Below are 72,089 nucleotides of genomic sequence, written 5' to 3' on the forward strand. Positions count from 1 at the left end.
TAGATACCATTTTTGTTAGAATCATAAGGTTGCTTTCTTGTTTATCAAGAGGGAAATGTAAAGCAAGGATTTTAAAATCTAACCAGAAGCATGCAGGGTTAGGACAGGCTGTGGAGAAAGACTGAAGGCGGCCACCATTTTTTCTCTGATGCCCACCCGAAGCTCAGTAAACACACATACCCACACCCAGAAACAACTTATATTATCACATAAGGGGACAACTATGACAACAACAAACCACATCACTCAATATCTAGGTCAATGTTCTTTTCTTGGAGTTTCTTGCTGTGACCTGCACCTATCAACAAGTTGATCCCCATGGTTGGCAGGATCGTGAATTTCCACCTATGCACTCACATGTATTACACTTTTTAGAAAGCTGGACTGCTGGCATTCATGCTAAGCACTGGGGAAGCACACGGACGCATAATACAGACCTGGCTTGCTTGAGTTGATCAAAAGGGACTGACACCTGTGACTATCAGGAAACTTACCAGCAAGTGGGTAGGCACATCATTATACCACACGTCACAGTAAAGAGGAACTAGAGATGGCACACAGTTACTAGGGTTTTGCTGATGTATAAGCACATTGATATATGCTGACCCGCACAATCTAGCTGTCCTTGATGTTTTCCCAGTGGCCCAGAAACCTCTGGAGAGTCCAGCTTAACAGGATGTACTCAGAAGAAAAAGAAAATTAGGTGAACCTTCAGAGGAGACCAGAGACCATGAGAGTGTCAGAATTAGTCATTTGTGGAGAACACTCTGAAGCCTCTGCTACTTCTGGTACAATTATGGTCACCCCACCCGTGATCCCAGAGTGCCATGTGAATATTAGAGCAGTTTCAGATTATGTACTTAAAACTTTCTGTGTGTGCCTCCTCCTCTAGATTTACTTCCTGAAAGTTACAGGGTTTTTCTTGTACAAGTTGAGAGGTTTTGAAATTTTAATTGTCATTGAGCATCTTCAAGATCAAAGGGTTTTAAATGGAGATACAGATAGAGTTCACTATGGGGTTTTATAAAAATGCAGATGTCTAGGTCCTATTCTAGACTCACTGGATCTCTTTCCTTGATGTTTTTGGTGTAGTTTTGATACTTGCTTGTTACATTATATATATTGTTTCTTGTGACTAATGTGAGTCAAGTTACTTTCCTCAGAAAAATTTCTATTTATCAATTTTTATACAAAAATGCAACATCTATTGTCCTTGAAAATCTTCTTTATCATTATTCTTAGAGATGATTATCAGGAACTTTGTTTCTTGTAATGACTTAATTATCCTGTTTTGCCTATCAGAGAATCCAACAAAATTTTCTTGTCAGTTGTATTATTCTTTTACCAACTCTCCTTGGAACTTTGCCATGTGAAAATCATCAGAAAAATATTAATTATAATCATTTTAAGTAATATCAGCTATCTTAACTATCTTAAAACTGTAGATAGTATTTTTTTGTTGTTCTGATGCTTATCTGACAGTTCTGCAATCTTCAATAGGCCAGAGTTTTGGGTCTTCAACACGGAAGGCTGGGCCCACTGCCCAGGGAAAAGGACTGTAGTAGTACTCCACATTTCAAAACCAGATTCTTAGGTAACTATCAGTCCGTTCCAGCGGAATGAGTCATGTTAGCCAGGACTGTTCATAGTTGAGAGAGAGACCCTTCTGGGGGACTACTAATCCTGGATCTAGCAAAGGAATTAAACAACTCTGATTGCACTGATGAGGTACATATTATTGTGTTTGTTTTGAATATTGTTTTATTTTATTTTATTATTTAAAAAAAATTTTTTAAAGATTTTTATTTTTTTGTCAGAGAGAGTGAGCACAGTCAGAGGCAGAGGGAGAAGTAGGCTCCCCACTGAGCAAGGAGCCCAATGTGGGACTCCATCCCAGGATGCTGGGATCACGACCCAAGCCAAAGGCAGCTGCTTAACCAACTGAGCCACCCAGGCGTCCCTTGTTTAATTTTTTTAATGTTTTATTTCTGGATATATAAAAGTCTTCTTAAGCTATCTGCAATTATAATAATCTATGAGACACTGCTTTTATAAACTGAAATGAAACATTTAAAAATGTTACATGCTTTTTAAAAAAGATTTTATTTGTTTATATGAGAGAGAGAGTGCATGTCCAAGCAGGCAGAGGGGCAGAGGGAGAGGGAGACACAGACTCACTGCTGAGCAGGGAGCTCAACTTGGGGCCAGATCCCAGGACCTTGAGATCATGACCAGACCTGAAGGCACATGCTTAACAGACTGAGATACCTAGGAGCTCCAAAATGTTACCTATTTCTAACTGCATTCTTCAAGTTCGAAAATTCTTACTGAGTATCCTTACTTTTCATGCAATGCAGTTATTTCTATAGGTTCAATAAAAGCTGGTTCACATTTTTAGCAAGAAGTGATTGGAAAAATTGGTTATACAACCAGAGCATGGCTGGGGATGGCATACTTGAAAACATTGTTCATGTAATCAGGTATTATCAACAACTGTAAAGGATCTAAAGTTGACCAGTGCTGACAAAGTCCTCTCAGAAAAACAGACCTGGCAATTGGTTATACAGTTCAGCCTTCAAACGGTTCGGAGAGGTCACTTCTGTGGAAAGCAAGGAGCCTAGAGATGTTTTGATGACTTCAAGAAGAGAAGAATTTGTTTGAAATATACAGGGACTATAGGGGAAATCTGATGGAGAAAATTTCTTGGACTGGTTTCCTAGTCTCAATACAGCAAATACTAGCAGCTTTTTATTCTGAGATTTCTTTTTTTTAATTTAATTAATTAATTTATTTATTTTAAGAAAGAGAGAGAGAGAGAGAGTGAGCACAACAAGGCAGAGGGGCAGAGGGAGAGGAAGAAACGGACTCCTTGCTGAGTAGTGAGATAGCCCCTGAGTTGGATCCCTTGTCCTGGGATCATGACCAGAGCAGAAGAACGATGCTTAATTGACTGAGCCACCCAGGCACCCCTCAATTGAAATTTCTTATGAAAATCTCTAGCACTGCAAATTTAGCAAGACCTTTATGGCAATTTAACATCCTTCCTGCCTTTATATATAAATAAGCCCCCAAATCTAATGAGTTAGCATCCTTTTGCAATTAAGAGTAATTATTTGGGGTGCCTGGGTGGCTCAGTGGGTTAAAGCCTCTACCTTCAGCTCAGGTCATGATCCCAGGGTCCTGGGATCAAGTCCTGTATCTGGGGGACGGGGGGGTTTCTGCTCAGCAGGGAGCCTATTTCCCCCTCTCTCTCTGCCTGCCTCTCTGCTTACTTGTGATCTCTGTCAAATAAATAAATAAAATCTTTAAAAAAGAGTAATTATTCTTTGGGATTATATTTTACTTAAATGGGGGATACTAAAGGGAAAAATTGTGCTTCAGTGGAAAACTATGCATTGTTTAGAGCATAGCCTTCTGAGTTATCTGATCCTGGTTATTGGTGGCTTTGTGCCTTATTGTGTCTTTGTGCTACGTTACAATTTTGTAAATGATAGATACTAATTACTAAAAACAATCCATGTTTATAGACATCCAAATATACGTTAAATATTTTAAAGATTTTATTTATTTATATGAGAGAGAGCACAAGCAGGGGAAGGGCAGAGGGAGAAAACAGACTCTCTGCTGAGCACAGAGTCCCACTCAAGGCTCAATCCCAGGACCCTGAGCTGAAGGGAGATGGCTAAACCGGCTGGGTCACCCAGGTGTCCACGACCTCTCCTGAGGTCATGAGCCCTGCCAAAAGAATTTACTAGTTGTTTCAACTAAAACCTGAGATAAACCCCTGATCTGCCTTTCTTATAACATTTACTTTAGAAAATTTACAATAGTAAATCCTTTCTCTGTCTCTTTGAGCAGTATCTTCTATAATCAGGAATGTCTTTTTTCTCAAGGACATGAGAACCATCCCTTTGAAATTAAATCATCAAGAAAGATAGGACCCCTGCCATCTAGTCTCTGTGAGAATTTAGAAGCCTAATTTGAACAAACTCCATTAATCAAATACAATTGCCTAATCACAGTGGCCACACTCTCCCTCCCCACATCCTTAGATACTTTCCTTTAGCACACTTCAACATTTCAAAAGCCTTTTGTTTCAGAGGAGATGAACTCAGCTGTATACTGAGGTATCTTTCCTCTATGGTAGCTTCTGAAAAAAATCTGTGATGACCTTGCTAATTGTATGGGAAGCCAAAAGGGTTTTAGAGCATTATACACAAACAGAAATGTTGGCAGTTTTTACTGATGGGGACATAAATGAGATGAAATGAAGGAAATGTGTCAGACTTTTGAGAGACTATGGGACTGGCCAATAGTCCCATTTTAAGCTACAAAAATGCATTAGCCTTCAAGAAAAAGGAGGAATGACCCCAGTGGTGGTTCAGAATTCAGCAGGGCTGCCAAGACTAGAGAGAGAGCCAAAGGTTTGGGAGACAAGGCTGTTTCCTCTTTGGGTTCAAAGGATGGAGCCACAGCTTTGATTCCAATGGAACAGACTGCCAATACCCAGGTGGAAGGGACAAGGCCAAAACTCAGAGTCTAAAAATGCAAGGATGCTACCCTGGAAGACCTAGAGGACAGAACATAAAGCAAAAGGGAATTATTCTCAGAACTTTAAGTGTAATGGGATTTGCCCTGCTAAGTTCTCAATTTACTTGGTACCTGTGATCCTTTACTTCTCTCTCTTAAAAAAAAAAAAAAAATTATTATTATTATTTAAATTCAGTTAGTCAACATATAGTACATCATTAGTTTCAGATGTAATGTTCAATAATTTATCAGTTCTGTATAATATCCAGGGCTTATCACATGACATGCCTTCCTTAATGCCCATTACCCAACTACTTTTCAGTTTATCTTACTTGGAATGGAGCTCTCTATCCTATAGCTGCCCCACTACTGTATTTTTGAAGCTGATAACATATTGGCTGCTTTCACAGGTGCACTGTGAAACTTTGGGGTGGATTCAGACACCCAAGAAACAGAAAAATTTCTTCCTCTGATCCGATCATGGGATTTCCTATTCTGGGACACATTGTGCAAACAGGTGCAATCCTGGATGTATGTGAAAGCTAATATGTAGCCAAGATAGTACTATCCTGGAGTATAAATAATAAAGTTTGAATTAAAGCTTTTAATTTCCTGTCCACATGAATTTCATGAAATCAGTTTCTCAGAGCCTCACTATCTTCAACTGAAAAAATAGGCAGGAATGTTTTATATAAAGTCAGGGTATTATGAAAATCAAATAAAATATATGCCTGAAAATGCCTGGAAGCACATGTTGCATATATAAGAGGTTCAAAAACAATGTTTATGGCTGTAAAAACTTTTCATTAATTCTGAGGTACCTTCCAAGTATTAGCTCATTATTATTCATTAAACATTTGACATTTATGGACTTTGTTTCTTGATTCACCTGAGGATACAAATGTAGGAGACAAGAATTGTGATTTGTGGATAAGACTTGAGTTAATGAGTGGGCATGAGAAAGGATGAAAACTCTATTCTATGATCTGAGTTTTGAGGTCATGTTAAGAAAGTAAGTTGGACTGTTTGTCACTTAGCACAACCAAAACAATAAATTCCTCCTTAATCCTATATTATTTTTTCTTTAGCATTTTTGAGCATCTGTGATATGTCTGCCTTTGTAGTATACAATTGAAGACAATTATATCACATCTGGGTGGAGTGTTACTGAGCTCTTCCAAAGTAATTCCCCCTTCTCCAAATGTGGCCTCAGTTGCATATTCATTCAGTAATTATTTATTGCAGATTTACTCACCATCAGAAAATATGCTACACATTAGGGACACAGAAACAAAATGAATGTGATTTGCCTTTCTTTGAAAGCATCCTTTATTCAGAAAGTAAAAAGAAAAGAACAAAATTATATCTGTGATTGCAAATAATAATAAACAAAGGATAAACTAGTTATAAAAGAAAATTCAAAAAGAAGGTCCTGTTTTCGACTGAGGGCTTAGGGAAGTATTTTAGAGTGAAATTAAGTGAGAACATAACTGAAAATTGAATAGAAATAAATATATGAAATTGGGATCAAGAATATTCTAAAATTGAGGGTCAGATGTGATAACTTATAAAAAGCAGAGTGCTCTGTAAATTCTACAAATCTGCAGAAGTCCAAAATGGTTGGAGTTTAATGACTGTCTGATGACGTTGGAGAAGTAGAGAAGACCCAGCCAATGTATGGTCTTATAGTATACTTCATTGCTTTAATTCTATTCTCAAAGAAAAAGAAACCATATTTAAAAGAGTCATCATCACATTATCCAATTTTCATTTTAAAGACATAACTCTTGCCTTGCATAAAGAATCAATTAGAAATTAGCAAAAGTAGATGTTTAGGAACTTGTGAGGTTATTGCAGTATTTCATTAAAGTGATATCAATGACATACTGAGATGACTAAAATAAAAATAGTGGGAGGAAGAGATAACTAGGTTGTAATTTGAGTTTAGACCTGAAAGAAATTAATACAGATGGATTTCATTTGAGGGATGAGGAATCCACTTCTATATATCCTTTGGAAGGATATACATGATCATTTTTCTGTATTAGCATTTTTTTTTTGTTTTTATCATAGATCACATTATAAGACATCAATTTTCATCCTGGTCATAGATTTTCCTAGATGCCTTAAGGGGGAGACCTCAAGATATGCACTTTCTGCTATTTATATCCATGACCAGTATTACTTGTGAATGAAATAAATCTTACATAATAACAGAAAGTGATACTGATTCTCTGCACGTCAAATATTAGGTTCTCTGCAACTTATCTTAGAAATCTTTCCTCAAACAACTGGCCAGTATGTTTCCTATTACACATCACTGTTGTATCTGCTTCTGACACAATTTTGCTAGAACTCTCACTCTAATTTACCTGGTTTTTACGCAGTACACAATGGGATTCATCATTGGAGGCACAAGTAAAAGAATATTTGCCATGAGAACATTGAAGAGAGGTGAGACATGTCTGACAAAGCGATGGACAATGGCCAGGTTGATGATGGGAAGATAGAAGATGATCACTGCACAGATGTGTGAAACACAAGTATTGAGGGCCTTGAGTTGCTCCTTTCAGGATGCAATTCCCAGCACAGTCTTGAGGATCAGGATATAAGACACAGCAATGAGCATAAAGTCTACCATAAGGCAGAGTGCTCCAAAAAAGCCATAGATGACATCAATTTGGTTGTCAGAGCAGGCTAACTTCATGACATCCTGGTGGAGACAGTAGGAATGGGATAATTGGCTTTTACTACAATATTTCAAACTCCTGAGAGTGAAGAGGAAGGACAGCACTAGAAGGACATTCTTAAGGAATAATACTATTCCTATTTTTGCAACTCTGACAGGAGTCAGAATGGAACTGTATCTGAGAGGGCTGTGGATGGCTAGGAAGTGGTCAAATGACATGATCAGGAGCACTGAAGATTCCACTGCTGTGAATCCATGGATGAAGAATTCCTGGGCAAAACAGGCATTAGCATAAATTTCAGGGACATTGAATAAGAAGATCCTCCCTATGGTGGGTAGAGAAGAGAAGGACAAGCCCATGTCAGACATGGCCAGCATGGAAAGGAAGTAGTACATGGGCTCATGCAAGGAGGGCTCTGTCTTGATGACAAAAAGGATGGTGCAGTTTCCCAGAATAGCAAAAAGACACATGCTGCAAATAGGGATAGAGATCCAGATGTGTGCATATTCCAGCCCTGGCATCCCAACCAAGAAGAAGGTGGTGATTTCAACATTCAATTTGTTAATAGACATGGTGCATTTAGAGGGCTCTACACAATGAAATAGAGATTCTTGAGTTAGTAAATATGGATGTCTGGAAATTTGGTAGAAAAATGCAGTTGTTGAAATTTTGGCTCTTTTTAGCTCTTTTTCAGCAGAATAAAATATTTATGAAACTATCATACAGTGAGAAGTGGATGTCAATTTAGACTGATATCTACCTATATAATAGACGAAGAAAACTCCTTTTGACCATGCTTTTCTTATTGAGAAACTGGAAATATATTTTTCATTCAGATATTAATCTAATTTCATTTTCCCTGTGAAATACTAGTAAACTGTCATCAATTAATGTGGAATTTTCTACTATTCCTTGCTTTTACATCCTAGATAAGATGTTGGGTAGAATATATGATTTCTAGAATGACACTGTGAAGACAAAGGAATCTCACAACTTTAATTTCTTCCTAGATCCTGGAACTCCCACAAAAGTATGATTTCACAAACTATCCTGGGTTCTATCCCCTGCTAACTCAAATTTATTGTTATTGAAATATCCTTTTAAAAAATTCCCACTATTTTCAGATCATGTATATATTTGTAAGGGCAGTCACTGCAGAGATTACTGACATGTAATGTCTCCTGTTCTCCTGGCCTGGAATTTGTGACCACATGTGTCGTGTTGACAAAAGATTAATAATAATGAAGTAGTCAGTATCACAATTTAAGAGAATCTGAATTCTGTTGAAGATTGATTCCCTAAAAGATAAATAGCCCATGTGTAAGTCTCTGAAAGGAAAAATTTTCCTAGAGGCCTGTGGAAGCCTCTTCTTGGTCTATATGAAGTTGTATGCAGTTGATTGCCAAAAAAGAGAATGAAAGCAAAATAGATGAGGATATCTGAGCACTCACCAGAAATTGGACATTTTGGAGAATACTTCTGAGTGTAGCCGAAGAATCCTAGAAGTCAATGCCTAGTCTGTCACCAAAGGTGCCTCCTTATATACAAAGGCTTGTCTCAATATCCCAAGGGACATTGAATCCTGGGGGGATTGCAGCCAGGATGAATCTGTTGAGAATAAGAATAAATGTGCAGATGCAGTAAATCCACAAAAATGGTTAATACCAAAGAAATGAAAGAAGTATCTAGACTTTAAATTAGGGACCATTTTGGTTAGAGAGAGTTTCTTAATAACGAGGGGTGGTAAAGACATGGTAAATCCCATGCAAAGTCTCTGACACTTCCGTTGGGTATTTATTTGGCTCAGATACTACTCTGCTCTGAACAGAGTGAAAACAGAAATGCTGTGAGTTGAATCTGTGCATTCAAGGAAATGGTGTAAGACAAACACCTTGTGATATACATTTTTAGCCTAGGCTTAAATCCTGAAGCCTGGATCCACCCTTCTACATATTTATTCCCAGACATCACTAGCTAAATATCCCTTAAAATCAACTTCACTTAATAAAATGAATATAAATATCCATTAAAATCAACTTCCAATAGACTTCAATTTCTCTTTTTCCGATTCTGACCTCTTCTTAGGGACCCATCTCCATAATAAGCCTTTATGCTTAATATTATATGAACTTCAAATTTGATCCCTTTAATTTCTTCACGCTCACCACTTATTCATAGTAATAGCCAACATTTATTGAGAATTTAATTTCTTCCACTTAATTGACTTTCATTCATTACTAGATGGTGATTTTGAGTCCATGAATCTTTGGATAATGACAATACAGTTATTATCTTCATTTTATTGATGAAGAAAATATTTCTCAAGGAGGTCAGCTTGTCTCTCCTAGATCATATAAAGGTTGTATGGTAGAGGTAAGGTAGGAACTCAGGTCCGTTGGATGCCTGATAACTGAACACATTTCATTCAATGAGGATGGTCAATCAATATTTGTGGAGGTATGGATTGAATGGATGATAGAATCTTACAGTTTTTTTATTTATTCTAAACTATTAGTCAATTCTGGGGAATTATATGGAACATGTAACCTCACATTTATTGACCTTTATAACAAAGAAAAGGAAAAATATTTAAGGATTCCAGAGAAAATGTTCTTGAAGCAATACACACACACACACACACATATGTATATATTTATTTACCTCCATTATAAATATATATAATGTATACATTAATATATAGTCTTGGATAGGAGCTAATACTGAGTTGATCAAAGAGAGAAAGTATAACAGAATATTACCATAATCTACTATAATAATCTCTCTTGAACTTTATGAGTTTTTTATTTTACCCATGTCCTATTGTTTTCATCCTCCTTGGAAATAAGTTCTCTTGGCTATGTTGTCAGAATCTCTACCTTTAACTCTTGGTTTTTCTCTACACTTTCTGATTCCTTCTCATAAAGGAAATGGTAGAATGTATCTGGGTTTTTATTATCATTGTATGTATATGTGTGTGTGTCACAATTGCAGTGCTGGTGTTCTCTGTTTTTGGATTATTGCCCAACTTTGGAGACAGAGTCCATTTGTCCTATGACAATATTAACAAGCTACAACAGGGCAGTTGTCATATCTATAATGGCTATTTTTGTATGAGCAGTCTCTAACACATTGAATGGTATGTGATAGGTTAGTAAATGTGGAATAAATGAATGAATGAATTGAAATGTAAAAAAAAAATGGCATCTTAAATCATATACTATTTTTAACTTTAGTATTTTTAGTATCTTTCCCATTTGGCTATGCTTGCTGAGTAAAAGGATAGTGCTTTGGTAAATGTAACATCTATTCATATGAATTTTTACTGTGTAAGTTGGCATTATTTATATTTTTACATGTGTCATTTATATATTATTTTGAAAGTTTTATTTGCATATAAAAATATTTCAAATATGGAATATTATGACACAATAGGGTGAATTATGTGTATATATAATAATTATTAATATTTGATAATACAGATTTGAAGCTTTTTTTAAAGATTTCATTTTATTTATTTGAGAGAGAGAGAGCATAAACAGAGGGAGCTGCAACCAGAGGGAGAAGCAGTCTCCCTGCTGAGCAAGGAGCCTAATGCAGGACTTGATCCCAGGATCCTAGGATCATGACCTGAGTTAAAGGCAGAGGATTAACTGACTGAACCTTCCAGATGTCCCTGAAGCATTTTTTTCTTATATATATATAAAAAAAGGCATTACAGATTAGTTGAAGTTCCTCTTGGTCCTATGTATCAAATGTGAATAAAAATATGCACATCAAACAGATGGACTGCAGGTTAAGCAATTGCTCAATGGAAACATACAAGTAAAGTTCATTTATTAGGAAAGAATATTTGAAAACAAAGATATAACTTCAGTTATATTCAGGAAGTGTTCTTTCATGGGTCTTGTGTAGGTGCTATCAGTTAAGACAGCACACACCTGGCTGACTGTCTCTATTCTTAAGCATAACTTTCCAAAGATGACTTTATTTTTCCATAATGATTCACAATTATTATTAAGTACATTTGCCATGGTTAATTTTGCCATTGGCATTAAACTCATCTCCTTGGATATAGTGTCCATTCTCTTAAGGAGAATAAGAAAGCTATATTCAATCCTCTCCCTGGATCTTTAAAAGGAGCTGATAGTAAAAGCTCTCTCTCCTCTGTTAGATGAGATGTAAGAAGTGTCCTCACTGCCTGTTCATTCAGCTCGTGATCACTTACCATAGCATATGGGTTAGCTCCATTGAGAGCACTGACAAAGTAGAAAAAAAAAGTGAAGACAGTGAGAGTTGGTGGTGCTAACAACCTCTTTCCTGCACTGAAATTTGCTCTAGCTCCCTAGAGTCCTACAGGTTTCTCTCTGTATCTGCAGGATGTTATAATATCTTATCTAATAATGTTTTAATAATATTATTTGGTTTGTTGTCACTTGTAATGGAGTGTGTATCTCATCAAAGCAAGCTTTTTGATTTTCAAGGTTGAGTGTGGAGTAATGGTATTAGTATTAGAATTAGGTTTAAATTCAGTAGGGAACTTTCACTGAGATCCCATAGATCTGATAGATCCCATAGATCTATATACACATGAGATTACTCTCCTTTTTACAACTAAATTCTAAAAAAACATGCTTATCAAGATAAGTGTACTCTTTTTTTTTTTTTAAGATTTTATTTATTTATTTGACAGACAGATCACAAGTAGGCAGAGAAGCAGGCAGAGAGAGAGAGATTGGAGGAAGCAGACTCCCCGTGGAGCTGGGAGCCTGATGCGGTGCTCGATGTGGTGCTCGATCCCAGGACCCTGAGATCATGACCTGAGTGGAAGGCAGAGGCTTTAACCCACTGAGCCACCCAGGTGCCCCAAGATAAGTGTACTCTTAATGCCCTTTATCTATTTTAGTCATCCCCCTATCTACTTCCCCTCTGGTAATGACTAGTTTGTTCTGTGTATTTAAGAATCTGGGGGTTTTGTTGTTGCGTTGTTTTGGTTTTATCTCTTTAAAAAATATTTATTCATTTGTTTTGTTTCCTAAATTCCACTTATGAGTGGAATCATATGGTATTTGTCTTTCTCTGATTTATTTCGCTTAGCATTGTATTTGTTGCAAATATATATACACACTATTTCTTGCTTATCATACTGTAAATGATGCTGCAATAAACATAGGGTTACATATATCTTTTCACACTGGTATTTTTGTTTACTTTGGATAAATATTCAGCAGCAGAATTACTGGGTTATATGGTAATTGTACTTTTAATTTCTTGAAGAACCTTTGTACTGTTTCCACAGTGGCTGCATCAGTTTGCATTCCCACTAATAGTGCCTGAGGGTTCCTTTTTCTCCACATCCTCATAACACTTGTCATTTCTTGTCTTTTTTATTTTAATTATTTTGGTGGATGTAAGGTGATGCCTGATGGTGGTTTTGATTTGCATTTCCCTGATGATTAGTAATGCTGCACTTCTGACATGTCTCTTGACCATTTGTATGTCTTCTTTAGAAAAATGTCTCTTCAGGTTTTCCAGCCATTTTTAATTAGGTTATTTGTCTTTTAGGAGTTGCGTTGTATGAGTTCTTTACAGATTTTATCTATTAAGCCCTTATAATATATGTAATTTACAAATATCTTCTCCTATTTCCTTTTTATTTTATTGATATTTTCTTTCACTGTACAAGCTCTTCTTATTTTGGAGTAGGATCTACTAGTTTAATTTTGCTTTTATTTCCCTTGCTAGAAGACAGATCTAGAAAAATGTTTCTACAGCTGATATAAAAGAAGTTACAGCCTATGTTTTCTTCTAGGAATTTTTTGGTTTCACATCTGACATTTAGGTCTTTAACACATTTTGGGTTTATTTTTTGTGTCTGGTGTAAGAAAATGGCCCAATTTCATTCTTTTGCATGTCACTTTTTGGTTTTCCCAGCATCCACTTGTTGAAGAGACTATCTTTTTCTCATTGCATATTCTTGCCTCTGTTATTGTATTAACTGACTATAGAAACATGGATTTATTTCTGGGCTCTTTATTCCATTCCATTAACTTAAGTGTATGTTTTTGTGTGCCAGTACCATACTGTTTTGATTACTACAGCTTTGTAGTATATCTTGGAATCTAGGATTATGATACCTAGATTACTTCTTCTTTTTTTTTTTTTTAAGATTACTTCATTTTTTAAATGATTCCCAAGAGCTATTTACTTTGCTTTTATTTTCTTTTCTAGCTCTACATTAGTAGGGTTTCCCAGACATTGATTAATTCTTTGGATTTACTATCATACATTTTATTCATATCTTCCAAGGCTGATCAAAATCATGGAATATTTTTATATACTTACAAAGTTTATTAAAAATAGATTGCATATAGGGGCGCCTGGGTGGTTCATTTGGTTAAGCAACTGCCTTCAGCTCAGGTCATGATCCTGGAGTCCCAGAATCGAGTCCCACATCAGGCTCCCAGCTCCACGGGGAGTCTGCTTCTCCCTCTGACCTTCTCCTTGTTCATGCTCTCACTGTCTCTCTCTCAATAAATAAAATGTTTAAAAAAATAGATTGCATATATATATACCACATCTTTTTCCACTCATCTGTCTATGGTCATCTAGCTGTTTCCATGGTATGGCTATTGTGGACATTGCTTCTATAAACATGGGGTGCATATGCCCCTTCGAATCACTATATTTGTATCCTTGGGATAAATAACTAGTCATGTAATTGCTGGGTTGTAGATTAGCTCTGTTTTCAACATTTTGAGGAACCTCCATAGTGTTTTCCAGAATGGCTGCACCAGTTTTCATTCCCACCAACAATGTAAGAGGATTCCCCTTTCTCTACATCCTCGCCAACATCTGTCATTTACTGAGTTGTTAATTTTAGCCACTGTGACTGGTGTGAGGTATCTCACTGTGGTTTTGGATTTTTATTTTCCTCATCCTGAATGATATTGAGCATTTTTTCATGTGTCTGTTAGAGGATGTGGTATATATGTGTATATATATAATGGAATATTACTCAGCCATCAAAAAAAATGGAATCTTGCCATTTGCAATGACATGGATGGAACTAGAACCTCTAGAGCAAGCATGCATATCCTACATAAATGCCTAGAAATGGTGAAAACACACTTCCAAATAAGAACCCTGATAGACATAAAAAAAATCTACATTTGCTTTTTAATGATTTATCATACATCTCTTATTAAAGTGATTTCTAAGGCTAAAAAATACTGCCTCTTCTACTTGAAAATGTGTGCATATTTTTCTAACATATGTATTTGTATGAAAACAATCTAGAACAGATAAATCATCTAGATCCCACAGCAGGGCCTTGTCAAATAGAAAACTTGTTCATAATTATGAAATATTTACATAAACATGAATAGGACATTCCAGGTACTTTGCTCAGTACTGACAAAGACAAAAGTTAAATTGCTTCTTAAATCACTTGCACATTGATTAAGGAAATAGACAAAAAAATACTGTTGCTTAACATCATAGCAGTAGTAAATAATGTTATACAGATTTGGATGAAGAATAGCTAACCCAATATACATTCAAAGGAAGTAATTTGTGCAAAGCATTTAAAATATAAATGAGTAGGGGCACCTGGGTGGCTCAGTGGGTTAAAGCCTCTGCCTTCGGTTCAGGTCGTGATCCCATCTGGGATAGAGACTGGCATCAGGCTCTCTGCTCCGTGGGGAGCCTGCTTCCTCCTCTCTCTCTGTCCGCCTCTCTGCCTACTTGTGATCTGTCTGTCAAATAAATAAGTAAAATCTTTAAAAAAAATATAATTAGTGAAATATTAAATATTTACATATCTATTTTTACATTTAATTTAAATCATTTTATGTGTGTGAACCTTGTATCTCCAAACATATCTCACACTACTATAGAACAGAGGAATTTTTAATAGTTTACATAAATTACTGGTGACAGGAACACACACATATACACACTAGATGTTCAGGAGATGCTGAGTCTGTGTATGGGTGAGTATGTGTGCTTGGCACATTTTAGTCATAATCATGCCTAAGATAATGAAAGCCATGAATATGTTATTTTACCTTTTTCTATTTTTGTTTAGAACGATATTTTAAAAATCTTTTAAATCTAATTAGGACTGCTCCTGTATGGCTAAGATTGATAGTCAGCTGGTTGTACAGAGAGATAAAAATCAGAAAGGAGATGGGACACTTAGCTACAGGAAGATAAGAACCCCAATCCTGACACCTAAAACATCTACTCTAGATTGTGTTGCTGTTTAATTAAATCAATAGCTAGATATTTGCTGGGTCCACTGAGTACAAGCAGTGTGTCTCTTTGTGTTCAGTCTCTTTCCTGTCATTACCATCTTCAGGTTTCTATAGCTGTTCCAAAACTGCTGAGTTGAGCTTTCATTGTGACAGAAATTGCTCGTCAACATTGTTTCTCACATAGTTTTGCCTGGATCAGATTTCTAATCTGCTGACTCTTCAGAGAGTACACAATGGGATTCATTAGAGGGGGAACAAGAAGGAAGATATCAGCTATGACAACTCTAACAACTGAGGAAACATTTTTGGCAAAGCGGTGAAGGGTGGCCAAGGTGACAATAGGCACATAGAAGATGAACACAGCACAGATATGGGAGATGCAAGTGTTGAGGACCTTGAGGCGGCCTTTATGTGAGGCAATGCCCAGAACAATTTTTAAGATCAACATGTAAGATACAGAAATGCATACGAAGTACAATAAAGATGTAAGAGCTACAAACAGTCCATAGATGACATTGACCTTGTTGTCAGAACAGGCCAGCTTCACGACATCCTGGTGGAGGCAATAGGAGTGGGATAGAAGGATTTTCCTACAGAATTTCAGTCTCTTTAGAAGAAAGGGGAAAGGGAGAACAAACATAATACATAATGCAGCAAATAAGAGGCCAATTTTAGTGACTCTGGCACTGGTCAGGATGGAGATGTATCTGAGAGGACTGTAGATGGCTATCAAGCGATCGGTGGACATGACGAAAAGTACTGATGACTCCATAGCTGAGAATCCATGAATGAAGAACTCTTGGGCAAAGCAGGCATCAGGAGAAATTCCAGTGGCATTGAATAAGAAGATTCTCAGCATGGTTGGAAGGGAGGAGATAGACAGCTCTAGGTCAGAAAATGCTAGCATGGAGAGAAAATAATACATAGGCTCATGCAGAGAGGTCTCTGTTTTTATGAAAAAGAGGATGGTGCAGTTCCCCAAGATAGCAAGGAGGTACATGAAGCAAATGGGGATGGAGACCCAAATGTGAGCATGCTCCATCCCTGGAATCCCAATGAGAAAGAAGGTAGAGATTCCCACTTCCGAGGTATTAAGGAATGAATATGAGGAGATCATTTAATTTGTGTATAGGAATGTGAGGGCATCAGGATATGGCATGAATAGATTAGTTCAGTGTATGCTTTAAACACTGGTATAAATCTTGGGATTGCAGCTTTTTTGTATAAGAATTCTCAGACTAGGGGCGCCTGGGTGGCTCAGTGGGTTAAGCCTCTGCCTTCGGCTCAGGTCATAATCCCAGGGTCCTGGGATTGAGCCCCACATCGGGCTCTCTGCTCAGCAGCGAGCCTGCTTCCCCCTTTCTCTCTGCCTGCCTCTCTGCCTATTTGTGATCTCACTCTCTCTGTCAAATAAGAAAATAATAATAATAATAAAAGAATTCTTAGATTAAAACAATATATTTTAAACTATATCATTAGGAGTAATAGCATGACCCATATAGATAGGATATCAAGAGAAACAGGAATGCATGTTAATCTACACAATTAATTGCCAGCAGATAGATATTTTAAATGATTTTTCTGAGCTCATCATGCACGAAGGAAGCAGTAAATTTCACAACCTCTGTTTCTTATAGCAACTTTTTAAAAGATAGTCCAGCTTTTTAGTTTGAAGACTGTTTGGAAGAATACAGGCTCAAAGAAGGACATCACTTAATACAATTGCATTTGTAGTTATTTAATAGTATTAATTTTTAAAAACAACATTCTTTCAAAAAATGGGGCTAGCAAGGCTTAATAGCCACATCCTGAAAGAATGAAGGTAGACTCGTATCTTATATGTTGCATAAAAATTATCTAAAAATATATTATGGAGCTGAAAGAAAAAATAGTTAAAACAATGAAAGTCTTAGAAGAAAACTTAGGTACTAAGTTTTTGTCAATTGAGGTTGTATGCTCTGTGATATCATTGATGTTCTTTGTCCTCTTTTCTGGCTTCATAGGATTGTATATAAGAAGATATAATTTGATGCACACTGACACAACTAAATGAATGAAAAGTTATACCCTCAATATGGAGGCCACTATTTACAAATTAAATGATTAAATGAGATTTATACAAAAACTCATCTTCACACCATTACTTAAAATCCATGGACTCATAGTTTTTTGTTAGAATCATAAGACTGCTTTCTATTCATCATGAGAATGAAAATGTAAAGCAGATATTTAAAACTATGAAGAAGGATGCAGAGTTAGGACAGACTATGGAGAAAGTAACTCCCTGTGATCCTTCTTGCCTCCTTACTAATGCCCTCTGCAAACTCAGAGGTCTCTCATGTCTGCACACCAATAACTCAACCATTCAGCAAACATACCACCCCAGGCCCAGCCAGGTTCAAACACCTGGCTTTGAATTTCTCTGTGCTTGGTCCGTGATTCTGGCCTAGCACTTGACTGACTGTTATCATTTAGCAGGACTCTGGACTAATCCCATGCATTTACGGAATTGCTGGGCTTTTTAGAGGGCTAGAGTAATGGCATCCATCCTAACCACTCAGCAACCACAACCAGGCCGATACTGTGTGAATTTTTTTGCTTGAGCTGGTGCAAAGGCAACTGGTAGCTATGAACATCTGGAAGCTTACCAGTAAGTTGATAAGTTGTTGGAGCCACATGTCAGGGTAAGGAGGAAATGGAGATGGCATGTAGTCCCCAGAATTTCACCCCTAGGTAGGCACAACAGTCTATCTTGACCTGCAGAGTCTAGTCCTGCCTCCCTGTTTCTTTCCTGTTGGCCCAGAGAACATTGAGGGTTTTAGCTCACCAGGCTATACCCAGAGAAAAAGAAAACTCCCTGTAGGTGAAACCTCAAAGAGGACTGTAGCCCAGGAGAGTCATTCAACCCCTTGTAAATGAGAAGAACCAATCCTCTGAGCAAAACACCCCTTAAGCCTTCTTTGCTTCCTCTGGCAGAATACGCTCTTGTCTTCAAAGATCAAGAGCTTTATGGGAATAATCTCACAGTGTGTGACAACCACTGTCTCTTCCAGTGAACTTTACTCTCTTAAGCTTACACTTGTTTCCTTCTACAAATTGACAAATGTCTGAAAATTTAATTTTCATCTAGCATTTACAAAGATGGTAGATTTTCTTTAAGAAAGTGGATATGCATTTTATTTATTTATTTATTTAAATTCAATTAGTGTATCAGTTTTTTATATTATCATATAAATCATCAGTTTTTATGCTCAATGATTCTTTGGTTACCCAGTGCTTATCAATTCCCTTGCCCTCCTCAATGCCTATTGCCAAGTTATCCCATCCCCCCACCTATCTCTTTTGCTGCAACAAACTGAGGGTTGCAGAAATATGGTAGGTTTCAACTGCACTCAGGCTTCACTTTGGAATTTTATAAGCATAGAGATTTCTAGGCCTACTCCAGATTCACTGAATCTCTTTCCTTGATATCCATGGTATAAGGATAAGTTATTTCCCATGATTACTATGCTATATGTCAGTATTGTTTTCACTATAAAAATTATAGTTATTGATTTGTATACAATAGATAGAACATTCACTTTCCTTATGTATAGGATATATCACCATCCTTAAAGATTTTTTTTAAACTTTTTTTGGTAATTGTTTTATTATCTTGTTTTACATGTTATGGAAAACAACCAAATTTACTTGTCAGTTGCATTATATGTGTTATGAACTTTCATTAGAATTTTATATTTGAATAGTGTAAGTAAAATTAACAATGGCCATTTCAAGATTAATGTAACACTTTTACTTTAGCTTCAAGATCTTAAAACGATAGATGCTTTGTTAAGTCCCCCCCAAAATGGGTCTGTGATTAAAGGAGCAAGACTGATGTAAAGCGAAGGTTAAACAAAGCTTTATTCCATGCCAAGCATCAAGAATCAGACAGAACATTCGAGGACGCACCTCTTATAAGAGAGGGTGACCTTTCTTTGTTTCACAGACTAGCTTTTAAGGGCAAAGGCCATGCGGTTGGGCCTGGCCATGCACAGATGGCCAATGAAACTGTAATACATAAAGAAAGCTGCACAGTCATGCTAGGTGACCAATTGAATTACAATTTACCCTAGTAGACATTTGAACCAGCCTATCACCTTGGTCAGAATTGGTGCCCAAAAGGTGCCCCAAGGGGTGGGGCCCATACTCCTTGGTAACTAGGGAGACAGTACGCATCCCCCCACTGATCTGATGTCTCCACTTGGCCTGACCCACCCTTGTATTTGAGCTTTGTTACCTGGGGCTGGTTTCCGGGACTTGTTTGTTAGTAAGTCCCCTGGGGGAAGGGGAGCAGGGACAGTTTAAGGGTTAAACAATAAGGTTGTTGTTTAGCCTTAATGGAAGTCTCTTGTTAAATATGTCCTTACAGTTTTTTGTTTGATGCATTCATGAAAGCTGTGCAATTAGCAACAGGCCAGAATTTTGTCTTTAGTAGAAAAGGACCCAGCCAGAGCTTGTGCTTGTGGAAAAGGCCGGCACCAAGTACTTCAAACTTCAAAGAATAGACGATTAGGTAACTTCCAGATGATTCCAGTGGGTTGAGTGGTGATTTCCAGGACTGTTTTCAGTCAATAGATGATATCTTCATGAGACAGTTAGCCCAAGATCCAAAGAAACAAAAATTAAATGCATATGACTGAATGAACTAATGGTTAACATCCTAGTATGTTTGTTTGGAATATTGTTGATGTTATCTTATGTTCTATTTTCTGAATAAAGAGGATTTTTCTTTAAGATATTTCCAATCAATCTAATCCAGTAGATTCTGCTTTTGTAAAATGAAACATTTTGATGTTGTAGCTGATTGTCATTGAATACTCAGAGTTCAGCAATTCCCATTTAGTGTGTTTCTTTTTTTTTTAAAATATTTTATTTATTCATTTCACAGAGAGAGAGAGAGAGAGAGAGAGAAAGAGCACTAGCAAGGGGAATGACAGGCAGAGGAAAAGGGAGAAGCAGGCTGCCTGCCGAGCAGGGAGCTGGATGTGGGGCTGGGTCCCAGGATCCTGAGATCATGACCTGAGCCAAAGGCAGACACTCAATAGACTGAGCCACCCAGGCACCCTAAATGTGTTTTTTTTCATGACAATTTGTACTTGCTTAGGTCCGAAAGAACCTGTCTTCTCTTTACCTAGGATATACTTTGAAGAATTGGTTGCAACCAAGGCCTTTCCTAGAATGTCAAACTTGAAAATGTTGCTCATTTAATCAGGTATGACTAGTGACTTTTAGGGAACTATAATTGAATGTATAAAATACGTGCTGACAATTTACCTGTGAGGTAAATTAGCCTGTTTCTTAACATATAGGCATAGCTCTTAAAGCTGGCAAGGGAGGTCACATCCATGGCAGACCAGGATCCTGGCATGTTTTGGGGAGTCTGAGAAAAGAATATATTGCCCAAATGTATATATACCTGATGCAATAATTTGATGAAGACGATTTCTTAGTTGTAACTCCCTATCCTGGATATAGCATGTGGTAGCAGCTTTTGAATATCCAATCTGATTCTGTATAGAAATCTCCAGCACTGAAAACTTCAGAAGGCTCATTTGGTATATTACCATTCTTTTTGCATCTGTGTAAATAATGAGGTAAAATTGAGTGAAAACCTTATTTTGTGATCAAGAATAATCTTTCTTTGAAATTGTACTTTATTTAAAATGGGGGAGACTGTAGGGGAAAATCTGTGTTTCAGTGGAAAACTACATTGTTTAGAACACATTCTTATGGGTTATTTGATTCTGAGTATTGGGACTTGGAGTTTTCAATCCCTTTGAGCTATTTTCCAACTCTGAAAGTTTTAGATACTAATAGCAACCCAAGTATTTCATGTAAGTAGACCTGTAAATAAATTCTATCTGATAGATGGTCAATAGGCATGTGTCCCACGAAGTAGAAGAGACTGCACTCATTTGCAAATTAATGTCAATATTCCTGTCTATAAAGGTATCTTTTATACGGGGTCTCCTTTGAACTGGCTGTATCATTTGCCTGGTTCTTTCATTAAAAGTGAGTTTAATTTGGGGCCCCTGGATGGCTCAGTTGGTTAAGTATCCAACTCTTGATCTCAGTTCAGGTAATGACCTCAGGGTTATGAGTTCAAGCCCCACTCTGAGCTCCATGCTGGGCGTCGAGACTACAAAAAATGATGAATTAAATAGATCTCTAATGGCTGTTCATTTTATGTCTTTGAGAGAGCTGTAATTTTACCTTTTTTGAAAATTAGTCTTAATCAGGGTTTACATTCTTGCATGGGAGAAAGACAAATCATATACAGTATAATGAGTTAATGGCATTAGGTAGAACTCCCATAGAAACCTGGAAGACAGGAAACTTTCTATCCTGCATAACATAGACAGTGATATTTTAATGCTCAAGAAGGAAATATTGAAATAAATGAAATGGGCAAATGACTTAAATTCTCTTATGTTTTTGTAAACTCTGCATAGGTGTATATTTGTTTGTTTTATTGGTCTCATACATGTACATATTCCTGCCCATTTCAATTTTCATTCCTGAGAGCATAAGCATATTTCATAAAAGTGAAAACTATGAGTTAAAGAGGGCTACTTTAAATGAAGAGGAAATCCTCTATCATTTCTGATCAATATCCATGTAAATGTACACTGTTAATTCTCAAGTAAATGTATAGAATAACTTTAAGTACGATAATGGTAAGCATATATTATGCTCATAAGGCTGGTTAAAGCAAGCTGGGTGAAAATGGAACATTAGAATACATTTTATGTTTATTTATGAGCCCTAATCCGAAATCCTAAACCAATATATTTGTAAGACTGATTCTTCAATCTTAGTAAGCGTGTTGAAAGATGATATTGTAAAGCAATTAATATATGGTGTGATTCCTTACTGATTTGTTCTGCTTATTCTGTGTCATGTACTTATTGAGTTTTCAATGTGGTCTAGAATCCCTGTCAGCTATGTTTCTGACACAGCTTCCCTAAAACTGTATTTCTTATCTGCTGGCTTTTCACACCATATACAATGGGGTTCATCAATGGTGGTACCAATAGGAAAACAACAGCCATGAGGATCTTAATGATTGGGGGCCTATGTTTGGCAAAGCGGTAGATAACAGCTAGGGAGATAATGGGAACATAGAAAATTAGCACAGCACAGATGGGGGAAACACAGATATAGAGGACCTTGAGCCTTTGCTTCTGTAATGCTATGCTCAATACAGCTTTCAGTATCATCATGTAGGATATGAAAATAAATGTTAAGTCTAGGATGCCTGTGACAGCCACAAATAAGCCATAGATGACATAGATCTTGTTGTCAGAGCAGGCCAGCTTCATGACATCCTGATGGAGGCAGTAGGAATGGGAAAGGAAGTTCTTACAGTATCTTAGATGTTTTAGAGTGAAAGGGTAAGGGAGGATCAACAAAACATTTTTCAAAGAAAAAGCAAGTCCAATTTTGGTGACTCTGGCACTGGTCAGGATTGAGGTGTATCTCTGAGGGGGGCGATGGCAATAAAGCGATCAAGGGACATGATGAGAAGAATTGCTGACTCCATAGCTGAGAATTTATGAACGAAAACCTCCTGGGCAAAGCAGGCATCGGGGGAAATTCCTGGAGCATTGAACAAGAATATCCTTATCATGGTAGGGAGAGTAGAGAGGGACAGTCCTAGGTCAGAGAGAGCCAATATGGAAAGAAAGTAGTACATGGGTTCATGCAAAGATGGCTCTGATTTTATGAAAATCAGAATGGTACAGTTCCCCAGGATGGCAATGAGGTACATGAAGCAAATAGGGATGGAGACCCAAATGTTGGCACGTGCCATCCCTGGGATCCCAATCAAGTAGAAGGTAGAGATTTCAATTTCAGAGGTGTTGAAGGTGGACATGCCTGGTAGATGAGGGAATCAAGATGAAAGGCTTGGGAGAGGCTCAGACGCCTGACTCTATCCAGTTGCAGTCATAGAGATCTTTATGAATCCAAGTGATATGCACATAATTCTTAATTATAAGCCTAAATGGAGAAAGATAGGGAAAGAAGTCATCAATATCCAACTGAAAACAAAAACTGAGAGAAAAGGAAAACAAATTCATATCAAAATGGAATCTTATAACAGATACAAGTTATAATAGGTATAAGTTCTATAAAAGGGCTGATTTGTCAATTAAGATAATTATACATGTGAGAACTTTTCCAATTTGAGAACTTGATACTTTCACTTTTTAATGTAAATATTTTAATGTAAATATTATAACTTACATACTGTTAAAATTTCAATTAATTTACATAAAATTCAGAGACAATAGAGGAATACTGCAGATTTTTGTTATAGAAGCCCATACGATCCTGTCTGTGCCGGCCATTCTCTTTTTGTATCCTCCTTTCCTACCATGATCCCTGAGTGCCTCATCATCTTCTTTTGCCCCCTTAACCATGTATGCACTTCTGTAAAGAAATCCTTCAGTAGACACTCCTCAACTGACTTCCTCGTGTGCATCTATATCTTGCTGGCACATGTTCTCTCATTCCCTTTTCTTAGGATCTTCTTCTCTTGTCTTTAGGCTCTTCTTATTATCACTGATGTTCTGCAGTGCCGCATGCAATACACAGGTGGAGATCATAATGAACTTACTCTGCTTGTAACATTTTAAATCTGAAAAGTTATGTATTTTTTTAAAATTTTGAATATCTTCTGCCATTATAATTTTCGACATTGCCTATTAACCAATTTATCTAGCTAGAACATGTTGAACCTTCTCAATTTAACTTCCTAGTTAGATTACTTCATAACTTCAAACTCTTCATTTATTTTTGTTGCTTTTTTGTTGTTGTTGTTGTTGAATTTTGATGCATTCTTCAGTAGTACTCTTATTTACTAATTCTGTTTTCATTTGTGGCTGGTCTGAAATGTATTCTACTACTGAGTTTTATTTCATTACTCTATTTTTCCTTTCCAATTTATATTTTTATTTTCAATTTATATCTACCTATGCCCTCATAATTTTTCATTAATTTTATTGTTATTATGCTGCCTTCAAGTTTTGAGGATCTTAAGCATGCTTGCTTCAAAACTCCTTTTAAATTGTTTTAATTTTTCTTTTTTCATCAGTGAGTATTGAAATTGTAGTTTCTTTATCAGTGTTAGTCTTCATATATGTTTTAGAATTTTACTTGTAATCTCAACTTGAGTGAAAATTTCCTTGTTCATTTGATGATTTATTTTGTTTATGCCCCATGATTAGATGTAGTGGTTGACCCTTCCTTCCTTGTTTGTCAAATGTTCTTTTTATAATGGTAAAAGGATATTGCTCCAAATGAGAGCTGAGTACAGTTTTGCCCTTCCCATTCCCACCCACCAACACTCACCAACTATCTCAAGACTTGGCTTGTTATGGGGAGTAGACTTGGGTTGTGACAACACCTATTTCCACTCCCCATATGGATTAACAGCTTCATGTACCAAGCAGGGTAACTTATATTGGTCCCTTGTCAAATACAGAGCGCTATCATGCTGAGTCCCATGCAGGTGCTGAGCTGCCAATCACCCATATGCTTCTAGACCAGCAGCCACATAGGTCTGTGGATTCAACTTCAACACAATTATATGTTTTTACAGGGCATCTCATTATCTATCTATCCTCATCATCTAAGTATCTGTTATCTATCTATCATGTATTTTCTATCTATTTGTCTATCTAAGGAGCATGACAACCATCTTTTTATTATATTTATATTTTATTTATTATTACTGCATGTTTGGCATAAAGTACAAATTGACATACCTGATACAGCTTACCACATGTTGAAAAAAATTCTCCATCAAAACTTCAATACAGCTTAAAAAATATAACCTATTAGATCTTATGTTCAGGAAAAGTTGATTTTTTTTTAGAATAGTTTGATCATGTGCTTTTTGGAAATAATGAGCTAATCTAATTTATTTAATAACACACTAGAGCTAATTGCAGGCTTCTTCATCAATCTTTGTCCTGAGGAATTTCAAAATGTCTCTCAGATCTGAACTATTTAGGCCATTTCTTAGTACTTACATTCTTTGTTTTTTTTTTTTTTTTTTTAAGATTTTATTTATTTATTTGACAGAGGGAGATCACAAATAAGCAGAGAGGCAGGCAGAGAGAGAGAGAAGAGGAAGCAGGCTCCTCACTGAGCAGAGAGCCCGATGTGGGGCTCGATCCCGGGACCCTGAGATCATGACCTGAGCCGAAGGCAGAGGCTTTAACCCACTGAGCCACCCAGGCACCCCAGTACTTCCATTCTTATCTTTATGTACATCTTCAACCATTTTGTCATTATTGTGTCATGATGTAAAACTCAAAAACTCATGTTTTCTTTTTTTTTTCTTAACTATTTCTTTTCTGCAATTTGTCTATTCTACGATCTCAAACATCAATCACTGTAATCCACCCTCAGTTCTTTCTGGGTTGTTTTGCTTCTTAAACTTTCATTGCCTTCTGGATGGATTTTCTGGACTGAACCCCACCTCCAATTTCTTATATGTACTTTCCTCTGCCCAAACTACTTCCATCTTTGGGTTGACTGTAAACATTTTAGTGACATTTATTCCCCTCAAAAATGAGATGTTTAGAAGATAGACAATTAGAGAAATGCATACGAAGTTTTGGATTATATAATAAATGATATTATATTTCTCCCAAATTTCGTAGGTTGTTGAAAACTTGGAATTGTTTTTTGACATATAGTTCTCTTAATGTAATAAAAAATTATTTATTGATAAATTAAGAAAAAGGAAGTAATAACTTTTTCAATGAGCACATTATTTATTCTTCACTATCAACCTCTACTTCTCCAAAACTTATATATATGTGTGTGTGTGTGTGTGTATATCTATATCTATATAGATACATATATCTATATAGATATATCTTTAGAAAATGCTATACTGGGGCTCTTGGGTGTTTCAGTGGGTTAAGCATCTGCCTTCAGCTCAGGTCATGATCCCAGGGGTCCTGGGACCCAGCTGTACACTGGGCTCCCTGCTTAGTGGGGAGCTTGCTTCTCCCTCTTCCACTGCCCTGCTTGTGTGCGTGCTCTCTCCTTCTGTCAAATAAATAAATAAAATCTTAAAAAAAAATTCAATGAGATGATATATTTAAAAACAATACATACCTCTCTGGAAGGGCCATTTTATTTGCCTTAAAGTGTAGCATTTTTAGAGAGTCTGCAGGAAAATAAAACACTGTGCAGGAACATTTCCAGTATGTTATTTCCATCTCAGAAGGGCCTACCCAACCCAATTCTGTGCTTTGCAAAAATGTAAAAAATACAGTTTAAGGAACAGACACAGATGTCCTTAAAGGATGAAGTTTAAATAAAGTTTACTATTTGTATGGAAGTTGTTAAATAAGGTTGTTTGTCATGTTATTTAAGTTAAAGGTAGAGCGATGTTTAATGTAGTCAGGATGGTGTCCTTGGAACAGCTTCAGATGCTAAGCATATTCTAAAACTGAAGCAGGCATTAAACAGAAAAATCATGATAGCTTGCCAGGGGAAAATGGTACGTATCTTAATGTTATTGATTGATAAGATCATGAGGGTTTTTAGGTACTTACCAAGGTGTTGGCCACTGCATTTATACTTCAAGGTTAAAAAGGAAATGAATGCAGGATGAAGCCACCCCAATCCTGGTTGTTAGGCACAAGGTTATTCAGGACAGTCTGATTCCAGTCCTTCTACCAGGCTTCTCTTTTAGCATAACAAAGGCCTCTGGGGATGAGAACTCAGGAAACTATCCAGAAGGAATAAGTCCTTAAATGAATTAATTCAAGCAGTGTTCAGCTGAATTCCCATTATGCATATGAATTAGCCATTTATGTTTAATGCCCTAGGAGACTTGCCCTAGGAGACCTCTCTCATTGCATCAAGCAAAATTGATTCTTCTGTCACCTGCAATTACAGAGTCTATGTGGAAGACATACAGACCCCTCTTTGGGAGGAGTGTCACATTTTGTTTTTCAATGTCCTTATATTCGTGTCTATAATTAGGTTTTCATATTCAGTTTTGCTACTGCTGATAAATGCAATTTGTACCTTGTAAAAGAAATGATATTGGTGTTCTTATTTGTTTTTAGAAGCCAGCCAAGTATGCTCTTTAAAAAAAATTCTATTAGTTTGTGGGAGTGCCTTTTATATTAAAGAATATAGTCATCTATTGTGATGTGTATGCAAATAGTTTTTCCCCTTAGGTCACAGGTACTTGTCTTTGTTAGTGACAGTGTCTAGGCTGGGTTCTCTTTGAATCAAACACTGAGGTAAATATTTGGATGCAGAGTTTATTTGGAGAGTGCTAGGAGGTTAAAAGCCTGTGGGGAAAGAATGAAATAGAACCAATGTGGAATTAGTTATTCTTACTATTTTTGTCCTTAAATTTGTATTCTGGTGTTAAAAGTGATTTATACACTACCATTACCGTATTCTGTTTCTCTTTATATTTATCTTCAGCAGTGAGTTTTTTTATATGTAAGATTAGTGAAGTATTTTACTTAACTTTTTTACTTGTTTAATGTCCTCTTTTTCAAATTGAAGAACTCTTTGAAGTTCTTCTGATGGAGCAGAAGGCTGGCTGAGGACAAAGCAAAAGACTGACACCTAGCAATCTCCCCCTTACCCCCACCACTCCTGGGTGGGACAAATGTGACATTCTTTAAGAATGTCCCAACTATCTTAATGTTAATGGCTTGCTAAAAGGGAAAAACCACCTTTACCCCAGCAAGGCCTCTGGTAGCAGGGTCTCTGGTATCCAGTATCTTTGGAGGTCCTCTTTTAGCATATGAAAGTTTTATTGAAACCTCCCTTTTCCTTACTTCCCCTACCCCCATGGTACATAACCTGTCATCCCTCACAACCAGGGACAGCAGCTCTTCCTGCCCAGGGGTCCTGTCCCTGTGCTTTAATAAACAACCATTTTGCACCAAAGATGTCACAAGAATTCTTTCTTGGTCATCGGCTCCGGACCTCACCTCACAGAACCTCACGTATATTCTAGAACTTCATCACTTCTACTTAAACTTCAACTTGGAAAACTTGTACTTCAACTTGAAGTTTTTCAACTTGAACAACTTGAAACAATTCTTAGAAGGCAGATTTAGTGGTGACAAACTCTTAGTTCTTGTTTGGGAAAGTCTTTACCTCTCTTTCATTCTTAAAGGACAGATTTTCTGGACAAAGCATTCTAGCTTGAAGTTTTGTCTTGTCTCTCTCTCTCAGTACTTAGAATATAAGCTCCTACTCTCTCCTAGCCTGTATGGTGAGAAATCTGATAATCTTATAGCGGCTGTCTTGTATAATAATAATTCAAAAAAAATAATAATAATAATTCATTTTTTCTTGCTGTTTTAAAATTTTCTCTTTGTGTTTGACTTTTGATAATTTAATTATAATGTATCTCAATGTAAACTTCTTTGGGTTTAATGTACTTATGGTTCTTTGGGATTCATGAATCTGAATGTCAGTAACTTTTTTAGATTTGAGAAGTTCAGCCATTATATCTAAAAAAGCTTTCTGCCCCTTTCATCCTAGGACTTTTATAGTATCTATATTGCTTCTTTGTAGTGTTGTATAACTCTTTCAGGACTTTTCCACTATTTTCACACTTTTCTTTTTCTTTTTGTTCCTCTAATTGCATAATTTCAAATAACTTCTCTTTGAATTCCCTCACAGAGTCAGAAACAGTCTGCTGTTGAAGCTCTTTATTGAATTTTCAGCTCAGTAATTGTATTCTTCAGCCACAGGATTTCTCTTTGATTCTTTTCTTATGGTGTCTATTTCTTTAGTGAATTTCTTTTTGTTCTTGTATTATTTTACTGCTTTTGTTTAATTGTCTGTGTTCTTTTATAGCTAACTGAGTTTCTTTAAGATGATTATTTTTAATTCTCTTTCAAGCAGTTCATGGATCTTCATTTCTTTATGGTTAGCTACTGGTGCTTTACTGGTTTCCTATGCTGGTATCATGTTTGCTTGATTTTTCATGATTCATGTAGCCTTACATTGGTGTCTGTGTATTTTAAGAAGCTGTCACCTCCTCTGGTCTTTATAGACTAGTTTTGGTAGGTAAAGGTTTTCTGCCAGGTCCCTGGACAGTTAGGACCGCCTCTGGGATTTTGGTTGAGTGGGGCTAGAGCCAGGTTATAAGACTGCTTCTGAGTCCAGTCATGTTTATGGTTCATGGCCCTTTTACTAGGGTTGTGGACAGGCATAATTCCTTCTAGATCCTTAGCCAGCCAGGAGTGCCTGAGACCATGCATGAACAGGGTTGGAGCCACATCACTGAGCTTTCTCAGAGTCTGTGGTCAGTCTGTTTGGTGAAGCATGTGCAATTTTTATAACACAAAGATGTGTGTGTTTGTGTATATGGATGTATATGTGCACGCACGGACGTATGTGTGTATATATTTGTAGGTAAAAATTGCAGGTTTTGGCAGTTAAAGCTCTCCAAATCTGGGAAAATTGTTTAACTCTCTGAGTTTTAATTCCCTAATCCATAAAATAGGGTTAAATGATCTAATTGATATAAATAGCTTGTGACATTTAACAATTAGTAGAAGTTGGCTGCTCTTATTATTGTGGTTATTTTTTGATAATTATACTGTAAGGGCCTATTCAGCCAGAGCGGCCCCACCCCAGTTGAACTGCCATTTTGTTGTTTAACCCTTAAACTGTCCCTGCCCCCCTTCCCCAGGGGACTTACTTAAAAACAAGTCCCGGAAACCAGTCCCAGGTAACAAAGCCCAAATACAAGGGGGGGTCAGGCCAGGTGGAGACATCCAATCAGTAGGGGGGTGCATACCTTACCACCTTTTAGGCGCCAATTCTGACCAAGGTGATAGGCTGGTTCAAATATCTACTAGGGTAAATTGTAATTCAATTGGTCACTTATGTGTGACCTAATATGACTGTGCAGCTTTCTCTGTGTGTTACAATTTCATTGGCCACCTGTGTGTGGCTAGGCCCAACCACATGGCCTTTGCCCTTAAAAGCTAGTCTGTGAAGCAGAGAGAGGTTGCCCTCTCTGTAAGAGGCGCGGCCCAGAATGGTCGGTTTGATTCTTGATGCTTGGCGCGAAATAAAGCTTTGCTTGACTTTCGCTTTGTATCAGTCTCACTCCTTTAATCACGGACCCATTATTGGGCGACCCAACAATACTTATTTGAATAAACACATAATATAAATGTACATTTATAAAATGTAAATAATATAAATTATTTTATATCATTTTTAAAGCCCTGAATAATCTGTTTCCCATTTGCTCTACATATTTATATCCATGAAGATATTTGCTCAGTATAAACCTATACTCCAACCAAAAGGACTGACATAAAGTTCCAGGATTTTCCCCCTGAGTTCCTATAATACTTTTTATATTTTATTTTATTCATTTTATTTTATTTTATTCATTTTATTTTATTATTTTAATGTAATTTAATTATTTTATCTTGTTTATTTTATTTTATTCTATTTTATATTTTATTTTATTTTATTCCTACAATACTTTTTAAAATACAACAGCTAGGTTATACCTCTGTTTATTTCCTCTGGCCAAACCAGGTTATAACCCAGGTCAACATCTCATTCCAGTTAGTCCTTAGTTTAACTTGTGTATATTTATTACAAGGTTGAGCACTGCTTCACAATTATATTTTTAATTAACAAAACATTCTATGAGATGGGAAACTAATTTAAGGAAGCCTCTGTATCTTAATAACATTTGCATCACAACTGACATGGTATTCTCTGGACAGAAATGATAAATAGTGATGAAGAATAGTTTTGGGAGAGAAAATATACAGTGATAATAATTACATAATTAAACATGATGATAAACATTTTTGTTGCTCTGTACTGCCATAGGGATACTGATGACTCTTCACAGCCTGTACAATTCCCTTGTTCCCACCTCTGATTGTCCCCTATGTTCTCTACCAGTAATTCTTTTCTCAGTCTAAGCCCAAAGTCTAGTTTTGTTCTGAAAACATTTCTTCTACCTCCAGATGAATAAGATACTGAGTCATTCTTTCCCAGGAGAGTTGCCAGTGTCATAACAAAGGCAACAATTTTCCAGCTCTGGAAAATGCTCTCCCCCCACCATCTCATTACCTTAATCACAGAAATGGAGGTCATGCATTCCTCTACCTTGAAAATGGTTTTTCTCTTGCCACACAGATAGTTTACCCAGAAGCAGTTGGGAAACAATCCATACTCTGCTAAAGGTTTTGGAAATAAGCCAGATTATTTAGCCCCAGGCTAAAAAATTGTAATGAAGAGGGCGAAAATATGGGTAGGGAGGGGAAGAGAAATGGGTTCCTGTTTCTCTAAGCTTCTAATTTTTAAAATAAAATGTAAAATCTAATATTCATTCTCAAAGATTTCTGATTGAATTCACAGCCTCTATACTCCCTATATTTTCAAAACCTCTTGCCTTCTAACTGCTCAGAAAGTATGATCCTTAGATAAGCAGCATTGGCATTACCTAAGAGCTTGTTAGAAATTAAAAATATTGGGACTTCATCAACTGAAGAATGGATGAAGGAGATGTATTTTATATATAAATATATAAAGGTATACTATATATATGACCATTATATTGATAGATATAAATAGATGTAGATATAGATATAGATATATATGACTATTATTCAGCCATAAAAAAGAAGAAATCTTGCCTCTTGCAACAATATGGATGGAGATAGAGAGTATAATCCTAAGTGAAATCAGTCAGTCAGAGAAGGGCAAACTCCATATGATATCACTCATATGTGGAATGTAAGAAATGCAACAAATGAGCAAAGGGAGAAAGAGAGAGACAAATCAAGAAACAGACACTTAACTATAGAGAACAAACTGATGGCTACCAGAGGACAGGTGGAGCGGTGGTGAATGAAGCAGGTTATGGGGGTTAAGGAAGGCACTTGTGATGAGCACTGGGTGTTGCATTGAATTGTTTAATCACTATATTGTACACCTGAAACTAATATAACACTGTATGTTACCTAACTGGATTTAAATATGAACTTTAAACATATTAGGATCATCTAAGATTAGTGAATCAGAATCTATCTCTTTAACAGCATCCTCAAATGATTCATATTTACATCATATTTTGAGAAACACTGCTGTAATTCAAACTGTGGCAGAATTGCTAATAGGACACTCATTTACTTTCTTAGGTAAGCAAGGCCTCAGCACCCAGCACTCATTTACTTGAGTACAGGGTTGGTCTTACAGGTGGCTACTGATCCGAGTCCACCCTATCACACTGCGCGCTGTACCCCAGATCACCAGAAAGTCTCGCAGTGACGTGTAGCACCACAAGTGAGGAAGCTATGAAATTGGCAGTCCACTTCAGTGATGAACTGTTCTGCCATCAGAGTAAGACACTCTTTTTTTAATAACCTCCATGTATCACTTTTGAGTATTATGGCTGTCAAATGATGGCCAAATGATGTGAAGGCCTCATTTCATTAACTCTAAGAGGAAAGTAATAAAACTCCTACTTCACAAATGATTGTGTTAATGAAACAAGATAGTACACGCTTGGCATATATAAATAATAATAAATTATTATAATTTTTATCTGCCCTAGGTTGAGAAACTTGAGTTATGTGCTCCCATTTGCCACTAGCAAAATAGATACAAACAACTTAGTCTCATTAGTAGCTATGATATTCTATCACTGAGCACATTTATTCATCTAATAAGTAATGAGTTCCTTCTCAGTTCTAAAGACCACTGTACATGTATCATTGCAAATTGGAAAAGTCCCTGTCTATCCTTAATGAATCTACAGAGTAGTTTACAGACCTGGAAACATAGGGGGATTTCATTTATAAACAATCCTGTGCCAGAATTTGAAGAACAATTCAAAGTAACTGAAGAACTGCCCTTTATGGGGGGCTCTGATCATGTCGTGTCAAGGTTCTGGGAGGACCTGACTTCTCACTTCCTGGAGACATCTAACCTAGATGGAGAAGCCAACCTCCAACTGGCCACTTCTGAGGGGCAGGAGAGTAAGGAAGAAACTAGGGATGAAGAACTGAAAAGGAATGTGTGCAGGAGCATGTCAGGGATTGATGAGTGGGATGGGTTAAAAAAAGAGGTATTTTAGAGTAGCCGGGGAGACATAAGAGGTTCAAAAATTTTGTGCTTCTCTTTTCAGTGTTGCCATGCATTTTGGAAAACTTCTAGTGACTTTTCACAGTTAGGCATTATTTCTAACATTGTGACTCCCCTGAGCTTAGGCCCCAAGGTTTGTGAATTTATTCTGGTTGAAAGTACAAGGATGTGTTGATGGTATAATGATGGATATCTGCCAGTAAAGATAGACATCATGCCCATTTAACAGAATTTGCTTTAGAGTTAAACAGATAGAGATGTAACTCTTGTGGATTTTACCATTTCTATGGAGAGGTTTGTATTACTTCCTAAACCTTTGTTTATTCATCTTGGAAATGAAGATTAAGGCCTATATCACTGTGAGCTTTCAGTGAACAAAGTCATATTTTACAAATTTGAAAGAGGCTAAAAGAAATAAACTGTCTTAGGGAATGAAAATAGCAATCACCCAATCTCTAGCCTAGAGGAGCCGAGAGCTCTGGGCCCCATTCCTCAGTGCACCCTCAGAGAAAAGTGCCCAATCACTCCCATCTCCCTGGCCTTTGGCTGCGCTCTGAGCTCACCCAGCCTACACCCAGTTCAAGAAACCAATATCCACAGCACTTTCATGATAATTCATGGACTTGAATAGGACAGCAAAAAATCTGAGTTGCCTGATGCACATGTTCCCAGTGAAGGTCAAACAAGAGAGAGAAAGGCTGAAGGGGCAGAGGGAGAAGGAGAAGGAGAGCATCTAAAGAAGACTTCTCACTGATTGCAGAACCCAGTGTGGGACTCAATCTCTCGACCCTGAGATCCTGACTTGAGCTGAAACCCATACTCTGCTGCTCAACTGCCAGAGCCAACCAGGTAACCCCAGATTTGTCCTATTTTAAATCAAGTTCCATTTTCTAGCTAAGCGCTCTAGTTGATGAAAGGAAGTGTGAGCGCTCAGGTGACATGGTCTGACAGGAGCAGTACCTGGGGTGAGTCAAACAGAACTGAACCCATTTCCTGGGCATGGTAATAATAATAAAAAGAATATCTTCTTTAACCCAGTGAACTAACTGGGGCAGACTTGAAAGCAGTAAATATTCAGGAAACCTTAATCTGTCAGCCACCTCAGAAGCAAGGAAACAACTGGCCATTTATAATTGATGACACTGGGTGTGTTTTCATTGGATGCTTACTGGAGAAGTCCTAGAACCATAGGACTTATGGCTCTCGAGTTACTGATACTTGAGACACAGATAAATAGGAAACAACAAAATACTTTATTGAAGTAAGAGGTAGATGCTGAGGAAGGTGTGGTATAGGGTAACGTCCCTCAATGGATTCCAAGAACCTAGAGCTTCTGTTATTTCTCTTCAAAATTAAAATTTTTGCTTTTATTTATAAGGTTAGCTAAAAAATCAATATAGTATATGTCAGTGGTACATGACCTAGATTATCCTCTCAATACTAAACGGCCTGGGATTTTAGGAGCCCTGTTTGCCCTGATCACCCAGTAGCCCTATTTGGTGACTTCTGTCTACAGAGCAAAAATCTGTGGGACACAGCAAAGGCAGTCCTGAGAGGAAAATATATAGTGATACAAGCCTTTCTCAAGAAACAAGAAAGGTCTCAAATACACAACCTAACTCTACACCTAAAGGAGCTGGAGAAAGAACAACAAAGAAAGCCTAAACCCAGCAGGAGAAGAGAAATAATAAAGATCAGAGCAGAAATCAATGAAATAGAAACCAAAAAAACAATAGAACAAATCAATGAAACTAGGAGCTGGTTCTTTGAAAGAATTAATAAGATTGATAAACCCCTGGCCAGACTTAACAAAAAGAAAAGAGAAAGGACCCAAATAAATTAAGTCATGAATGAAAGAGGAGAGATCACAACCAACACCAAAGAAATACAAACAATTATAAGAACATACTATGAGCAACTCTATGCCAACAAATTTGACAATCTGGAAGAAATGGATGCATTCCTAGAGACATATAAACTACCACAACTGAACCAGGAAGAAATAGAAAACCTGAACAGACCCATAACCAGTAAGGAGATTGAAACAGTCATCAAAAATCTCCAAACAAACAAAAGCCCTGGGCCAGACTGCTTCCCAGGGGAATTCTACCAAACATTTAAAGAAGACTTAATTCCTATTTTCCTGAAACTGTTCCAAAAAATAGAAATGGAAGGAAAACTTCCAAACTCATTTTATGAGGCCAGCATCACCTTGATCCCAAAATCAGACAAGGATCCCATCAAAAAAGAGAACTACAGACCAATATCCTTGATGAACACAGATGCAAAAATTCTCACCAAAATACTAGCCAATAGGATTCAACAGTACATTAAAAGAATTATTCACCACGACCAAGTGGGAGTTATTCCAGGGCTGCAAGGTTGGTTCAACATCCGCAAATCAATCAATGTGATACAACACATTAATAAAAGAAAGAACAAGAACCATATGATACTCTCCATAGATGCTGAAAAAGCATTTGACAAAGTACAGCACCCCATCCTGATCAAAACTCTTCAAGGTGTAGGGATAGAGGGCACATACCTCAATATTATCAAAGCCATCTATAAAAAACCCACCGCACATATCGTTCTCAATGGAGAAAAACTGAAAGCTTTTCTGCTAAGGTCAGGAACACGGCACGGATGTCCATTATCACCACTGCTATTCAACATAGTACTAGAACTCCTAACCTCAGCAATCAGACAACAGAGAGAAATTAAAGGAAGTTGTGGGAAATTGGAAGGGGAGGTGAACCATGAGAGACTATGGACTCTGAAAAACAATCTGAGAGGTTTGAAGCAGCGGGGGGTGGGAGGTTGGGGGAACCAGGTGGTGGGTATTGGAGAGGGCATGGATTGCATGGAGCACTGGGTGTGGTGCAAAACCAAGGAATACTGTTATGCTGAAAAAAAAAATATAAAAAAGAAGAAAAGGCACCCAAATTGGCAAAGAAGAAGTCAAACTATCACTCTTTGCAGATGATATGATACTATATGTGAAAAACCCAAAAAGCTCCACTCCAAAACTGCTAAAACTTGTACAGGAATTTAGTAAAGTGTCAGGATATAAAATCAATGCACAGAAATCAGTTGCATTTCTCTACACCAACAACAAGACAGAAGAAAGAGAAATTAAGGAGTCAATCCCATTTACAATTGCACCCAAAACTATAAGATACCTAGGAATAAACCTAACCAAAGAGGCTAAGAATCTATACTCAGAAAACTATAAAGTACTCATGAAAGAAATTGAGGAAGACACAAAGAAATGGAAAAATGTTCCATGCTCCTACATTGGAAGAACAAATATTGTGAAAATGTCTATGCTACCTTGAGCAATCTACACATTTAATGCAATCCCTATCAAAATCCCACCCATTTTTTTTTCAAAGAAATGGAACAAATAATCCTAAAATTTATATGGAACCAGAAAAGACTTTGAATAGCCAAAGGAATATTGAAAAAGAAAGCCAAAGTTGGTGGCATCACAATTCCGGACTTCAAGCTCTATTACAAAGCTGTCATCATCAAGACAGCATGGTACTGGCACAAAAACAGACACATAGATCAATGGAACAGAATAGAGAGCCCAGAAATAGACCCTCAACTCTATGGTCAACTCATCTTCCACAACACAGGAAAGAATGTCCATTGGAAAAAAGACAGCCTCTTCAACAAATGGTGTTGTGAAAATTGGACAGCCACATGCAGAAAAATGAAATTGGACCATTTCCTTTCACCACACATGAAAATAGACTCAAAATGGATGAAGGACCTCAATGTGAGAAAGGAATCCATCAAAATCCTTGAGGAGAACACAGGCAGCAACCTCTTTGACCTCAGCCGCAGCAACATCTTCCTAGAAACATCACCAAAGGCAAGGGAAGCAAGGGCAAAAATGATCTATTGGGATTTCATCAAGATCAAAAGCTTTTGCACAGCAAAGGAAACAGTTAACAAAACCAAAAGACAACTGACAGAATGGGAGAAGATATTTGCAAATGACATATCAGATAAAGGGCTAGTGTCCAAAATCTATAAAGAACTTAGCAAACTCAACACCCAAAGAACAAATAATCCAATCAAGAAATGGGCAGAAGACATGAACAGACATTTCTGCAAAGAAGACATCCAGATGGCCAACAGACACATGAAAAAGTGCTCCATATCACTTGGCATCAGGGAAATACAAATCAAAACCACAATGAGATCTCACCTCACACCAGTCAGAATGGCTAAAATTAACAAGTCAGGAAATGACAGATGCTGGCGAGGATGTGGAGAAAGGGGAACCCTCCTACACTGTTGGTGGGAATGCAAGCTGGTGCAATCACTCTGGAAAACAGCATGGAGGTTCCTCAAAATGTTGAAAATAGAACTACCCTATGACCCAGCAATTGCACTGCTGGGTATTTACCCTAAAGATACAAATGTAGTGATCCGAAGGGGCACGTGCACCCAAATGTTTATAGCAGCAATGTCTACAATAGCCAAACTATGGAAAGAACCTAGATGTCCATCAACAGATGAATGGATAAAGAAGAGGTGGTATATATACACAATGGAATACTAGGCAGCCATCAAAAGAAATGAAATCTTGCCATTTGCGATGACGTGGTTGGAACTAGAGGGTATCATGCTTAGCGAAATAAGTCAATCAGAGAAAGACAACTATCATATGATCTCCCTGATATGAGGAAGTGGAGATGCACCGTGGGAGGCTTGGAGGGTAGGAGAAGAATAAATGAAACAAGATGGGATCAGGATGGAGACAAACCATAAGTGACTCTTAATCTCACAAAACAAACTGAGGGTTGCTGAGGGGAGGCGGGTCGGGAGAGGAGGGTGGGGTTATGGACATTGGGGAAGGTATGTGCTATGGTGAGTGTTGTGAATTGTGTAAACCTGGCAATTCGCAGACCTGTACCCTTGGGGATAAAAATACATTATATGTTTATAAAAAAATAAAAAATTAAAGAAAAAAGAAATAAACTGTCTTAGGGTGCCTGCGTGGCTCAGTGGGTTAAAGCCTCTGCCTTCGGCTCAGGTCATGATCCCAGTGTCCTGGGATTGAGTCCCGCATTGGGCTCTCCGCTCAGCTGGGAGCCTGCTTCCTCCTCTCTCTCTGCCTGATTCTCTGCCTGCTTGTGATCTCCGTCTGTCAAATAAATAAATAAAATCTAAAAAAAAAAAAAAAAGAAAAATAAAGAAATAAACTGTCTTTGTATTATACCTGCCTAACAATAAACACCTCTGGTCTATAGGTAATCTTAACTCCACCTTGCCTTTTCCAGATCTAGAATATTCTCTTCTCCAAGTTTACCACAAATACTTCCAATCTTATTAATTCTTCTGTTGGATTATTCATTATTTATTTACCTGTATCTTTAGGATATAACTTCCTTCTCTTAGAATGTTAACTAGTTTATAGCATTTTCACATTAAAAAAAATACAGCATAATTATATATATGCTCATTTGACCACAGATCTCCAGGGTCCAGCCTTGGCATGTCCAGGTGTCCCTGAAGGAAAGGTGGCATCGGCGAGAGAAATGAGAGAGCCACACAGCGAGTTTTGGTCAGCAGTCAGGCATCTCCGGTTTATCACCATTCAATGAGCTTCTTATATAAGCAGTTTATTTGTGATAGAGGGCTACATTCGTGCAAAGGACATCAAAAGACTCAAGCACTCATCAGACAATTTCTCTTTGTTCATCACATGTTATTCTAGTTAAGCTATAATGGTACAGACTGGCACCAGGGATGGGGGACAGGGTCTTGCTTCTTGAGTAATCAAGTCCCTCAGAAAGCCATGGGAGGTAGCACAGAAACGTGCTTTTTGGTAACTTATTCTGGGGTCCACAGGAAAAAAGGATATAGGTTAATGGAAAATGAGAAGCTTTAGGGATAAACTAGATAGTAAGGAATTGCAGGAAAACAGGATACAGGTTAATAGAAAACAGGAAGGTATCTGGAGAAACTAAGTATATAGGAGAGAAGTAGGAACGAGAAGGAATTACCTTTGCAGGAGGCAGGGTGTATATCAATGGCTCAGCTGTGAAAGCCTTGGACAAACATCAACCTAGGGAGGAAACCGTCTACTGCGGTACACATCTAAAGTTCTCCATTGTCCTAGGTACAGAATAATTTACCTCCTTGGAGTTGCTCTGGTCCTTAAGACTGAGAGATGTTTGTGGCAGATGAGCAAGGGGCTCTTAATCTGAGAGAGATACGGGGATCAGAGAAAAAGGCAAGAGGCTATCAGACCATGCTTATCTGTGGGTCTATCCAGCCTGCATCAGTTCAAACCTTAACCTAGTGGGGCAATGCCCTTGACCAGGCCTCATGGCTCCCAACAACAGATATTACCATTTATATGGATAATGGTAATAGTCCCATATCATTCAGGATGAAATGTGTGTACCATCTGGTACCTTATTGATCTACAATTTCTCTTACTTATTTAAATAAATAATACTTATTTTTATGGAAGTATAATTAGCATATGGTAAAGGCAAAGATAACTGAGTATAGTTTAGTGAGTTTTGAAGTGAATCCTCCTGCATTATCCAGGTTCTAGTCAAGAAATAGAAGGTGTTATCATTTGAGAAAATTCCTTTGTGTGTGTGTTTTACCATCAATCCTTTCTCCCCTCCACAAAGGAAATCCCTGTTCAGTTTTCTCTCCATAAATTAGTTTGCCTTTTCTAGAACTTCCCATAAATGTTACTATATAATCACACATCTTTAGCTCAAAGTTATGTTTTTGATGTTGCCTGTTTTGTTGCATGTGTCAGTAATTGGTTCCCTGTTGTTGCTGCGTAGCAGTCTGCTATCCTCTACCTAGCTATCATCTATCGATTGATCAATTATCTGTCATCTATATATAATTTTGTTTGCGATTATTGGTGGAGCATTTCAGTGTTGAATTTGAAACTAACTTTATTCCTTAACTACTTGGCTATATGACATCTCTTATTTTCAAGTCCTATCTTTTAATCTGTAAAATTATTATAATATTCCCAAAAGGCATAAAATACAGACTTGTTTAATCAGGCCTCAATAAATGCATATATTTTACATGTTCTTTTTTTTTTTCTCTAAGATTTTATTTATTTATTTGACAGAAATCACAATTAGGAGAGAGGCAGGCAGAGAGAGAGGAAGGGAAGCAGGCACCCTGCTGAGCAGAAAGCCTGTTGTGGGGCTTGATTCCAGGACCCTGAGATCATGACCTGAGCCGAAGGCTGAGGCTTAATCCACTGAGCTTCCCAGGCGCCCCTGTTTTACATGTTCTTTTGTGATCCTCAGTTCCCATCTTTAACACCTGTTATTTGATTTTTGTTTTTATTATAGGTCCAGTCCTAGAACTCTGGCTTCTGTCAGATCTTGTTAACAGGCTAACATTTAATGAAATTGTGAGCCTGGTCTTATGTCAAGATCGTGGTTGGCACAGTCCTCACACCCTCTGTCTTTCACCACTTCTCAATGCCAAATAGTGCCAAGGCAGTGAAATCTCAATCATATATGGTGTCTTTCCCAGCCATGAAGAAGAGAGGGATGGGGAGACAGAGCAGAGGGCTACACATCTCCAGTGGAAGTTTCACTATCCTAGAAGGGCATGTTTTCAGAGTATAGGAGAAGGCAAACCATTTTGACTTATTGAGCCCGTGTTTGCAGGGACAGTGACTGGATGGTATCATGTTTAGGGAGTAGGTACCCCTGGAAGAAGAAGAGAGAAATTTGATTAAATGAGCACAGCACAGATGGGGGAATCTGTGGGGATTCTAGAGTTTTAGAGGTGAGTCAGAAGTAATGAATACCCCTACTTGCTCCACCCATTCACTATCCTATTTCCACTCTCTTCAGAGTCATCTTATCCTCTTTCATTTATCGGAAGGAACTGGCAGGAATAGGAGGGAGAGAGGCATATAGCAGGTGTCCCTGTGGTTGCCAAAGGATTAGCTCCTGATAGCAAGAAATGGAACCACATCCATTCACTCTGTGTCTTCTTCATTGGAGGCAATTTCAGGTCTGGGTACTCAGAAAGCGCTCAAGTGTTTGAAGTATTCTCTCTCAGTGTCTCCAGGTCTTTGTTTTTCCTTCAATTTTTGTGTCAGGGTCAAGGTAATAATAATTGTAAAACAGCTCTTATCAATTGTGAATACTGTTACCAAGCACAGTGATCAGTTTCTAACTCCCTTACACATCAAACTATGTGAATATTATTAGTTTCCTTAATTTGCAGATAAAGAGACAGAGACTTTACAGTATTGAATAACTTGCTTAAGGTAGATCAGCTTTTAGGTAGCAGAGTTAATATTCATACTCATATTTGTATGATTTCAAAGGTTATGAGCTGAAATCTTTTGCTGTATATATAAATCTGTGTCTCTCTCAATTTATTGTCAGTTGACTTATTTTCTCAAACATATTTTTAGCAACTTTCTCATTCTGTGTGTCCCTATAACTCTTCTATATGGGTCTCAGAGATTTTTCATATTCTGATCTAAATTTTCACGATCGTGGATGCTACCCTCTTCCTCACTTTCATAACCCTCTCTCTCTTTCGCTTCTGGAGGAAGATAATATATGCCTGTGACTAGTAAAGAAATTATTCTATATGTAAAGCGGTAATAAATTGTCCCTATGTCTCCTATTTCTTGAGTTTTTCCCCCCTCCATTTTTAAATAATAATTTCCCCTATAACCTGAGATATACCACTATTTCCTCTGATGGCGCTGAGCCAGGTATCCTGAGGGCCATCAGGTGTGAAGTGAATGGGAAAATAAATCCCATGGCTGTTGTCATCACCCTGCCAGGCTGACCACTCAGCCTTCGGCTCGGGAAAGACAATGACAACACTAATCAGTGCAAAGAAATGGCAACTTGAAGCATGAGTCAGTGGATGTAGCCGACATGGCTATAAAGGCTCCATGATCAATGTTAGGTTCATGAGTTCAGGCAGGGGGAGAAACGAGCATTTGCCATGTAGCCTGCCATAAAAAGGTTACTGTTTTCCTGCCTTGGTGCCTGGCCTTCCCAGAGCCCCCTGCTGCAGACCTTAAAGGACTGGACTTTATTAAGGTTGGTGTGCCAATTAGACCATGTTGTCACACTATGACTACTGTGGGCTATTCTTCCGCTATGTGATACATCCATAGATATAGAGTTACCTCATGGCACAGAAATAAATATATTAGTATTACATATTAAATTATTTTTCATTTTCTTCAGGCTCAAAGGTTTTTTTCTTCTGATTTTAGAAGTAATGAAACCATTTCTGGGCCCCTGAAAGTACTGTGCTAATGGTGCCTAGTGAATAATTCACTGCAGTGCTTCCCTCCCCCACTCTTAGCCTTCTGGAAGGGTATAGGATGAATACTCAGGGTTGGCATCTCTGAGTCTGGCAGGTGGTAAGCAATCAGGGGAAATCATTTAAATGGACTAATAAATATGTCCTTCCTGTGGATGGAGAAACCTCTCAAACTGCCTACTCCACACTTTCAAATTCCTCAAGAAATTGTGAATTTGTTCCAGACTTTTTTAGGCATCCAAAATAACTGAAACTGGTGTTAACTGTGTACTTTGTAAATACTCAGGGACTGGGTAAAATTTCCTGCTCATACTTAGCCCAGAAAAATATGCTATATCATATTCCTCTGAGTGCCCAGCCAAGTCCACAATAAAATAAAGGCATAAACATGTAATTTATTCAAACTGTAAAAATGAATCATGAGTTTCTATCAAGTACTATCATAAGAACTGTGGTGTAGGCCTAGTTACGATAGGATAAATACTGCCCTTAAAGTACTAGAGTTCAAACATAGATACAGATACAGCCCAACTATAATATAAGGTGCACTTCCCCCCCCCCCCGGAGCTGAAATTCAGTATCAGATGGTAAGAAATTTAATGGAGACAGGGAGTAGCTAATAAGTAAATAAATAATAAATTAAAAATTATTTTAATGGAATAGAATGAATAAATGCAAATGAACTGGGTATGCAGAAATGACCAAATTTTATGTCCAAGAGTCCAAGACCAAGAAAGAGTCACCACTCTTTACCCAGACGGAAAAGATACAGTGCCTGCCACCATTTCATCTGAATGAGACAGACCTACAGAATGAGCAGATGCTGACTGTGCCACACAAGCCCCACTGTGGAGTAACTGAGTAACTGCTTTCTCAGGAAGTTCTAAAGGGAAGATGCACACTCTGACCTACAGGTGTTTGTTGTTAAGGCCGGTAGTGATAGGTGACTCCTGGAGGCACTTCTACTGACTTCTGCTTAGTTAAATCTTTTTTTTTTTTTTTTTTTTTAATGTGTTGTGGTGGTGGTGGTGGTGGTGGTGGGGTGTCTATAGGAGACACCCTGGCTAGGCTTCTCTCTCTATGGGGGGATCCAAAGCATATTAGAGACATCTGAAGCCAAGCAATACTAATCTATATAGAAAGCTGCACATTTTTCAACTGAGTCCACATTGTTTATTTTTTTCATAATTATTTTGTAGGGCTATGGTTTCCAGATTTTAGCTTACATAAGAAGGTGGGGAATGTGATAAAATTCTCAGAAATCTAACAAATGTCTAAATTCTTAGGAATCTATATTTTGCAGGTTTAATTCTTTGGGAATTTAATTTACAGATGAGCAAAATGAGGCCCCCAAATATTAAGTGATTTGCCCCAAAGTAGACTTGCTCTTTTTTACACGTAGGATAATTCCCATACCTCTGAGCTATTCCACCTAAAGATTTCTTCTTTCAGGATTATCAATTACCCAAGAAATATAAACCAATCCATGGTGAAAGATATTAAGCAAGGTGCATTTTCCATCTGGAGCAATGCGACCCCCTTGATTTTCCAACAAGTGAAAAATCAAGATGCAGACATCAAGATTTCTTTCTGGAACTTAGGTAAGAAACTGACATGGGAGGGAGGGCATGTTGTCCCATGTAAAGGACAAATGGTTTCAATCCATAAATAAAAACCCAGTCCACCAGTCCAGCTTTTGAAAAAAAAATCAGACAAAGCTAATGGAAATTGATAAATCTATAACACAGAGAAGACATCTTCAGTCTAATGTAGCAGGAGATTAGGGGAGGAGATGCACTGTGTAGTGAACAGAGTGAAGGATGGTAACTATACATTTGCCTGTCAAAAGGCAGTTGTGTAGCCCTTAAATCTGTTGAAATGCTACTCAAAGTTAATCCAACCTATTTATAAAACACTGTGGTGTTGGGGCGCCTGGGTGGCTTAGTGGGTCAAAGCCTCTGCCTTCGGCTCAGGTCATGATCCCAGGGTCCTGAGATTGAGCCCCATGTCTCTGCTCAGTGGGGAGCCTGCTTCCTCCCCTCTCTCTCTGCCTGCCTCTCTGCTTGTGATCTCTGTCTGTCAAATAAATAAAATCTTTAAAAACAAAACAAAACAAAAAAACACTGCAGTGTCTAAGTTTCCTTCTCCATTTTTCTTCCGTTTTGGGAAGTTTTTGTGTCTAACGTATAACCTTCACTCAATCTCTGCCATCTTTTCTTCTTTTACCACAGAAGATAAGACATGGCTAGATTTTTGGTGCCACCCCATTCCTCTGCACAGATGGTGCCTTAACCCTCTCACACCTCTAGTGTTATCCAGTTGCATGGTACTCCAAGTCACTGAGGCTTACTAGGCTCATTCCTGCCCTTTCCCTGACCCCCATTGTGACAATAACTTCTGTCATTGTCCACAGCCCATGGAGATTGTTGGCCCTTTGATGGACCAGATGGTGTCTTAGGTCATGCTTTTTTACCAAATTCTGGAGCTCCAGGAGTTATCCACTTTGACAGAGGAGAATATTGGTCAACTTCAGACAGAAGTAAAGACCTACCTGGTAGGAATGCTAGAATTCTCTGGGAGCACAAGTGTTGGTAATGATGGTCTTCACCTGGGCTTAGAATGCAGTGAGGAGCATAAAGTGAAGGACTCAGTGTCAGGATGAGGTGGGAAGGTTTGGTTGAGGAACTGGGTCTCCTATTTGAGTGGGGGCAGTTGGGATCATTTCTGAACAAAGACGCTCCTATCATGAACATGTTGTCACATTTTCTTTTCTCTGTTATGACTTTGTTTCCATTTATTGTTGTCTCAATTTTCTCCATGCTTCTCGTTCACTTCCAGTTTATCTGTCCATCTATTCTGCCATTCTGTTTCCCACTAGATTCCTTCCCTCTCTGCTTGCTTTTATCTTGCTCTCTAATATTTGTTATTTCTTCCTTTTTTGTTCTTTTTTCCTCCCTTCTTTTTCTGCCTTCTTTATGCATAGTTAATATGTATACATTTGTCTGTACCTTTTCAGGATTTAGTTTGTTCCTTGTTGCTATTCATGAGCTTGGCCATTCTCAGGGCCTGCTCCTCTCCAAGAGTCTGAACTCCATAATGTACCCCAGATATGTGAATTGGGACCCTACAACCTTCCATCTTGATGGTGATGCTATCAAAATAATCCAGCAACCCTATGGTCTGTGCCTGCTGGAAGGGAGGATATCTAGACAGGAAATTCCACTTGGAGTTTACTGTTTTCTTCTGTCCTCATAAGGAGAAAGATGGTCATCTGAAATACCCCCATGTTAACACAGAAGAATCATTCAACCTGGGTTTTAGTGGCTTCACTGGAAGATCAAAGAATTCAAGGCCTTAACACAGCATTGGGGACTGCTTGAACTAACCCCTAAAGAATGGATTCTATTTAAGGCAGCTGAGTCAAACTCAAAATACTTCTGGGTCCCAATAAAGATGGTTTTCAAGAGTAAAAATTTGTTCTTACAATTTGGTATATCTCAGCATTTCATATATTCTGTCACTGTGATCAAGGCAAGAGAGAAGAGTATTTTAGAACAGAAAACTCTAACAGATATGGCCGTAGAAGTCTCAAATTAGCTGAAAGGGTAAGAAAAAAATAAGAATAGGAATAAGTCTTTCATATGTAATTACATGGGTAGCATTTGAGGAATGTTGTTTATACTGTATTGAAGATTACAGCTATAGAGACCAAGTGTTAGGATGGTGGCCTATCCACTTATTAGCTCTGAAAGTTTCAGTAAATATATTTAACCTCCTTATAACTCAGTTTTTAAAATTTCTTCAAATTTCTTTAATTTCTCTAAATTTATTTAAATAAACTTTAAATTTCTTGTCCTAAGAATGAAACTGATATGACAGAGACTAAAGGAGAAAGAAAACAGATTAATTACATGCACATGGAGATGCAATGATAAAGTTGAGACCCAAAGAAATGACCAAAGTAGGTAGCTTTCATGCTTTCTAGACAAAGTACCTACACTTTACATTCCAAATTCTCTTAATATTTACTTTTGAGAACCGAACTTCAGACAATTAACTTTTTGAAAGATCACTGAAACTATCTGTGGTATGACTGGCAAGTGTAAAAGAGACAATGCATATAAAACCAACATCAGTAATGAAAAAAGGCAATATTTTGACACTCCTGAAGACATTGAAAAATCATAAAGATGTGTAATTTCTAGTTAATAAATATCAAAATACATACCTAAAATATACATTCTTAAACATAGCTTATAAAAACAGGCAAAGGGAGAACTAGAAAATCCAAGTAGCCCTACAAATGCTTAAAAATATAATCTATAATTATATTTCTTCACAAGTATTTTCAAAACTGAAAAGAAGAAAATCTGAACTGTCTTTTAACTATTATCTATCAAAACTATACATAAAAACTACCCCTGGATAGCCATTTAATAAAGACATCATACCAACCATATGCAAAATATTCCAGTAGGAAAAAATTTTTTCTTAGGTTATTTTCATGAAAACATGAAAGATTATTTTTAGTAAAACATGACAAAAACATTATAAATAAGGAAAATTTCAGGGTACTCTCACTGACAAACATAGATGTGAAGACCCTGAACAAAATATTAACAAATTAAACCTGCTAATAAATAAGGGAAGGTCAGGTAACATGTCCAAGTTGGGTTTGTTCCAGAAATGTAAAGGTGATATTTGAAAATCAATCAATATAATTAATCACGTTAATAGGATAATGAAGGAAAATCATATGAATCATAAAAATCACAAATCTCAATGGACACAAAATAATTTTATGAAATTCAACCTCTATTCTGGGTAAAATATTTGATCAAATAAACAAGAGAAAGTAACATGTTCTCTGATAAAAGTGTTACAAAAAAAAATCCTAGCAAACATACATTAATAAGGAAATGGTGAGCACGTTAACTGTGAGAGCAACAAAGGGAAAATAACATAACTTTCATCACTTCTGCTCAACACTGCACCAGGGGTCTTAACCAGTGCACAGAATCAATTGTAGTGTAAACCCTGACAGTTGTTGGTTTCTCTTTTTTGTGATACAAGTACCTGACTTAAGCTTTGATTAAGCCTCCACTTTAAAGAGGCATTCATTTCAAAGATGACTATTTCAGGTAAACACTTTGCCAGCCACACAACTAGATAGAGAACAAGGTCACCTAAACCAATGCCCTTCCTCCCCACTCCCTCTGAGGCTCCTTAGTTGACTGACCATTTGGGCCATGTGCTTTTTGTCTTCTCTCTCTTTAAATTCCAGCTCTTAAATTTTAAATTCACCAATAAATTATCATATGATTTCACTCATATGTGGAATTGAAGAAACAAAGCAGATGAACATAGGGGAAGGGAGGGAAAAAATAAGATGAAATCAGAGAGTGAGACAAACTATAAGAGATGCTTAACTCTATGAAATAAACTGAGGGTTGCTGGAGGGGAGGTGGGTGGGAGATGGGGTAACTGGGTGATGGGCATTAAGGAAGGCACTCAATATAATGAGCACCAGGTGCTCATTATATACAACTGATGAATCACTAAATTCTACCTCTGAAAATAATACTACACAATATGTTAATTAATTGAATTTAAATTTTAAGAAGTCACCAATAAAGAGTGAGCCCAAGAAACTCTAGTCCAATAGGAGAAGAACCCCAGCCCCTGTGCAGAAGTGGGCTCTTTCCCCTCCCCCAACCTCCACCCCACACCTTGCTATGTTGCCCCAGGTGTGCCATGTAATTTCCTGGTCCTGTAAGTAATAAACCTTTTATTTTTTCCCTCAAAGATAGCTAATAGTTCTTGCCAAAGGCATCTTGCAGTCATTATATATATATGTCTATACATATATGTATAGACATATATACATATACATATATACATATATACATATATACAAACACACACACACATATATATGTCAGAACCAAAGATTTAGAAAAAGATAATTTATAAGTGCCATTCATGTTAGCATAAATTAGTATCAAATAGCTAGGAATAAATATAATGTAAGATATATAATAGTTCTTATTTTAGAAGCATAAAACAATACTGAGAAAAAATAAAGACCTTAATTAATTGAGGTCTGTGTTCTGGAAGAACAGGTAGATTGGAAGACCTGGTAACCTAAAACTTTCAATTCTCCCAAAACAGAGCTATGGATTTGATATATTCACAATGAAAGTCCCAATATAGATCTTAGTGGATGGAAATTGATAAGCTGTCTATAAAATTCATAAGGAAGTGCAAAGAGGTGGATTGTCAGGTATAAGCTAAAAAAACAATGTATTAAGAAGTCATGTTCTGTACTAAGCATAGTGGAAGTTAGTGATGAACTAGATAATTATTTTGCCTTTACAGAAGTTAGTATGGAGACTTGAATCCTGTTATTGCTTAATAAATGATTATTAAATACATAACCCTATGAACATCCTGTTCAGTGAGAAGTTGTAAGTACCTTGTAACAGAAGGGCCCTCTGCACTTAATTACCACAGTTCTATATGGATGTCCCTAATGATGCTGAAGTTTCAATATCCCTCTGGGATGGAGTAGTTATTCTTTGATTATCAAATGCTCACTCAAGGAGAGAAAACTGTTACATTTGAAAGTAAGGACGGGGAGTGGTGGAGAGAGAAGGAGGGAGCCATTTATACAATTTCCAGTATCATAATTATATGCTCTTGCAACAGCTGTGCTGAAAGGTTGTTTATATTAATTTCATCTCTGAGGACCCATTGGACTCTGACACCAACCCTACTTTTCTATCCTGGGAGAAACCAGGAGTATTTATAGAGAAGTAAAAGTATTCAAGCCTCACTATTCATGGAATCAAAGGTTTTCAGGACCTGAGGTTCATGGATAATCACAACAGTAGCATCTGTAACCAGTATACAAGTGACTTTCAGATAGAGAAGGGAGTTCTTCTCAGGTGAGGGCTAAACTGAAACAGAACTAAAAGCAGAGAAATGAGAAGACAGGGGCAATAAAAGGACTGGAAAAAGATAGTTACACTTGTTTTTTTCCTAAATTTGTGAAAGGACACAGATTTAGGTGAAATAAAATACAAGAAAATGGCAGCAGGGGGCAGATTAAGAAGGATAAAGATGTTTAGAAAGTAAACTAAGTGGCAGAGAGAGAGAGAAAGCCCCAGAGACAGAAACAGAAAGAGAATATGATTTTACCTCCAATGGAGGAAAGTTTAGGCAGAGAAAGACACAAGGAAACTGGATCCTTTGGGAAAATGGCTCCTGGTTATGTGATTAAGCATTCACACTGATGTGATTATCTTATAAATTCAGGTAAGTGTAATTTTTAAATTACAAATAAACAGGTAGATTTTGGCACAATATGTGTTATTATACAAAGGCCAAAGAGAGTAAAATCATTCAGACAATGCACAATTTATGCAGGAGGGGAAAGTGAGTGTCATTTTCTTTAGAACAAGTTTAGAAACAATATGAAATGTATGACCTATCATAATGTCTTTTTCCAACAATTTTAATATAGGCTAGTCAGTGGGGAGAAGGGATTTTTTGAGAACCACAGCAAGACCCCAGAGAGGCTGTGTAAAATGGTGTCCTCACCCTCAGCGGCTCTCCTTTAATTGGAATAGGTGAGTGTGCAATGTGAGTCTTTTCATGCTCTGCCCTTGAAATGCCTTGAAATCAGTCTCAGCCTCTTTCGACTATTTCTTTATCACTTTACCATGACTAAGTTGTGTTAAAATAAGTCAAGAACCACAATGAATCATTGTGAATGACATAGACATAGAGTCATAAAAAAATGAACCGAGAAAGGACAATCATAAAGGGACTGAGAAAGAGTGAAAGACATGACAGCTACTTGGTGAGAGAGAAAGACAAGAAAGAGCACAAATGTCTGAGCTTTAAATCCATGCACAGGTCTGCAACTAAAGGTTTCTAAACCTTGCAATCTGAATTTAGAGGGCTCAGATCAGGGAGAAAACCATTTCTTAACACCAGTGATCCACTTTATTTTCTGCAACTTCTCTGAGAATTAAAGAAAATGTGACTTATATCAAAGTTGAAAGAGAAAGCATAGAATGATTTCCTGGCATGGAGTAAACTACTTACCGTTTGTGGCCACAATACAATCTCTTTGTGTGGGTGTGTCGGTGTGGGTGTGTGTGTGTGCACACACATGCCCATGTGTGCTGTATACTTCAATGTTAATGTCTAGAGTGTTTTCACGAACTGAGCTTTAGAACAGAAATTAGAAGAAATATTTCTGAGTGAGGAGGAAGAGAAAAGAAAGGCAGTAGGGACTTTAGTAGATTTTGAAGACCAGAGAGAAAAATGTTGCTTGGAGGTAAAGAACTGATATTTTGCCTGGTAGATGCAGAACTGCTTAGCTGACTGCTTTCTCAAGACACGGGCCCCAGTGAAAGTTCAGTTTGGGCTCCTTGGGACTGGAGAAGAGGACCAGGGAGGTGTCTCACTCCTAGACGATGGGATGCCTGGGCTTGGGGGAAAAACGAGAAAGGGGCAAGTCTGTTTTACTACATGGAGAGGATGGCTTGGTATTTCCTTCTGTTCTTCAGATTGTAGATTCTAAGATGAAGAGTTCTTTGGAATTACAGATTGTTCAGCCTGGAGAACTTTCAGTGTTAACACTATAAAAAAATGCAGATGAGAATCCACCAAGGGGGGAAATTAAAAAAAAAAAAGAAGTTTTATGAAATAAAATAGAGACAATAAAATGTCAGTACTGGACAAATGGAACCAATGACCAATCTGGGGCTACATTTGGAAAGATCTCCACTTCAGGCCAGAGCTGAAATCTGTGTTAGACTTTTAAGAGTTCAGACACTAAGTGTCTACAAGGTAGGATAAGGGAGATGCTGAAATGTTGCAGAAGAGATATCTGACCTTAAGGGTTGGAGGAAGTAAGGGCACCTGGGTGGCTCAATTGGTGAAGCTTGCTCTCTTTCTTTCTATAATGAGAGAGAGGAAAAAAAAAAAGATGAGGTAAGTGAAGAATTTTCTCAAGGACAGTCAATGGCATTAGACAGGGCTAAAATAAGGAAGCAGAGAACTGAAGGGACAGAGAATTCCACAGGGCTTAGCTGCTGTGACCAGTGTTATCAGCCCGGGGAATAGCAAGACCAGCATCAGCAGAGGCGATCACAGTGAAGACTGATCTGAGGAAGTAAGGCCAGACATTAGAATTCTATTTTGAAAACGGAAAAAAAAAATTGTTTCTAAGAGGTATTGATGGTGGACGCTAAAGGTGACATCTCTGGGATTGCTTTGGGTTCATGGAGGTACATGAACTGGGTCATAAAATTGGAAAAACATTTAATATTTAAGTTGCACATTTAAAAAATATGATTATAGGCATCATTTTGAGAGAAAAATGCAAGAAAAGATCGATAGAAATGAAGCAGATATTATCCACTATTACTAACAGATGTATAATTTAAATATATTGTTTTAATTTTATTTTGTGGGAAGGGATATAGGAAGAGTTTTAATAGATACTTTGTGATCTTATGATATATTGATCATAATAAATACTTTTCCTGCTACTGTGAGGAGTTTAGATGAAGGAAGAATCGCTTTATTAAACAGCAGAAAATACGCAAGTGTACTAGGATTATGGACTTTACTCTTTTTCATGTCTACATTTTATATAATGTGGCATTTATTTTTTATTATTAAAATATTAAATATTCTCAATCTTTAAAATATTATAAAGTATTAAATAAAACTAAATATGAAGGGAAATTATGTTTAGTCCTTGGGAACAGTTCATAAGAGACTGCGTAGAAGCAACAAAAGATTAACTCAAGAACATCACTGACAGGAAACTTAATGCAAATTCATAGACCTTTACTCTGACTTTTCTCTAGTTTTATTTTTATAATGTTTGATAAAAATTTCTTTATCTACTCTATTACTGCTTTAATTTTTAGGGTCCTCCGTGCAAATTCATCAACTTTCTTGTCAGAGATGACCAGATTGTGTGGTACACACTTTTTGCTCTGGAATTTGGTGCTCTACTGGGAACTGATTCTCATGTAAGAACAATAAGTACATCCTTCCTATCTCTGTGAGGTTGGAGGAAAGATACACTGTATCCTGATTGCACTGCTCATGTTCACAAGGGATAATTTTGAGGGAAAAAAAGGAAAACATTCTTCAGTGTTTGCCAAAGGTCACCATGGTGGTCTGGAGTAACAATAACACTGTAGAGCCCATATTTATTCTGAGGGGATTTCCTGGATTGGAGTATGTCCATTCTTGGCTCTCAATCCCATTCTGTTTTGTGTACTTGGTAGCATTTATTGGTAATGTCACCATCCTCTCTGTCATTTGGATAGAGTCCTCACTCCACCAACCCATGTATTACTTCCTTTCCATCTTGGCACTGACTGACCTAGGTATGTCCATGTCCACGCTTCCCACCATGTTTGCTGTGTTATGGCTGGATGCTCGGGAGATCCAGGCAAGTGCTTGCTATGCTCAGCTCTTCTTCATCCACACATTCACATTCCTGGAATCCTCGGTGCTATTGGCCATGGCCTTCGATCGTTTTGTTGCTATCTGTCGTCCACTGCACTACACCACAATCCTTAACAACAGTGTAATAGGCAAGATTGGTTTGGCCTGCTTGCTAAGAAGCATGGGAGTTGTACTTCCTACACCCTTGCTCCTGAGACGTTATCACTACTGCCATGTCAATGTCCTTTCACATGCCTTTTGTTTGCACCAAGACGTTCTGAAATTATCCTGTTCAGATGCCAGAATCAGCAGTGTCTATGGACTATGTGTAGTTATCACCACACTGGGCGTGGATTCAGTCTTCATACTTCTTTCTTATGTTCTGATTCTGAATGCTGTGCTGGGCATCGCATCTCAAGAAGAGCGGCTTAAGGCACTCAACACATGTGTGTCCCATATCTGCGTGGTGCTCATTTTCTTTGTGCCAGTTATTGGAGTGTCAATGGTTCATCGCTTTGGGAAACATCTGTCTTCCATAGTTCACCTTATCATGGCTGATATTTACCTGCTTTTCCCCCCAGTACTTAACCCTATTGTCTATAGTGTCAGGACAAAGCAGATTCGTTTAAGAATTCTTCGCAAGTTTGGACTAGGGGGGAGGTTTTAAATAACCTCTATTAATAAATCTATCCTCAAGGTTTCCCACTGAAAAATCTTGGGGCAGCTGTCTGCATAGATGAGAAGTAAAATACTTGGGTCTTGGTCATCTGGTTAAATATATAATTCTTTTACTCCCTTGATATGTGATCTCAGTTAATCATCAACCCTTATGAGATTTAGATTTTTCATAACCAAATTGTGCTAAGTATGTTCTTTTCTATGCCCCAAATAATTGAGACTTACAAGGGACAATGTGTGTAAAAAAGATTACTTTCGAAAACTACAAATTTGTTGATATCATTAAATTATTACTATGAATGACAATAATAGCAAGAATTTTCTTCATAAAATACAACTGTTTATATAATTTCTCATGTTTGTGATCCAGAAATAAATCTCTCTCACTTGCCCATATTGTGTCTCTCATGCCAAAATGTCATATTTTTTAATGAAAAGATTTCTGACTTTTTGGGGCAAGTTTGGAAATTGAGTTTTTTGACAAGACTTTGAACTGCTACTGTGGCTGTTGGCTATAAACTAAGTTTTCACCTCATCATCACACAGTGATGTGTCTTTTCTCCCCTGGCCCCTGTAGGTCTATCAGCTTCTTCAGTTTATCAGCAAATACTGAGGAAGACACATGGGAGTTGCTCCAGAAAGCCTGATAGTCTAAACCTCCAGGCAAATGTGCAGATTCCTTGTTCAACAGCACAGAATTTCATGTCTTCCTCAGTGAGTAGGTTGGGAGTTGTGCAGAATAGCCATCATTATCTTTTAATAAAAATGTTCTCCTTTTGTTCTACATATCTATGTAGATATTTATTGTCTTTCTCAGTTTCTTTATTGTCAATAACCTGTGACTTCTCTTTTTCACTAATATGCTTTACACATATGCTTTCATTAGTGATATTTTACTATTTATCATGACTGCTACACTAACACATCGCTCTGGGGCTGGCGTCCCCCAACCATCATGTGTACTAATAAGTGTAAATGATATTGCCTATTTGTTCATCCAAGTAAGACATACTGAGAAAAATGAAATACCTTTTGCGGCACTCACTGCTTGCAATACTGTGGATATATAAAATATAGAATGCATGGTCTTAATGTTAAAGAATTAATGTTTAATAGCGGAGACACATTTATAAAAGGATTATTAAAGTTAACAGATGCTATCATTGAAATAAACAAATAGTACAATATTTTTATTAAAGATGAGATTGAAGGGGCACCTGGGTGGCTCAGTGGGTTAAAGCCTCTGCCTTCAGCTCAGGTCATGATCCTGGGGTCCTGGGATTGAACCCTGCATTGGGCTCTCTGCTCAGCAGGGAGCCTGCTTCCCTTCCTCTCTCTCTGCCTGCCTCTCTGCCTACTTGTGATCTCTGTCAAATAAATAAATAAAATCTTAAAAAATAAAAAGATTAAGATTGAAGCGATTGACACTTTGGCTGTGTCTGGTGGGTTAAATTCATTCTTGCCATCTAGACTAAGTGTGAAAGAAAGTGGTACGCTGAAGCTAGCTTCTTTGGCTTATGAAAGCCAATTGTGCGATATCTTGTTCCAAATCCATGTTCTATAAAACATTGGTAGTTTGAAACTGGTCATGATGGAAATACATCATGTATACATTATATAATACACAACAGAAATAGGTAAACACTATATACCAAAGCTTTTAAACATTTTCCTAGAGAGTTGGTTGTTAAGCATTTACCAGCACCCCACCAGGCAAGGTATTCCAGGAAGGAGAGGTAGCATGAAGAAAAAGAAAGACTGTAGAAAGAGCATGTGTTAGTAATATACCCCCATCTCCAGGAGAAACTTGAGACTTTCTCGAACTATCTTACATTACCTAAGAAAAGAAATGTCTCTGAAATGAGTTGTAATGGCCATGGACATGCCCCTGCCCAGATCCCACTTCAATAAAGGATTTGTAGCTTCAGCTGCTGGAAGGGCCGTCAGTAAAGAGCCTTTGATTTTCAGCCTCTTCAAGAATTTCCTCAGTTGCAGATATAGCCTCACCCAAGATCAGGACCTATCCAACCACTGAGATATAAGGTATAAAGCCCTGACCTTTTAGCCAATGCAAAAAAATTCACTTGGACAATTTTACCCCTAGAACTTTCTGTGGTATGGACCATAGATAGCATCAAATATGACTCACAGCTCAATTTCTCCTTCTGACAATCCTACTTCTATCCCTCTTCATCTTAGGGTGTTTATCCCAACGAGTCTCTATCTGAAACATATTGCAGACTAAATTTTATCTCAAAGTTTGCTTTCCTAGAAACCCTGGGATGAGAGGTTCCCAGAAAAACTGTGATAAAGATGAAAGATGAAATTTAATTCTCACAGAGACATCCTTGTGCAGGAAGATGGAACAAAGTAAGAGCAGATAGCCATGATTTTTTTATTCTAAGCCTTAAGAAAAGTCCAAATTCAGTGTATGAGCCTGGGAGAAGGTACATAATTCTTATTCCTCTATTCCTAAGCATTGTATGTACATATAGACAGAAAAGGGTTGTGGAGACTCTCATTTGGCTAGGTTGAGAAAAGGAAATTTCATCTGTTCTTGCATGCTTTCTACCTTATCCATTAGGGTTGTTAGCATGTTAATCAATCATAAGGTTTTTAAATTCCTGGTCTGATAATTCAACTATCCTTGCCATACTTAGTTCTGATGTTTGCTCTGTTTCTTCAAATTATATTTTCAGCCTTTTAGGAAGCTCCTTCCTTTCCCCAATAGCTGGACATGATGTACCAAGTAAAAAGAACTACTTTAAATAGGGTTTTATTAATATACAGGAAGATATGTGGAGGTGGGCAGAAGTATCCTATAGTCTTATGATTAAGTTTCAGTCTTTCAGTGAGCCTATCTATACCCCTGAAATTTGAACTTCACAGCTGTTTCTCAGTTTATTTTGTTTTGGTTTAATTCTCCTGCCTTAGATGAAATAGGATAGCTAGCATGGACTGGAGTTGGGTATTTCCATCTCCCACATGGACAAGTTAGAGAGGGCTGGAGTTGGGTATTTTGCTTTCCTAAGGTCAGTTAAATGCTAATACTCTAGCAGGTTAGGCCCTGATTAACTAATTTCTCCTAAGGCCTTATGAAAATGAACAGAGAGCCATGGCATATTTCAAAATGGTTCCTTTCCCCTTCTCCATGCTTGGAGCATGAGAAAATTTTTCTCCAGCGTTTCTGGAGGCAAATATCACAGTATTTTACTCTCCACCCTCTGCCATTGTTGGGTCCCCCTGAGGATTTTAACTGTCAGACTTGACAAAGGCTGAGGTTCCAGTAACCTGTTAATTTGGTTCAGATTTTCCTACACTAGTGGTGTCTCCTGAAGCCATCTTTCTTGTGAGCCTCTACTCTGTAAGCTGTGACTCCCTATATTCCCTGACTCTCCATTCTTGGTGGGGCTATTTTGCCCTGTGTCCTTTCTCTCATGGATCCAAGAAGAGATGGTTGATTTTCAGTCTGTTCAGTTTTTTCCTCATTGTTAGGACATGTGGAACGAGAAGAAACTGGACATCAAGTTTATTTTTGTTTTTAAAATCAGATCAAGAAAGTTCTTTTTTTTAGTTTAATATGTTTTAATAAGGATTATCAGTATTAGTCAAATATTTTTTCTTCATCAATCTACATTACCAAGTGATTTATCCCTTTTACTCACTATGTTTTATATATACTATACTCACTATATTTTCTATATATGCCCTATTCACTATATTACATATAGTTAATTACACTGTGTGATTTTTGCATGTAAAACAACTTTGATTCTTGACTTAAACAAACAAAAAGGAGAAAATCATTTGTTACTCCAGACTTATGAAGAAAAAATATTTGACTAAATTTAATACTGTTTATGTATTATCATAAAAATCCAACAGGATCATAGTGTGTATGTGTGTATGTGTGTGTGTGTGTGTGGGCGTGCGTGCGCACGCGCATGCACATGTAGTCAGTGGATTACAGTTGTTAATATTTGGTTTTGAATTTTATAATCAATTTTACAGAGTATTTTGCTCTTCGATATTTGTTTTCTGTGATGTCATTTTCTGGTAATGGCATACAGTTATACTTGCCTCATAAAAATCATGAAGAAGTGATCCCTCTTTTTATATTCTCTAGAAATACATATGTAGGGTTTCTTTTTAATTTCTTTTTATTTTCTTTTAGATTTAATATTTTTTTTGTTTCTTTTTTTTAAATTTAATTTAATTTTATTTTTTATAAGCATATAATACATTTTTATCCCCAAGGGTACAGGTCTGTGAATTGCCAGGTTTAAACACTTCACAGCACTCACCTTAGCACATACCCTCCCCGATGTCCATAACCCCAACCCCCCAACTTCCCTCCCCTCATCAACCCTCAGTTTGTTTTGTGAGATTAAGAGTCACTTATGGTTTGTCTCCCTCCCAATCCATCTTGTTTTATTTACTCTTCTCCTACCCCCTTAGCCCCCCATGTTGCGTCTCCTCTCCCTCATATCAGGGAGATCATATGATAGTCGTCTTTCTCTGATTGACTTATTTCGCTAAGCATGATACTCTCTAGTTCCATCCACGTCATCGCAAATGGCAAGATTTCATTTCTTTTGATGGCTGCCTAGTATTCCATTGTGTATATATACCACCTCTTCTTTATCCATTCATCTGTTGATGGACATCTAGGTTCTTTCCATAGTTTGGCTATTGTAGACATTGCTGCTATAAACATTCGGGTGCACATGCCCCTTCAGATCACTACATTTGTATCTTTAGGGTAAATACCCAGCAGTGCAATTGCTGGGTCATAGGGTAGTTCTATTTTCAACATTTTGAGGAACCTCCATGCTGTTTTCCAGAGTGGTTGCACCAGCTTGCATTCCCACCAACAGTGTAGGAGGGTTCCCCTTTCTCCACATCCTCGCCAGCATCTGTCATTTCCTGACTTGTTAATTTTAGCCATTCTGACTGGTGTGAGGTGATATCTCATTGTGGTTTTGATTTGTTTTTCCCTGATGCCAAGTGATATGGAGCACTTTTTCATGTGCCTGTTGGCCATCTGGATGTCTTCTTTGCAGAAATGTCTGTTCATGTCTTCTGCCCATTTCTTGATTGGATTATTTGTTCTTTGGGTGTTGAGTTTGCTAAGTTCTTTATAGATTTTGGACACTAGCCCTTTATCTGATATGTCGTTTGCAAATATCTTCTCCCATTCTGTCAATTGTCTTTTGGTTTTGTTAATTGTTTCCTTTGCTGTGCAAAAGCTTTTGATCTTGATGAAATCCCAATAGTTCATTTTTGCCCTTGCTTCCCTTGCCTTTGGCGATGTTCCTAGGAAGATGTTGCTGCGGCTGAGGTCAAAGAGGTTGCTGCCTGTGTTCTCCTCAAGGATTTTGATGGATTCCTTTCTCACATTGAGGTCCTTCATCCATTTTGAGTCTATTTTCATGTGTGGTGTAAGGAAATGATCCAATTTCATTTTTCTGCATGTGGCTGTCCAATTTTCCAACACCATTTATTGAAGAGGCTGTCTTTTTTCCAATGGACATTCTTTCCTGCGTTGTGGAAGATTAGTTGACCATAAAGTTGAGGGTCTATTTCTGGGCTCTCTATTCTGCTCCATTGATCTATGTGTCTGTTTTTGTGCCAGTACCATGCTGTCTTGATGATGACAGCTTTGTAATAGAGCTTGAAGTCTGGAATTGTGATGCCACCAACTTTGGCTTTCCATTTCAATATTCCTTTGGCTATTCAAGGTCTTTTCTGGTTCCATATAAATTTTAGGATTATTTGTTCCATTTCTTTGAAAAAAATGGATGGTACTTTGATAGCAATTGCATTAAATGTGTAGATTGCTTTAGGTAGCATAGACATTTTCACAATATTTATTCTTCCAATCCAGGAGCATGGAACATTTTTCCATTTCTTTGTGTCTTCCTCAATTTCTTTCGTGAGTACTTTATAGTTTTCTGTGTATAGATTCTTAGCCTCTTTGGTTAGGTTTATTCCTAGGTATCTTATAGTTTTGTGTGCAACTGTAAATGGGATTGACTCCTTAATTTCTCTTTCTTCTGTCTTGTTGTTGGTGTAGAGAAATGCAACTGATTTCTGTGCATTGATTTTATATCCTGACACTTTACTGAATTCCTGTATAAGTTCTAGCAGTTTTGGAGTGGAGTCTTTTGGGTTTTCCACACATATGTAGGGTTTCTATTCTTCTTCTTTCTATGTTTTAAGTTATTCATTAAAAATGCTATCTGGGGGGCACCCGGGTGGCTCAGTGGGTTAAGCCTCTGCCTTCAGCTCAGGTCATGATCTCGGGGTCCTGGGATCGAGCCCCACATCAGGCTCTCCTCGGCAGGGAGCCTGCTTCCTCCTCTGTCTCTGCCTCCCTCTCTGCCTACTTGTGATCTCCGTCTGTCAAATAAATAAATAAAATCTTTAAAAAAAATGCTATCTGGGCCTGGGATTTTCTCTCTATAAAATTTTCAAATAAGGTTTCAAGAAAGACATCAATTCCTGATAATCTGCAGAACACTAGTTTCAGATGGAAATTTCTGGGCCATTGTCCCTCAGATATTGGCTCTGTGTTGTTCTCTTCTCTCATGTATCTTTAGAGCCTTTGAATGTCTCACATGTTAATTATTCTTTGGTCTATTTGTCTATTTTCATTTTCATCTTTTTTTTTTTCCTTTTGGTGCCACACGTTAGACATTAGAAGAAGGTTATTTCAGCGAAGGCTTGATCAAGGCACCAAATAAAGTGCAATGAGGAAAGAAGCTATGATTTATATTTCTAGTGCACTGAAGCCTGTGCCACAACTGACCTTCTGCTGATACTTCAGAAGGAGGATCATCTGCTTCCAGACCACAATTGATCTTGGGTAACTGAAACCACATAAAGTGAAACCACTTTAAAGTAAGGAGGAACTACTGTAATTTTCACAACATTCAACTGTTAGTAAATAACTGCTGTCTTTGTCTTTTATTCAGAGAACAGACTTTTTCTAGTACACTATTCTGACTAAATTCACTGTTTTATTCCATCAGAGGATCCCAAGGACACTGCTCAGTTGCTGGCAAATCTAGATTCCCAGTTTGGGAATTGGCATAATCATCTCCTTTGTCTGAGCAGGAGTAAAATCTCCAGTGGCATTTATCCTCTCTGAGGTTTACATTAAGAAAAAAAAAAGAATGTTCCTTAGGGGATAGCTAGTCAAGGGGGGCAATGCAGTTTAAAGTAGTTAAAGCCAAGAAGTGTAGTATGGTTAAAGCACCTAGCTGGGTAGAGTCAGAGACACTGAAAGCAAACATGTTATCTTGGCTCTGGAGTTGCTGAAGGAGAAACGGATGCCTCATTCAGGACATCTATACTTCTTCCCTGGAGAGATACCTGCCATTGTGCTTTTTAGTCTTCTTTTATGTCCATATTCAGTGGCTTTCTCTACCTGCAACAATTCCCTTGGCCTGGCCGAATGTAGCCCAGCAAATCTATAGCAGGGTGGATGGCTGTCCGCACTTGAGGACTCAGGTATGCCTAAAGGAAGGGTTCAAAAGTGAGCAAAATGGGCAAGAAATTATAAGTACTTAATATATTTGAAGAATCCAAGAAGTAGAAGGGTAAGTCAAGAGGTAAGACCGGTCATTGCTCATGCAAATTCACAGCTTTAGGATAAGTCAGAGGTATAGAGTGTCATTTCCCCCAAAGTGAGCCAGAGTATCATCTTCAAAGGCTGATCAAAAGAGCCCTAGGATGGAATACCATTGTAAACTCATCTCCAGATATAGGTAGTACACGATTGGAATCGACCTACTGAAATCTCTGTTCTTTGAAACATTGGTATCTGATATTAACTAAAAATTATACCATTAAAAATGATGATGATAATGTTCATGGTGATTTGAGTACCTCCTCTATCTCATTCTCCCATGTATCATACACTCTTGGCAGTATTAGGAGCCAAAAAAGAAATTTGACAAAATAGCTCTCAAGAGAAGCCCTGAAGTGTAATATCTTTATAAGTGATAACTTGGATACTCCAGGTCACACCTGCCTTTGGATTCCTGTTACACTTAAAATTGGTACACTTAAGATTGTGGGTACTTTGGTAACTCCATTAACATTTTGCTTCACTTAAGCCCAAATGTCTCAGACTCTGTGCAAGAATTTTAGCTACATTTTCTTACATAATCTCTTAAGTAAGGTAATATGGTTCCCAGATTTTATGCTCAAAGAAGTTTACTAATCTGTCCAAAGTGATAGAGATAGTGAATGACAGTTGTCATTAGACTTCCTCTGACTCTAGAAGAGTAACCACTGAGAGCAGGGTGCTGTGTCTACATCCAATAGACCCATTTTTGGAAGATGGATTATGAATATCCTGTCAGAGGAGTCTTTAATATGAAGTAGGAGAAAGTGATCTCAGAGGGAAGACTTGGCATACCTGGCCAGGATGAAGTCTCAAGATTTTGAAAGATTTGAGGCAGGGTGTCAAGGAAGAAGAAAATAAGTGTGCTCAAGTGTCAACATGATGACGGTCATTGTTCAAGTGATGTTGAAGCAGAACAGAAGTTTGTGACTATAAAAATCTAGGATAATTAGAGAGGTATATAAAGACCAGTATTGCCCAATATGTTATGAATAGTATAGTGTATACATCACAGGATAAGGATATGTAAAGCAGTTCTTCTCTTCATTGTTATCTCTCCAAAAATTCAAGGAAGATGGTATCAAAGTGGAAAATCTCCTGCGGTCATTGTAGGGGGTGAGGGTATTACTTATTTTTATTATGTCTGTCAGAGAAAACTATGGAATGTAATTGTATTGGTGGAGCAAGATACATTGGGAGTCACATGAATTTTGGAGAAACTGTGAAATCAAATATGCTAAGTAGAAAAAGAATTTATGTTTAGTGTCCAAAGTAACGGGAATCGGGTGGCCATAATGTCTAAGTAATTAGTCTTTAGCGTTCTTTTCTATAATGCCTCATCTTCCCCAGTTCCTGGTCAGTTCTGCCTCTTATGTTCCCTACAGTGCATTCCATCTATTGGGACCTGAGCCCTGAGCACTAAAACTCTTACACTCTTCATATAAAATGTTATTATTGTTTTCATTTTTTAAAGAATGCATTTCTGTGTATTCTTGCCCTATTAGGCATCATTCCAAATTTCCTTGAGTAGGAGTAATTTCCCTTTTCACAACTCCTTATGGAACCCAATATACCATTGCTCCCTTGACATGCATGCCTCAAATTTATCCTAATAAAATTAAAGTAATCTTATATGCTAGTTTCACAAGTTCTTCATGAGGTCCTCTTGAATTTTTGCTTGTTTGTTTCAATAGATGACACCATAGTTTACCAAATAACTGAAATTGCCTTTTTTTTTCCTTTTCACATTCCTACCATATGATCATCAACCAGTATCTTTTCTCCCTGTGCAACATTTATATCTATTTATCCTTTATCATCCCACATTTTACTTTTATCCACTTTTAAATATTACTATGATAACCTTCTAAAGGATTTCTCTGCCTTCTATTGCCAACCTTTAGTCTATTCTTACCAATGATTCTAGTTTGATGGCAATATAATATAAATCTGGTCATACTGTTTACTTTTTATTAAAATGACTATATTGTGTCTTCTAAGATTAAGTCCAAGCTCTTTATATTTATACACAAATTCCTTCAAAATTCTGGTCCATTTCTATTCAATCTTCACTCTGATAACTATCTAAAAATCACCCTATCCTACTGTTTTGCTCAGTTGCATTCATTTACATGTATAATGCTAACATTTTTCTGCATTTACCTGGTTTTCAATCAGCACAGAATAGCCAACACAGCCTTTTGTTTCCTCTATCTCATACTTGTCTTTGAAGACCTAATTCAAGACTGGGTTCAGGTCTTGAATCGGGTCATAAATAAATAAATCTTCCTTCAGTAAATCTTCCCTGACATCTCTGGGTCAGGTTAACTCCCTCTTTCTATGTTTTGTAGGGGCTTGTATTAAACTACTACGTTGATTTTAGATCTCTCCATTTACTAGGCTATAAGTATTTGGATTCTGTTTTTATATATTTCTCTACATTTTAGTATTGCCAGTTTTCCTTTTATAAAATATATTCTCAATAAATGTACAGTGATGAAATAGATTAATTGGGAAGATAATAAATGTGGGTGATAATTGTATATAATGAACAAAGGAATGACTAGAAAGACTATGCAGAGCAGCATGCATCAGAGCATTGTTTTTTCTTGCAATATTGACTGTACATGAATTGTTGCAGGTTCTCATCTTCCCAATTAGACTGAGGGTGCCTCCATCACCACGATGTCTGTCTTCAATAGCTCTGCCTTGTACCCTCGCTTCCTCCTGACAGGCTTCTCAGGCCTTGAAAGCAGATATAGCTTGATTTCCATCCCCATCTTTTTGGTTTATGCCACCTCAATTTCAGGAAACATTACCATTCTGTTTATCATCAGAACTGAGCCTTCCCTCCACCAACCAATGTACTACTTTCTATCAATGCTGGCACTTACTGACCTGGGCATATCCACTATTACGTTGCCTACAGTGTTCAGCATCTTCTGGTTCCATGCCCGGGAGATCTCCTTTAATGCTTGCTTGGTCCAGATGTACTTCATTCATGTTTTCTCAATTATTGAGTCAGCTGTGCTGTTGGCCATGGCCTTTGATCGCTTGGTAGCAATCCGAGAGCCCCTGCGCTATGTGGTCATTCTAACCAATGGTGTAATCATTGGAATTGGGTTGGCAATTGCTGGAAGGGCCTTGACTCTAGTCTTTCCAGCTTCCTTCCTCCTAAAGAGGCTTCAATATCATCCTGTCAATATTCTCTCCTACCCATTCTGCCTACATCAGGACCTCATAAAAACAACTGTATCCAGCCGTCGAGTGAGCAGCATCTATGGCCTCATGGTGGTCATTTGCTCCATGGGACTTGATTCAGTGCTTCTTCTCCTCTCCTATATCCTCATCCTTGGCACAGTATTGAGTATAGCCTCCAAGACAGAGAGGGTGAAAGCCCTCAACACCTGCATCTCCCACATCTGTGCTGTACTCACTTTCTATATACCAATGATTGGGCTTTCTATGATCCGTCGCTATGGGCAGAATGCTTCCCCAATTGTCCATGTGCTCATGGCCAATGTCTACTTGCTGGTCCCACCCCTAATGAACCCCATTGTCTACAGTGTCAAGACCAAGCAGATTCGTGATCGAATCCTCTGGAAATTTAAGCAACAGAAAGTTTAAGTGAGAGAGAACCTAGAAGACATATTTCTTCCCCCTCTCCTTTATATTTATGAGAGTATTTCATATTAATGTTGAATTTTGAATTAAATTTTGCTAATAATATTTTAATTTCAAGGTGGTAGATATAAACCTCAATAGCAGTAAAATCTGTATTTTCAGTATAGAGAATAAAGACATGGTTTTGTTTTGTCTTTATGTTGACAACTAGGGAAGTCACTAAACCTAAGTTAGGTCCTTCTTACTGGAATTATGATTTTTCTTTTAATAATTAGCAGTATATGTTTGTGAAACTAAAAATCATGAAGTCAACAGTCTAATGAAGTTGTTCATTACACTTTGGGAAGTTCCTCAATTTCTGAAGAATAGATTTTAAGATGGCTTTTGATCTATCAGTTATTGGAAGAGAGCTGTTAGAGCTTCCAAATATAAGTGGATTTTTCTATTTCTCTTCTTCATTCTATCAGTTTTTACCTCAGGTATTTTGATTCTCTTTTTTGGGTGGATAGATATTAAGATTTGTTATGTTTCTTGGAAATCACTTTATCAAAATATAATGTCCTTTATCCTTGATAGCTTTTCTCACTTTAAAGATTGTCTTTTCTGAAATTAATATAGCTTCTCTAGAATTTTTTGTTTGTTTGTTTTTTATTAATGTTAGCATGTTATATCTATCTCCATCCCTTTACTTCAATATATATTTTAGGCGACTAGGTTGCTAAGTACTGTATTTTTTAAAAAATGTTAACAGCTTTCTGAGATATAATTCACCTACATATAATTCATTCAATTAAAGTATGTAATTCGGGGTGCCTGGGTGTTGCAGTGTTAGGTGTCTGACTATTGGTTTCTGCTCAGGTCATGGTCTCAGGGTTGTGAAGATTGAGACTTACCTTGGGCTCTGGGCTCAGTGAGAAGTCTGCTTGAGATTATTTCTTCCTCTGCTCCTCCTCCCAACTCATGGGCATGTGTGTGCTTTCTCTTCCTGTCTCAAATAAATAAATAAATACATAAAATCTTATTTTTAAAAAAGTATAAAATTCAGTGTTTTAAGATACATTTACAGGGAGACTTTCCAAAATGGCAGAGGAGTAGGAGACTTTAGTTTTGTCTGGTCCCAGGAATTCAGCTAGATAGCTATCAAACATTCTGAACACCTGTGAACTCAACCAGAGACTTAAGAAAATAATTCCTGCAAGTCTACAAATAGAAAAGTGATTATTACTTTCTGGAAGAATGACAAGATGGAAAAACTCACCTCAAAAAAGAGAACAAGGGGCAGTACTGACTGCCAGGGACCAAATCAGTACAGATATAAGTAAGATGTCAGAACTGGAATTTAGAATGATTATAAAGACATTAGCTGAGCTTGAAAAAGCATAGAAGACACTAAAGAATCCCTTTCTGGAGAAATAGAAGAACTAAAATCTAAGCAACTTGAAACCAAAAGGCTATTCATGAGATGCAATTAAAAATGGAGGCTCTAACTCTGGAAAACAGCATGGAGGTTCCTCAAAAAGTTGACAGTAGAGCTACCCTATGACCCAGCAATTGCATTACTGGGTATTTACCCTAAAGATACAAATGTAGTGATCTGAAGGGGAATGTGCACTGGAATGTTTATAGCAGCTATGTCCACAATAGCCAAACTATGGAAAGAACATAGATGTCCCTCAACAGAGAAATGGATAAAGAAGAGGTGGTATATATACACAATGGAATACTATGCAGCCATCAAAAGGAATGAAATCTTGCCATTTGCAATGACATGGATGGAACTAGAGGGTATTATGCTGAGTGAAATAAGTAAATCAGAGAAAGACAATTATCATATGATCTCTCTGATATGAGGATTTTGAGAGGCAGGACAGGGGGTTGTCGGAGGTAGGGAAGGAAAAATGAAAAAGGATGGGATCAGGAGGGAGACAAACCATAAGACTTTTAATCTCACAAAACAAACTGAGGGTTGCTGGGGGCTGGGGAGGGAGGGATAGGGTAGCTGGGTTATGGACACTGAGGAGGGTATTTGCTATGGCGAGTGCTGTGAAATGTGTAAGTCTGATGATTCACAGACATGTACCCCTGAGGCAAATAATACATTATATGTTAAAAAAAAATGGAGGCTCTAACTGCTAGGATAAATGAGAAAGAAGAGAGAATTAGTGATAAAGAAGACCAAATGATGAAGAATAAAGAAGCTGGGAAAAAGAGAGATAAACAACTATAGGATCACTAGGGGAGATAAGTGATACCATAAAGAAAAAACACTATTAGAATAATTGGGATCCCAAAGAAGAAAGAAAGAGAGGGACAGAAAATATCCTGGAGCAAATTATAGCAGAGAACTTCCCAAATCTGGGGAAAGAAACAGGGATCCATGTCCAGGTAGTACAGAGAACCCCCCTCAAAATCAATAAAAATAAGCCAATACCCTGACATATAATAGTGAAACTTGCAAATCTCAAAGACACACAGAAAATCCTGAAAGCAGCTCAGGACAAGAGGTCTGTGGGTAGAAACACTAGATTGGCAGCAGACCTATCCACAGAGACCTGGCAGGCCAGAAGGGACTGGCATGATTTATTTGGGATGCTAAATGAGAAAAATATGCAGCCATGAATACTCTGTCCAGCTGGGTGTCATTCAAAATAGAAGGAGTAACAAAACGTTTCCAGGACAAATAAAAACTAAAAGAATTTGTGATCACCAAATCAGCCCTATAAGACATATTAAAAGGGATCCTCTAAGCAAAGAGAGAGCCCAAAAGTAACATGGACCAGAAAGTAACAGAGACAATATACAGGAATAGTCACTTTACAGGTAATACAATGACATTAAATTAAGTGGGATAAATGCACCAATCAAAAGACACATGGTATCAGATTGAATAAAAAAGCAAGACCCATCAATATGCTGTCTGCAAGAGACTCATTTAAATCCAAAGACACCTCCAGATTGAAAGTGAGGGGAGGTGGAAAGCCATTTATCATGCTAAAGGCCATCAAAAGAAAGCTGGAGTGGCAATTATTATATCAGACAAATTTGATTTTAAGCCAAAAACTAATAAGACATGAGGCAGGACACCCACTATATCATAATTAAGGTGTCTATCCAACAAGAAGATCTAAAATTGTAAATATGTATGCCATTAACATGGGACCAGTCAATTGTATAAGCTAATTAATAACAAAATTAAAGAGACATATTGATACTAATATGTAATAACAATGGAATTTAAAACCCTATTCACTGCAATGGACAGATCATCTAAGCAGAAGATCAACAAAGAAACAAGGGCTTTGCATGAAACACTGGACCAGATAGACTTCACAGATATATTCAGAATATTACACCCTAAAGCAACAGAATACACATTCTTCTCAAGTTCACATGGAACATTCTCCAGAATAGACCACATAATGGGTCACAAATCAAGTCTCAACTGGTAGCAAAAGATTGGGGTCACACCCTGCATATTTTCAGACCACAATGCTTTGAAACTGGAAGTCACAAGAGGGAATTTAGTAAGAACTCGAATACATAGAGGCTAAAGAGCATCCTACTAATGTATGAATGGTTCAACCAGGAAATAAAGAAGAATTAAATAAAATTAATGGAAACAAATGAAAATGAAAACATAACTGTTCAAAATCTTTGTGATGAAGCAAAGGCAGTCCTAAGAGAGAAGTATATAGCAATACAAGCCCTTCTCAAGAAACAAGAAAATTCTCAAGCACACAATCTAACCTTACACCTAAAAGATCTGGAGAATGAAAACCAAATAAAGCCTAAACCTAGCAAAAGAAGAGAATCAATAAAAATTGGAGCAGACTTCTTGCTAGACATATCTCCAAAGGCAAGGGAAAGAAAGGCAAAAATGAACTATTGGGACTTCATTAAGATAAAAAGCTTTTCCACAGCAAAGGAAAGAGTTAACAAAATCAAAAGACAACCTACAGAATGAAAGACTATATTTGCAAATGGCATAATCAGATAAAGGGTTAGTGTCCAAAATCTATAGAGAACTTATCAAACCAAACACCCAAGGAACAAATAATCCAATCAAGAAATGGGCAGCAGTGTCTGTTCATGTCTTCTGCCCATTTTTTATTTTATTATTTGTTTTTTTGGGTGTCATGTTTGAGAAGTTCTTTATAGATCTTGGATATCATGCCTTTATCTGTATTGTCATTTGCAAATATCTTCTCCCATTCCATGGGTTGAGATCATATGATCTCACTGGTACGGAATTGAAAAAACCAAACAGAGGATCATAAGGGAAGAGAAGAAAAATAAAACAAGATGAAACCTGAGGAGACTCTTAATCATAGGAGACAAACTGAGAGTTGCTGGAGGGAGATGGTGGGGGGATAGGATAACTGGCTGATGGATATTAAGGAGGTCATGTGATGTAATGAGCACTTGGTATTATATAAGATTACTGAATCACAGACCTGTACCTCTGAAACAAATAATACATTATGTGTTATTAAACAAATACGAAGCAAAGAATCATTGGTGAAATAAAGAAAGAAAGGAGGAAAGAGAGAGGAAGGAAGGAAGGAAGGAAAGAAAGAAGAAAGGAAGAAAGAAAAAAAGAAAGAAAGAAAGAAAGAAGAAAATATCCTGATTCTGAATACTGTTTCCCAAGCTTGGGATGACTTGTGATAAATTGGCTCATCTCTAGGCAGGAATAGCTATGAGGAGGGCTTACCTCACATTCTTTCTCTTAAAGATCCCTCTAGTTCTAGATTCCTTCTCATGGACCCTATATACAAGGCCAGGTCATAGAAGATCGGGATGATTTTATGTATGGGATTGGCAAGTCATTCTGGCTCTTTTTTTCATTACCATGTTGTTTACCTTGCTGTTATCAGGTCAATTTCTCTAAAACTTACCTCTCCCTCTCACTTCCATACTAAACACAATTCAACGTTAAATACTATCAGGAAAAAAATGAAGCCCAGCTAATATCTATCATTTCATGGAGTAGAGTACTTGTTAGAACTTTTATGGGAGAGATAATATAATAAAACAAAGATCAGTTGTTTTGAACACAAATCTTTTCTGCTTCCTGGTTCTTATTAACAGTAAAATAAGAGAGGGGTTAATTTATGGTATAAAGGGATCTAAGGAAATAAATGTGAGATACTGAAAATTGGTTAAGTGGATGAACTATGAGACAGACATGTGGGTTCAAATCCTGTCTTCCCTACTTAAAGGACATATGAATTTGGGAAAGAAATTGTGTCTCCATTTCCTCCCCTATAACAAGCAGGGTAATATCTAGTGGAAAACGTTGTGAAGATTTAAAAAGCTAATACTTGTATAACACTTAAAACATTTCCTGATGTATAGTAAAAAATTTATTATGATTTGTTGATAATAATCTAAACCACTTAACTAACAGTATTCCCAGGCAAGGATATTTTGTGGAAGTTCATACTGATAGGAGTTGCCATGGAGATGTCTCCTAGATTCATTTTCGGAGTTACAGGGGAGTTGATAAATGTGACGTCATTTTCCTTTCTTTGGAGTTACAGGGGAGTTGATAAGTGTGATGTCATTTTCCTTCCTATATTTATTGCCAATAAAGAATAAAATATATGAGTACAAAAAATGGCTTATAGAACATCAGCATTATTACTGAGTAAAAGCTGTGTAGTATTTCTTGGTTTAGTTGTGCATCCAAATTGGAAAATTGGGCTTTCTAACAATCTTTGCCCTGTCAAGCCCCCCAGATTTAACTTACCTCAAAAGCTAAGGATTTTTGTTGGAGAGGCAGAGCCTTGTGAGGAAACTTATGGAACTCCTGAATTTTGGAGATAAAAGTAATTTTGGAGGATCTAACAATTTTAAGTATCTATGCCCCCAACACGGAAGCAGCCAACTACATAAGCCAACTGTTAACCAAAATAAAGAGACATCTTGATAATAATATGTTAATAATAGGAGACCTCAACAGTCTACTCTCAGCGATAGATCATCTCAGCAGAAACTAGGGTATGCAATGTCAACACTGTCATGTGACAATTAAACATGTGTTTCTAGGGGATCTCTGTTCAGTGTATTCACCTTTTTTGTTAATTCTTTTATCAGAATTCTCTTATCATAATTCCAACAATATATTAAATATTAATATACTATTATAATGTAATAATATTAGAATATTCATTATTATAATTAATATATAAAATTACAATTAATGTATAAATATTAAATATAACAATATACTAAAATTGCTGATATTTCATAGAGCATATCCTGTTTCTCTCTGTTAGGTCTATAGTAATTTCTAGCCAATCCACATGCTTTTTAAAAAAGTTTTTAACACTGTAGATTATAGAAAATGTAAATATAGTACAGAGAGCTTTCATATAAATGTATACATAATTTCCCCTATCAGTAACACTTTTCACTAGTATGGTCATTTATTATAATTAATAAAACAATATTAACTAAAGTTCATATTTTATTAAAGTTCATGTTATTCAGAATCCTTTAGTTGTATCTAATGTTCTTCTTTAGTGGGAATCCCATCCAGATTACCAAATTACATTGACTAGTTTTACCTAGTTAGGTCTCCTAGGTTCTCTTGACTGTGACAGTTACTGAGGCTTTTCTTAGTTTTGATGACTTCACAGTGTTTAGAAATACTAGTCAGGTTTTAGGGGTACCTGGGTGGCTTAGCTGGTTGAGCAT

General features: G+C 37.3%; 6 protein-coding genes across 6 annotated transcripts; 3 read left to right on the forward strand and 3 right to left on the reverse strand.

Annotated features, from left to right (window-relative positions):
* Nucleotides 1–6,847: 6,847 nt before the first annotated feature.
* Nucleotides 6,848–7,792, reverse strand: LOC116864852 (olfactory receptor 51A4-like). The gene is given in 1 exon segment (XM_032852670.1): nt 6,848–7,792. A coding segment is annotated over 1 exon segment (945 nt).
* Nucleotides 7,793–15,638: 7,846 nt separating this feature from the next.
* LOC116864853 (olfactory receptor 51A7-like) lies at nt 15,639–16,592 on the reverse strand. Its single transcript, XM_032852671.1, has one exon. The coding sequence runs from the start codon at nt 16,590–16,592 to the stop codon at nt 15,639–15,641; it is 954 nt and encodes a 317-aa protein (XP_032708562.1).
* A 5,863-nt stretch (nt 16,593–22,455) lies between these two features.
* Nucleotides 22,456–23,393, reverse strand: LOC116864854 (olfactory receptor 51A4-like). The gene is given in 2 exon segments (XM_032852672.1): nt 22,456–23,012; nt 23,015–23,393. Coding segments are annotated over 2 exon segments (936 nt in total).
* Nucleotides 23,394–31,813: 8,420 nt separating this feature from the next.
* LOC116864855 (matrix metalloproteinase-26-like) lies at nt 31,814–46,225 on the forward strand. The gene is given in 9 exon segments (XM_032852673.1): nt 31,814–31,817; nt 33,385–33,546; nt 41,011–41,072; nt 42,619–42,745; nt 43,690–43,830; nt 43,833–43,884; nt 44,423–44,571; nt 45,384–45,509; nt 45,987–46,225. Coding segments are annotated over 9 exon segments (1,062 nt in total).
* Nucleotides 46,226–53,171: 6,946 nt separating this feature from the next.
* On the forward strand, nt 53,172–54,119 carry LOC116865334 (olfactory receptor 51L1). The gene has a single exon (XM_032853606.1). The coding sequence runs from the start codon at nt 53,172–53,174 to the stop codon at nt 54,117–54,119; it is 948 nt and encodes a 315-aa protein (XP_032709497.1).
* Nucleotides 54,120–64,445: 10,326 nt separating this feature from the next.
* LOC116865335 (olfactory receptor 51G2-like) lies at nt 64,446–65,390 on the forward strand. The gene has a single exon (XM_032853607.1). The coding sequence runs from the start codon at nt 64,449–64,451 to the stop codon at nt 65,388–65,390; it is 942 nt and encodes a 313-aa protein (XP_032709498.1). The 5' UTR covers nt 64,446–64,448.
* The last annotated feature ends 6,699 nt before the right edge of the window (nt 65,391–72,089 follow it).

This window comes from Lontra canadensis, unplaced genomic scaffold, assembly GCF_010015895.1.
Source record: "Lontra canadensis isolate GAN:19392208 unplaced genomic scaffold, GSC_riverotter_1.0 scaffold7, whole genome shotgun sequence".
Taxonomy (NCBI): Eukaryota; Metazoa; Chordata; class Mammalia; order Carnivora; family Mustelidae; genus Lontra; species Lontra canadensis.

Excerpts from the sequence above, each read along its gene's own strand:
- LOC116864853 (XM_032852671.1), bottom strand. The coding sequence starts at position 16,592 with ATGATCTCCTCATATTCATTCCTTAATACCTCGGAAGTGGGAATCTCT.
- LOC116865334 (XM_032853606.1), top strand. The coding sequence starts at position 53,172 with ATGGTGGTCTGGAGTAACAATAACACTGTAGAGCCCATATTTATTCTG.
- LOC116865335 (XM_032853607.1), top strand. The coding sequence starts at position 64,449 with ATGTCTGTCTTCAATAGCTCTGCCTTGTACCCTCGCTTCCTCCTGACA.